This window comes from Anolis sagrei, chromosome 3 (genome assembly GCF_037176765.1).
Source record: "Anolis sagrei isolate rAnoSag1 chromosome 3, rAnoSag1.mat, whole genome shotgun sequence".
Taxonomy (NCBI): domain Eukaryota; kingdom Metazoa; phylum Chordata; class Lepidosauria; order Squamata; family Dactyloidae; genus Anolis; species Anolis sagrei.
In genome coordinates, this window is record NC_090023.1 from 104,694,715 (window position 1) to 104,766,803 (window position 72,089).

The 72,089-nt window shown below is 38.7% G+C and overlaps 1 long non-coding RNA gene across 1 annotated transcript; it reads left to right on the forward strand.

Moving 5' to 3' along the window:
- Positions 1-23,060: 23,060 nt before the first annotated feature.
- LOC137096636 (uncharacterized) lies at positions 23,061-51,691 on the forward strand. The gene is made up of 3 exons (XR_010909566.1): positions 23,061-23,192; positions 32,611-32,707; positions 51,615-51,691. It is a non-coding gene; the product is annotated as an uncharacterized lncRNA (long non-coding RNA).
- The last annotated feature ends 20,398 nt before the right edge of the window (positions 51,692-72,089 follow it).

Sequence of the window (72,089 nt, forward strand, 5' to 3'; positions counted from 1 at the left end):
CAATCATCTTACCATCCTGACCCTGCTCAATTGTACAGGAGGTAACTAGAAGATATTTTGTAAAAAAAAATCTGCTGAAATGGAGCCTCATTTGAATTCAGTCTCCTCCCTCCTGAAGTATTTCTGTAGAAGAAAAGAGTCCACCTATGAGCTGATACCATCTTCATGTAGAAAAGCTACCTATGAAACATTCCCACGGTGCAGGATTAATAAATTGCAATTTGTAAAGAATTAGAGATTACCTGAAATTGTCTAGCTACTAAATTTAAAAACTAAAATGTTTGAGACTGGTTTTTGCTGGGACTTATCTGAAATGACTGGAGCTCATTCAAAGGCTGTATGTGGAGCCTTGGAAAATAAATAAATAAAAGAATCACATTTCTGAAGCAGAATATGGAGAATAAAAATCTACATCTCCTTGAGCAAATACTGCACCTTAAAATTATTTCCCCTGTTCTAACACTGGCACTAATTCAAACTGAGGTACATATAAGACTGGCAGTACTTCATGTGCCTGGCTTGCATCTCAAATGTGTTATCTTATGCAGGTGAGTTTAATTCCAGTTTTATGTATAACACATTTCCAAAGTACATTTTGCTATGACAGCAGCTTGGCTAGTTAATTTTACTGTATCTCAGCTGTGCTGGTCACCTAGAATAAATTAATTGAAATCCACATGCAGTGTGGGCAGCATAAATTTAAGAAAAATTGAAGGAAAATATATTTTATTTCAAATAATACATCAAGGCATACCTGAATCAAGGATTCTCAATCAGCAAAGACTTGAAACAACAGTTGCTTTAATCAAACAAGCGAACACCTACATCTGTTAATATAATCATTAAGAGGCCAGGCTGAATGAGAAATAAAAGCATGAAGTGTAGGTTCTGGTAATGGACTATTTTGAAGAACTATAACAAGGCTTGTGATAATTAATTTTGTTTCCTATACCTAGAAAAAATAGCTTTTGGTTGTGTTTATACATTCATTCATTTGTGGTTGATTCTTTGTGCTTTTAACATATATTTAGACCAGTATTATGTATTTGAATGTAAATCAATTTTTAAAAATGACTTTCGTAGCCAGAGGAATATATCCAATTTAAAGTTTGAAACATCAGTAAAACTAGGCTACACCAACTCTGCTGAATTCTAAGTAGAGAGATTCTTTGGGGATTTAAGTTTTGTTTTAGGAAGTATCATACACACGCAGAGACACATGCAGAGAGCACTGCTAATGTATTGGGGTCTAATGAATCAGAGAAAATGATTGCTATGCCGCTCTAAATCTCGAGAGACCGACAACTCATGGGACACAGCAGGAAGGACTATGCGAGTTTGTGGAACTAACTGTGAATAGAGAAGGACTGACCTGTCTGAGCTGTATGAATGACAAGCTGAAGAGGAAAAGTGTTGGTTCAGAATTATTTTTTTTACAAAAAAATCTCAAGTCTTTTCCATCCTTAATTTGTGATTGGTGAAGTTTTGTAAACTCATAAAAAGCAAACTAAAATAAAATTCTTCCCATCTACATTCGATATATACAGCTGTTCCCAGCACAAAGAGGACCATGCTCTAGCTTCTTGACACACACACACACCTTTGAGAACAAGCAGGGAGTTGAACTACATTCTCAGGCTGGAACTACACTGCCATATAAAATCCAGACTATCTGCTTTGAACTAAATTATATGGCAGTGTAGACTCGTATAATGTAGTTCAAATGAGATAATATGGATTGTCTGCTTTGATGATCTGGGTTAAATAGCGGTGTAGGTTCAACCTTAGTTACAACTAACAATGGTTTAGTGCTGCAAATCAGAGCACTGTAAAATTACGTCTACAATCATTTCTGAGAACAGGCAGCTGGAGAGAATTCTGCTTGTTCAATTCTGTCTATGATACTGTAATAAGAAAACGAAATAAGAAGAGGACTGGCAAAAATGTTGCTGGTTGATTCCTGGATGAAGGTCATAAAACATGTGGGCACTCAATTTCAGCACAGAGAACTCTATGGAAGGAGGAAGTGTTTATGTGATTGAGAGGATTTTTTAAAGGGTGTCTGTTGGGAATCATTGCAGGAAGACTGTTGAAGAAGTTGTGAAACTCAGAGGAGAGTGAATGTGTGCTGAGTAAACTGATTGAAGGAAAAGGTCATAAATAGATTTGAACATTATTAAATGTTTGGAACTAAGCACTGGTACCTTTAAAGCAGCAACAACTATTGTCTATGTCATGAACATAAAGCTGAATTACTAGCCACTTTGCTAAATCTGACTATGACTGGTTTTTTCTATGTTCCATGGAATGTCATCCTTGCCATGACAGGATTCAATGGAAAATGAATTTGTCCATGACAAAGTCAACTGGAGGTCCAAGACTCAAATCCAAGGAGGGCTTTAAATGAGTATTGTAAGACATGGGTAAAGTGGCAGGCATTCAAGGCCAGGAACTGTGGGGCCAGTCTTAATAGGTTTTTTTTATCACACTTCAGGAACTCTTTGGTTGGGTATCTACCAGTCTTATAATGTGGGTTTGGAAGTTAGTCATGTTCAGTTGCTAACATACATAAACTTGAATCCTTAGCTGTTGCAAGTTCATAAAAGGTCATAATTTGATAAGATGTTAGCCAATTTTTCTTTAAGATTGTAGTGACTTCTTTTTTAAAAAACAAACAAACAAACAAACAAAACCGCAATCATTATTCTGAATATTTCTAATATTGAAGACCTTGCTGTATTTACATATCCGTGTTTTCACCAAAACAAAAGATATTGTCTGAAAGAAGTTTGATAAGGTTTAAAGTTGTTTCCATATGCACAGCTTCTAGACACTACATAGCTGCTCAGTCTTTCCTTCCTTGAAAAAAGGAGTAGTGAGAAGTAAGAAGAGGGGGAAAAGATCACAGAAGCTACAGGAAAAGATAAACAGGTTAAAAATGGAAGCAATCTGAGTCCCTGTAAAATTATATGAATGAGTTTGACTAATTATGCAATAATCGCTATCTTCTCTGTCTCCTTTATTAAGCAGAGTGGTGGGGTTGCAAATGATCTATATGTGGACAAAACAGTGTCTTTCAGATGAACAGTGTTTTATCCTTTATCCTTTCAGATAGACCAAGCTCAGCCAGAAAAACTTAACACAGGGAAAATAGTGTTTGGATTAGAAAGTTCAAATTTTAGAAGATAAAGTATTTTAACACTTTGCTAGAGAATTGTGGGCAATATTGTGATTCTTCTGAGTCTTCCCCGATGAGAGCATAACAAATATTATAAGTAGAAGTTTATTTTACCAATTCCCCTTTCTAATGAAAATTCCAGTTACATAGGATTCAGGAAGAAAATTGGGATTGCAGAGTGTCCTGGATAGGGCTGCATTCTCCCTGAAAGGTCAATTTTGTAGCTTGTTGGTGCCTTGAATTCACAAGTGCCAGATGTCTAGGAATGACTTTCTCTAGTTATGGTTGCTTGCTTAGGGAGGCCAGATCTGGTTATAGAGGTTTGTACCTTAATTACTTTCCAATTAGACAACTGTAATATCGCCTATGTGAACTTTCCCTTAAAAAGTTCTTGGGAGCTTCAGCTACTGTAATTAAGCAGTAAATCTGTTTTGTATGTGTAATTTAGAGGTCATATATTAGGTCTTTCAGGATCTGCATTGGAATCTAATTTGCTCTGAATTTTAATTCAATGTGCTGTTTGTGACCTACAAGCCATAAGCAACTAAAGGCTAGGACTGATTCATTTCATTTGAAGATGCATTAAATACTAACCTGTTCTGCAGTATACCTCCATTTTAATAGACCAGGTTCATAGACTTTTTCCATAGTAATATCCAAACTCACTCACAAGGGAAATTTGACTGGCTATTTTACCTTTTGAGTCTCTAGCAAGAAGCAAATTCTATATTCTTTTGCATGGCCATCAGCATTAAACCTAAGCTTAGATTCTCTTCTGTTTTAACTGTCTGCAGCTTTAATATTTCTTCAAAAGTGTTGGTTTAGTTTATTTTTTCAACATTTTTATTGGTATATTTATGTCTTAAATGTTTTTATCTTTGGTGCATAAGGAATTTAGTGAAACAAGAGGTTATTTATTTATTTATCGTGTCAGGAGCAAACCAAAACAGTTGTATTGCATTAAAAACAAACAGACAAACAAACAAAACACAAAGTTTGCAGACTTGGTATTCTATTAAATGTCTTTTGACCAGTAGTTGGCCACTTGGAGTGCCTCTGGTGTTGCTGCAAGAAGGTCCAATGTGCATGTGGCAGGGCTCAGGTTGCATTGCAGTAGGTGGTCTGTGGTTTGATCTTCTTCACACTCGCATGTAGTGGATTCCACTTTGTAGCCCCATTTCTTAAGGTTGGTTCTGCATCTCATGGTGCCAGAGTCCAGTCTGTTCAGCGCCTTCCAAGTTGCCCAGTTTTCTGTGTGCCCAGGAGGGAGTCTCTCATTTGGTATCAGCCATTGATCGAGGTTCTGAGTTTGAGCCTGCTACTCTCACTTGCTGAGGTGTAGGTTAGAGCACTGTCCAGGATGACTCCCAGGTATTGTTAATGAATTAGTGATTTGTAGTTTTCAAAGTTAGTGTTTGTGTGTTTAAAATGTAATGCTGTGAGATGCACTGTGCTGAGAGTGTAATTCCTGTGTGGAAAGAGTTAACTGAGTCATGGAGAAAAATGGCATTCTTAGAGAGTCGTAAATCTTACTGCGGAGAGCTTTGGATGCTATGTCAAGTGCGTCATAAGTCAAACGTCACTGTGGAATGTAAGGAGGTGTGGACTGTAGATAACAACGTGTTAGTGGAGAACCATGTAGCCTCCGCTTGAGAATGGAAGCAAGTACTTTTTCTGCTTAGCTTCTAGTGTAAATATAGTTTGTTTAATAAATTAACTTTAGTTTAAGAAGATGTGTTCCAGTGCCTTGCTGTGTGCTGAAATCATTTTTGACAGGTATTTGTGTATGCTGCAATGCTCCAGTGAGATTCCTTCCCAGGTAATCCTCAGAGCTCGGGATGCATGTCTGTTCTTAAGATGAAAAGCACATGTCTGTGTTTTAGATGGATTAGGGATCAGCTGGTTTTTTCTGTAATAGGCAGTAAGAGCACCTAGAGCTTCGGAGAGCTTCTGTTTAACCATCTCAAAGCTCCCTGCTTGAGTGGTAATGGCACGATCATCAGCATAGATGAAATTCTGCCCCTTCTGGCAATGGCTAGTCATTGGTGTAAATGTTGAACATTGATGGAGCAAGCATGCTCCCCTGGGGCAGGCCGTTCTTCTGTTTCGCCATCTGCTTCTTTAGCCCTGGAACTCAACAAAAAGCTCCTGTTTTGTAGCAGATTTCCTATGAGGCAGGTGAGATGGTAATCCTTTGTGATATTATACATTTTACTTAGAAGGAGGCGGTGGTTTACAGTATCATAAGCTGCTGACAGGTCTATGAAGACAGGTCCTGTGATCTGCTGCCTTTCAAAGCCATCTTCTATGTGCTGAATCAGGTTCAGAACTTGTGATGTGCAGCTTTTTCCTTTCCTGAAGCCAGTTTGCTGTGGAATCAGACATGGGTCTATTTTTTCCATAATTCTATGCAAAATAAGTCTCTCCAGAACTTTGTAAAGATCGTATAACAAGGAGATTGGCTTTTTTGGATCCTTGCGGTCTTTGCCTGGTTTCAAGATGGCGATGACTCTTGCTTTCCTCCAGATTCTGGGGATCCGACAGGATGCAGTGCAGTTGTTCATCAGCTCCAGCAGCCAGCACCTTGCTTTTAGACCAAAGTTCTTAATTTGTTCCATCCGTAGATCATCCAGGCCAGCTGCTTTGCCATTTTTACATTTGTTGAGAGCCATGTCCAATTCGGTAAATGTAAAAGGTTCATGAAGGTTGTTGTTCTCAATATCAGATATACCAGATATTGAGAACTAAGAGGTGATAAATGCATACAATCAGTATATCAATTATTCCATCAATCTTGCTAGGGAATATCAATTACTTGTTTGGATTCAAATCCAAGAACCCCTTTCCAGAATTCTAGCTGGGCTGAGGCTATTGAATTTGTAATATAAATTATAACTTTTCCAAGTTCTATCATAGTTTGCCACACAGGTCAACACCCTGAATATTCTGGTCCCACACAAAGAAATGAAATGAGTTCCATTTTCATCTCCTTTATCTCATTTATGATGTGCACAATATTGACACTTGCAAAGAGAATATAGTTAAGCAAGGGATTACTAGTAGATACTTTGAGGATATGATAAAAACAATATTCTTTTGCTTTTTCAATATAACTGCTTATCACAGATCAACTACTATCCACAATATCTGGTTTGACAGTATTTTCAGAAAGGGTAAAGAAACTATAGCCACCTCTTAACCAACCTGTCTAAAACACTATTGACACTTTTATTTCATTTCCAATGATCTGTAATGTCCAAAGACTAAAATTAAACTACCAGTAGGCCGAACTCAGCAATTTTTCAGGTTCATAATGTTTGGATTAAATTGGCAGACCTGATGATTCTGCAGCAAAGTTGGTTATATGTGAGGAAGCTGCCTGAAAAACTTTGAATTCTCTCTCTTTCTCTCTCTACTCCTCTCTCTCTCCTCTTCTCCAGTTCATGCTTCTAGCATTTATGTTTAACTTTTTAGTACATATTGGGGCTGAGTAATCAAATGTTTCAATACTCATGATGAAATTGAGGGGGGTGAATCGTTTTTGAGGGTGTTACCAAAATTGTAGACCTAAAAATGCTGTAACTGTAAGATAGTAATGCATTTTTGTTACTTTTTTCATTGAGTAATTGAATAAGTGGGGAAACTTCAGGGACTCATTTCTCCCTTGGTTTTAGAGTGATTGTGATGAAACTTGCTATAATTGTTCTACACATTTTCCACCGGAAGCTCTCAAAATGTCAAAATGTTCCACTCATCCAGTAATTTTTAGGGAAATTTCATTTTTTTTGCAAACAATATTTATTTATTTATTTAAAAATCACCTAATTGAATTTTATATACAATGCACAAGATAACCAGGACATCCATCCCTGGAAGTTTCAGAAAGAGTCACACATCTACTGATTTTTGGGGATTTTTCAAAGCTTAGACAAAAACATTTATTCTCCAAAAGCCACAACAGAAATCCCCTTGAATGTCTAACAGTGTGTCTATATGACACACAATTAACCATAGAACTTCAACTTAGCATGGATTTATACTATTACTTATTTACTTTATTATTATTACACTGACTCTAAACAGCTGGCTGCTGCAGCCCTTATTGTGCTTTCTGATGCCAAGAACTGTATTCTGGGAAATGTAGCAAGCACCCTCAATCTAGCAATGGCCTCTTTGGCTTTACCAAAGTTGCTTAATGCTTATACTAGAAATTGAACTCACTTTGGAGGGTTTCCGAATGTTCCAGAATCTTAATGAAAATTATTGGTGAGTGATTCAATGCTTAATTCCCCCCCCCCCCACTTTTTTGCATGTTTCTTAATAGCAATTCATTTGCATGAATCTAAGGATTCATGTCTTAATGATTAATGTTTTAATGAATTTTTAAATTGTCATTATTATTTATCATTTGTCTGTTGGCATTGAATGGATGCCTGTTGTGAAGCTGCCCTGAGCTGCTCCTCACATTCAATGTTCATGTGAGACCACATTTCTTCAAACTATTTGTTCATATATGCACATCTGGAGTACCCTGGATCAGCACATGGCACCTGGTGGGTGTCTGCACTGCATGGCAGTTGGATGGAGCTCACGTGGACCAGTGGTGCCAACCCCAGTTCAGTACCTCTGGACTGCACCTTTACCTTCTCTCTCTCATCCTTAGTTTAGCTGTGACTCACAGGCAAGAAACTGCAAGTGGTTGTCATTAGTTGCATCCACTCTTCAGTGGAGAAATGTAAGAGGGGAAAGAATAAATTGCTCTTTTCCTTCCCATCTCCAATCGCTCTGTCATGTGGTGAGTGACAATCATAAGCATGCCCATTGGTCACTGTTAAGCTGGGGATAAGAGCAGGAAAGTAAGTTCCACAGGTTCACACTGCCAAAAAGCATCTCACACTTTTTTTTACATGTAACAAGATCACTTTAAGTGACCTTGGTGGGCATTAGGGTGAATTGATCCCATGCATCATGTAGATGCCATGGAGTCCATCCAACTCCACTTCAACTCCTTTGGTGTTGATGAGCCTGTCTCATTAGAATAAACCTACAATGGTAAATCAACACTTAGGTAATCCCATTTACTCAACAGTTCTACTCCGGTTTGTAGCAGCATCTGTTTTTAAGTCTTTATATGACTGAGTTTACAGTTTAAATTGTCTTACATAATAAAATACTGTCTAAGTCAGTGAGTAAGACATTTCATTTTATACACTGTTTAGAATCCAATCACTTTTTAAAGTGGATTTGTGTGTTGTGTGGGGGAGGACTACTAAAAAGTGTTCACGTTGTTCTCCGGGATAAGATAATACTGTATCTTCAGGACTTTAACCTTATGGTTTGTTTGTGTTCTAATGTTCTAAATCTCAGGTAAACAGAAATGTCTTTTGTTCAAATTGCCCAAGAGTAGGAACTAACAAACTAGAGATTCACCAGGGAGCTTCTACAAGCTTGAAGAATCCAAAACACACTTTTCTTTTCTAGCTCAATTTTTGTTTAATTATGTTAAGTTTAATCAGAGTTGTATTTATTATGTTAAACTGCACACCAGATGTTTCAAGCTATGAGATCAATGCTATATTTCATATTTTCATTGTAAATGTTAACCTGGCAATATCAGGAATTTTAAATAGAAGTTAGAGTTGTGTTGATTACACTGCATAGCATTTTCATAATATACGAGGCTGCAATTGTTCCTGTTCTTATATTTATCCTCAGAACCTGGAAAAGTTATGATTAAAGACTGAAACTCTCAGAATCATATAGTTATCATAGCCATATCCAAGCAGCACGAGGGATTCTTGGAGGTGTAGTCCCATGAATAACTATCTCAGGCCATACATCTGATAATTATAATGCAGGAGATAAAGCAAAAGCATAACATTCGATTGTGAATGACTTTGTAATCCATAGACTTACTTTTCACAACATTGGCCAAGTTGCAAGAAGCCTTCTTGCAAATCATAAGGCCCTGCCAGTATACTTAAACTGCTCCATTCCATTTCTTCCCCTATCCACAACACGCTAGAAATGTTTGGAGTTCAGATACATTTCTGGAGACTGTGGGGTGTACCTTAGAACTGAACTTATAAGGAACAGTATCTACCCAAAGTGCAAGGCTGCTCTTTCTTACTTCCATGAATAAAGGAAGCCATGGGATGTTATAGGTGAATTCCATGTATAATCAGTGGCTGGGAAGATGTAACTGTGAAAGGAGACACTAGACATTTTTTTGTACATCTTCCACATCAATAAATATGTTGAGCAGAGCAGGGAATCCAGTGGTATATGGATAATCAGCAGGTGGGAAAATGTAATTGCTGTTGGTCATCTGGGATAACTGTAGAAGAAGACACTGGACATTTGCTTCGACATCTTCTGCATCAATACATATGTTGAGCAAAGCAGGGAATCCAGTGGCATATGTCACCAGCAGAATTGTATGCAATTGTGCACTTTTTCAGAAATGATTAGAAATAATTTGTGGAATAAATCATAGAATCCTTTTCCAATATTGGGACACATTATATGTCTTCCTTATAATCACAAAGGCAGTATACATGTTTCACTTATTCAGTTTCATTTATTAACTTTCTTCTGTTGCCACTTGCCAGTACTTTAATCTTTTGTCCTATTTAAAAAAAATAGGGTTCAATGTTAAATGCAGTTTCAGATGAAGTCCAAGAATATATAGCTCTCATATCCCTGTGGATATGGAGCCATACGGTATAGTATTGCAATTTATTGAGCTTGGTGTAACACTGTGAATCACATAAATATTGTGCACATCAGAGTTTAAGATGACATATGGCAATCATCAAGGCATTTAACCTTTTATCAAAGTTGCTTGCAAATGCACATGCAATGTTGATTTATAAGGGTTTATGTAAAACAAAAGGCTACGAGGACATAAAATAATTTTCAAGCACAATGTGATATTGTGACACTAAATATGTCTGAAAATTCTTCCCCCACCACTCAGGTATTTGCTGCTTTCGTTTGACCTTCAGGTGGTTTCTGAACTCTTGATGATCTTTGGGTAGATGATCACATTAAGTCATTTAAAAACAAACAAACCAAAATGCTACCAAGTCAGTGAAGAGTAGATACATTCTAGTCATAAATCCCATTCATTTTCATGGGATTACTCCGACCATGACTAAATATGGATCAGTGTATACGTTACACAGGTTCACAGAATTCAAATAAAAAAGTAGACATATGTTGCTAAAAGTGATATTAGTTTTTAATTTAACAAACATCTGTGTTGCAATTATTTCATGGCATTGAAATTATATCAATGCCTTTATGAAAAGCATACAATTGTTAGATGAGTCAGTGTACATTACACCATGCTCAATCAGCTTTTCATATGCACACATGGGCAATACTTAATATTTGAAAAAGGTTTACAAATTATGTATTTTGGTTGTTTTAATGAAGAAGTGCATGATTTAACAGATATATTAAGATAGCCCCTACCATAACTTTCTAAACTAGTGGTGGATACGAATTTAAGATAATTTCTGAACAGAATTCATAATGTTCTGGATATAATGAACATATGAAAAAATGTCCAAAAACAAAACTCAGGCAATTCATAATTGTGTGATCCATCAGTCAATACTAAGATGTATCACAACATTTGTGATTTCTGATGAAATTACACAATTTGACACACCCTCTTTGCCTGAACATAAGAAAGCACAGAACTTTTATGTGCTTCTTTAAAACCTATACCGAAGAGTCTTGGCTGATATTTTAAACAGAAACCTGGTTCACATTATTCTAGGCACAACAGAAAGACTTCTATCCATTCCATACTCATTAAATTTATCTCAGGAAGCTTCAGTATAGATTCTCTGGCCTGCCTTTTGAGCATTGTGCTATCTGGACATGTGTATCCAAGTTTTCACTTACTGGATTAATACGTAGATTGGAATGTAGCTACTTCAGTTTTTAGTTTTTGAAAACAAGATTTTTAGACAGGTTATTAAGTCAAAATATTGTAAAAATGTATACTTTGCTAAACAGAGTGGAAAAATAGATATTTTATGTCCAAAATGCATGCAATATATAATGTATTGTACATTTTACAATGTACATTTTGTACATTGTAAAATGTACAATCATTTATATTCTGTAAAAATGCATGTTTTGTTTTAAATAATAAAATAGTTTGATGTAGAAATGGGACAGAACATGCTTATGAACACATGTGAAAGTGATGTGGAACAGAAATAGACATCCATCCATCCTGAACACATGAAAACATTGTGAGAGTCACCTCACAAAACCAAGGTCAGGCAGCCTTCGGCAGGCAGGATTTCTGTCTGTCTCTAGTTCTTCCTAAACAAAGAGCTAGGAAATGTGAAATGGTAATGAGCCAGGAAGAACAAAATTGAACAGGTGAAACTGTTGGGAAAAAAAGGTAATAAAAACAACCGATAATGGTCCATTGAAATATAACAACAACAACAACAACAACCATTCTTTATTGATTAGTCAATTTTGACCATATCAAAACATGCAAAACATACAATGCATACACACTTGCCCATACATATAGTAAAACCATATATGAATAAAAGGCATCCCGGCCTACTGGCCTGTCAACCCACTCCTAAATGATTGTGCAACTACAAGATAATTTTTTTCCCCTTAAAATAGGGTTTGAGCGGGGGCAAGGGAAGGTAAAACTAGTGGCATGTCCATATTAAATTTTTAAATTTGAATTTTGTTGATGGTAGCAAGATCACCGTTCTCTGCTTCCATCTTCTCACGGATGGCCAGTGCTTTTTGCGTAAAAAGGGTCAATTTTGAAATAGTTTTTATCTGAACCCTGTAGAAGGATGTGCAATTTCTCCTTATTCTCTAAATAAGCATGGTTCTCCAGCAGAGGCTCCTGTTGTAGTAGGGACATTTTAAGAAAAAATGTTCTGAGTCCTCCACTTCTGCATCTACCTCATGACACCCACAGGTTCTCCTTGTATAGGGAATATTCTGATGTCGTCCCAGCTTGGACTTAATGTCGAGCTGCTCGAATCTAGCCCGGGTAAAAAGTTTTCTAATATATAGTGGAAGTATAAAAAAGAGATAAATTTCCATGCTCATGTTACATTTGAATTTGGCCAGGTATGGAGTGGCTCTAGCTTGCGCTATGATCATTAGACCATTTTGTGCAGCAATGTTGAGAGCTCTTTGCTATACAATTGAGCACACATTTGCCCCAAAGTTTATTAACTCATGGGGGGCAAAACCTATCCTACTGACTGTGTGACCAAATCTGCTTAGCCAAGATGACCACTCTTTGTGGTTTTCGTGTTCTAGTAGACACATGGCTGGGAGTCTGTATGATTGCATTTGTCTTATTTTGTACCACCAATTGATCTACCTATTCAGAATTACAGTGGAAATTGGGGGCACTCCCATCTTTGCTCTCACTGCAGCTGACAGGGATGATCTCTCCACACCTAAGCCAATTTTCAGGTGGCGAAGTTGGAATCTCTCTACCAATGAAGGGTCTTGTTCACCCCATATTTCAGCTCCATACAAAGCGATGGGGAACACCTTTGCCTTAAGAACCTTCAGAAAGGGGTTCAAGGAACCTGGGTCATTGTGATTACATAATTTATTAATTGCCTGCGCAGCATGATCAGCTTTTGCAATACTTAATTTTAGGTGTTGGGTCCATACCCCAGATGCCGCAAAGTGTAAACCTAAGTATTTAAATGTCCTCACTTGCTCCACTTTGTGCCCATCAAGGTGCCAGTTGGAAGCCTTAGCTTTCTTACCAAAAACCATTATTTTGGATTTTTCTTTATTTATAGTGAGGGCAATTTCAGTACAATATTGGCTTTTTTGCAGGGACCTCCTTAACCCAACTGGGGTGGTGGATAACAATACTATGTCATCTGCATATATCAAATGTTTGTCTTCCTGTCCATAATCTTCGGACTGTGACATTCTTTCATATTCAAATATTCCACAATATCATTAATATAAAAATTAAAACAGAACGTTGCCAATAAACATCCCTCTCTCACACCCCTAGTTGTAGATATACCATTGAAGACCGCCCCGCTGTTATCTAATCTCACTTTAACTGAGGAGTTATCATATAGAGCAATCATAAGAGCCAGGAGTCTTTTATCTATGTTGGACTTTGAAAATTTCCTCCAGAGTAGCCCTCGTCTTATAGAGCCAAAAGCAGCGGACAGGTCTATAAAAGCAACATATAAACTTCTGTTCATTGATGAATATTTGTCAATTACATGCTGAAGAACAAAAGCATTGTCTATAGTGGAGTAGCCTTGCCTAAAGCCTGCTTGTTCTTCTTTTATTATCGAATTATTTTCAGCCCATTCCACTACTTTGTCCAGTAGATATCTTGCGTAGATCTTTGCTGCTATGTCAATAAGGCTGATTGGGCGATAATTCCTAGGGTCGGCTTTAACTCCTTTCTTTAGAATTGGCACTATAATGCTTAGTTTCCAGCCTGATGGAACAGAACATGCCTTATTTATATGATTGAATAAGCCCGCTAATAGTTGGACCCAACAATCTATATTTTGCTTGAACAGTTCTGGTGGGAGAAAGTCTTCCCCTGGGGCTTTGTTTGCTTTCAGCCTTGTTATAATTGTTTCCACTTCCGCTGCTTGGAGTGGTAGCCATGAGGGAAGGGGATCTGCTCCTAAGATTGATTCAATGCTTAATTCCTCCGTTCAGGACAGTGATGTATTGAATAGTTCCGTATAAAGGTCTTCCCATTGTGCTGCTGGAATAGGTGATTCAATATCAAATCATACTTCCTTTAATTTTTTGGCTACAGTATCCCAAAAGAAAATGGAGTTATGTGTGGAAATTGTAAGTTCAAGATCAGACCATACTTTCATATTATAGGTCTTCTTTTTATCTGCAATCAGTTTTTTTTATATTGCCTTCTAGTTTTTAACATATGGCATGTGTATCTGAGTTGTGGGTATGTTGGAGTACTCTTATGGCACTTTTCAGTTGCTTCCTTTTTGGTTGACATTCATGATCAAACCACTTATTGGAATTCGAAGTGGTCAGTAGTGGTTTTTTATTGGATGTCTCTGTCAGCACCCCCTTTAGTCCATTAACTAAAGAGTTATAGGCATCAAAAACAGCCTGTATATTATTTGTCTCTGATTGGATTTATTTTTTAAGAAGGCCTGCTTCTGGAGGGTCGATGATGTCCTTTAAGTGGATTAGATTAACAAATTTCCATCTAAGTCTTTTATTATATTGTAATTCCAATGTCAGGCTCTCCTGATTGGTGCTAAGTGTGGGCCTTCTAAGTTCAGTGTGCAGGAGGCATCTCACTGTCACAGGTTGGTGATCGCTATCCAATCTGGGAATTACTTCCAAGGGTGTAAATGCTGGCTGGAGTTCCCTAGATATGCAAATGAAGTCTATAGCACTACTGGCATTTGCTGAATGGAAGGTGAATGAGTATATAAATTCTTCATTTAAGCCTCTAAGGATTGTGAGATCGAATTTGTGCAGTAGGACCACCACTGAAATATGTTTTCCCCTTGTTTTCTTCTAACATTTATGCCCTAACTTTAAATTGAGAATGGCTTCCCATTCAGATAGTAATTTTGTCTGGGTAAAATAGAGAGTGATGTGGATCTTGAGGTCCCTCAAACAGTGTTTGAGGTGGTACTGGAAACAGCCCTTTCATCCTGTGTCACTAGAAATCTGTTGAGTACAAATCTGGCTCTAACCTGTATGTTCATACCTAATGATGAAAAATTTCCTTTTTATTTAGCAGAAGTTAGAGGAGCTATTTCTGGGAATGTAATCTTCTGCACTGGAAAATCTCCAGGATTAGCGATCTGCTAACATAAAGTAGCAGGTTGCAGCTGAAGAGTGGGTATGTTTTCAAATGAGGAAAAAAGTAATAATGGGTAGTTCCGGCAGAAAAGAGTAAAAGAAAACACACAGAGTTGTAGAAATATAGTGCTGTACTATGTAAGTTATATCTTCCAATGTCACCTTTTTATGTGTTCAACAAATAAATTCATATGAAAAACTAAACCATTAAGCAATATAGCAAATGTATGACAGCATTAAATATAGCTTCCAAATATTTGTTTTCTTTCTTTCCAAAATCCATTTTGAACAACATCTGAATTTTAACTGACTACCTGGTATCCCCTCATCCTGAGTTCAGATATGTGAAAATCAGTCACCACTACCTGCCAACACCCTTGTAAAAATATAAAATGTGATCAAGAACTGAAAATCCCTTAGGTGCTCTGACCTGATTCCAGATCTCTCTGACATTCCCCAGCTGGTATCATTTAGTCTGAATCCATCATGTAATAAACTTGGTGAATAACTCTCCCCAAACCTTTTGCCACTGAAAGTTCCACCCAGGGAGCGATAATTCAGATGAGTCCAACATACAAGCAAGCTGAAGAAAGCAGAAACTTGATCAATCACAGCATAGTGCTTAACTCCAGACCACATTACCTCCCATTCAAATCTTGTGAGGCCTCTTCTACACTGCCACATAATCCATATTATGAAAGCAGATAATCCACATTATCTGCTTTGAACTGGATTATCTGAGTCTACACTGCCATATAATCCAGTTCAAAGCAGATGATCTGAATTTTATATAGCAATGTAGGAGGGACCTGAGTTTCACTTGAGAATGAAAACTAGAGAGGGATCCTGTCCTTTTAATGGCTATAGCTGTTAAGAGAGAATTTCAGCAAGTGTCACTGTCCCCTGTTTTGTCTGGTAACCCTAGTATATAAGTACATCAATTCTTCTCAAAAGCAACTTTTAAAACTCTGGAGTTAACCAGAAATTTGTAATGTGTATATATGTTAGGTGAATTAACATAATGGATGCATCTGGTGAAGTGATTTGGAGTCCACATGATTTTATTTGTCTCAGGCTGGATTTACACTGCCATATAATCCAGTATCTGATCCCAGATTATCTGCTTTGAAATTGATTATATGAGTCTACACTGGATTATATGGCAGTGTAAGTGGGGCCTTAAAATTGCCAGAAGACTTGTCATCTGTGATCAGTGATCTTACAAAGATCTCAGATATGTAATCTAGGTTGAATATCCCTAATGTGGAATTCTAAAATCCAAAATTCTCCATTATCCAAAACTGTCTACATGGATGGCTAAGACAATTACATCTGTCCTTTCTGATGATTTAATGTACACAAAATTTTGTTCATCCACAAAGTTATTAAAATATCAGGTATAAAATTACCTTCAGGATATATTTATAGGACATGTATGAAACATTAATGGATTTTGTGTTTAGACCTTGATCCTATTTTCATGATATCTCATGTTATATGTAAACTACAGGTATTACAAAATCCAAGAAAAAAGTCTTCACTGACTGGAAAGGTGATGTTCTGTACAGACACTCCTAATTCTGTTTTTGTTTTATCCTTTTCTCCCAGTTCATCATCATATCTTTTGAAACTTTTTGTTACAGTTTTAGTTGATTCCAGAAGTCAGAGAGGCAATATATGGTTAAAAATCCTGCCTTTGATTTGAACTGGATTATCTGAGTCTACACTGCCATATAATCCAGTTCAAAGCAGATGATCTGAATTTTATATCGTAATATAGCGAAGCCACCTTGCTGAACATGCTGAACATCTCCCCCTTCTCCTTTGGGCTCATCATCCAGCAGGTGTTTGATAACGGCAGCATTTATAATCCTGAAGTTCTGGACATCACCGAGGAGACCCTGCGAGGCTGTTTCCTGGAGGGTGTCCGCAACGTTGCCAGCATCTACTTGCAAATCGGCTACCCAACCGTTGCCTCTGTGCCCCACTCCATCATCAATGGGTACAAACGGGTCCTGGCTGTGGCTGTGGAAACAGACTACTCTTTCCCATTGGCTGAAAAGGTGAAGGCCTTCTTGCCTGACCCCTCAGCTTTTGTGCCGGCTGCTCCAGTCGCAGTGGAGACAGCTGCCCCGCCGCAGCAGCCCCAGCCAAGGTGGAAGCCAAGGAAGAATCGGAAGAGTCAGACGAAGATATGGGATTTGGTCTCTTTGACTGATGGCTGCTGGTTGTTGTTTTTTGTCATCTTCCAGTTGGAATAAGAAAGGAAAGGAACAAAATAAAGTACTACTTTTACCTGTCCAAAACAAATACTGCCTTTGCTGTTCCTTTCATAACAGCAACCTATACTATGGAGCATTTTTAATTTTAGAAACATGCTCATTTGCAAAAAGCGTTTTAGGTTGCTTGTCTATCATTTTCAAATGAAAATTGTATAGTTCCTAGACGTTACTTGCTGACAGAGGTGGATTCTTTGTTGATCAGGAAGGTCAACGCCTTTAATCAGATTTGTGTCATTGCTTTACATTATCAAAGAGAAGGAGATTCCCTCTGCCTTCATTTGAAATCCAAGGTAAAAAAAAATCCAGTCAGCAATTTTATCTATAAAAAAGAAGCAACAACGGTGACAACAAAGCACTCAATAATTTACTTAGTTCAGTACTTGTTATTTCCTTAACCCTCCCTCACACCCTGCTTAAAATGCCTGTGGCTGCCATCTAACTGCAGATAGGAATTATGTTAAAATGAAGAATCTTTGTCTCTCTAATTCAAATATTGATGGATTCCAAGGCCTAAAATACCTTTTCATATTTCAATAACACTCAAAGACCATGCCTGAAACCAAAATGAGCTCAACTAAGAAGCTGTAAGTTTGGCAATAAGATTTAATCTCTATGACAATCCAAAGAAGGGATTCATTTTTATTGTTTGATCTTAATTTAATTACAAGGGAGGGTGGCAATGCCAAAGTAATGATATTATTTTATACTTTCTCCAATCCCAGTTCTTGGCTTTGGGGGAAAAATCAAGTAAGCAAGCCATGTTTAGTAGGGGAAATGTGTTTGTTTTAGCTATCTAATAATTCACAGCTTTGAGACGAAGCTAATATGCTTTATGTAAAAGACTAATATCTATCTATGGGAGTGCTTTTCCTGACCCATCTGGTTTGTCAGAGAAGTCTCCTACCTCTGATATTTATACAATATCATGCAAATGTCAAAATCTGAATGTCATCTTCAAAGACCCTTTTATGTCAGGCAACCCCTTTATAGGGGGAAAAATAAACAATGTTATGTATGCATGCTTGATGCCAGTCCAATTAATAAAAGCCTTTTTAGCTATGCTTGGCTACAAGCAAGTTTCTCTTTTGAAAATGAACAGAGGGAGAATGAGATAAAAGGTCTGCATTGTTTCCTTGCAAATTTTACAGTTTCATTTTTAATTTGTGTTTGGATGTGAGGATCTTGGTACAGATGGTGTGATAGTCCACAGTATGTTCTGAGAACCTGAAATGATAACAAAGATATGCAAATTGAGAGGGTGCTTTGGATGAAAGCCAGGATATCCAATTTCACAATAGCTGAAAACAAATCGATGTGCCCGGCAAACTACTCAGAGTAGCACTAGGAAATGTAACTGTGCCAAAACAAATTATATTAATGACCCGAACAGTTTGTTGAATTCTATTGGCTAGCTTAATGTTGGTTACATTTGTCTGCTTTGGCACTTCATTTAATGCACAAAACAACTTTGCTAAATGGGGAGAAAAACACTTAATGAAAAATCAATCTCAGTAATTGCAAAATAAAGTTATACGAGTATTTATTTTATATTTGAGAACCTTCCAGTGGTTGTTAATTTGAAATGAAACCAGAAAAGGTATGTGCTCAGTAGCCACAAATAAATAGTGGCGTTGTCATATGAAAAAAACAGTGGAATCCTGGGTATTTATTTATTTATTTGTAACATTTATATTCTGCCCTTCTCATCCCGAAGGGGACTCAGGGGGGAGCACAACATATATACAGCAAGCATTCCATGCCAGTACAGGAAATAATTATAAACATACACAAACAATTTCACCTACAGCAGCCAATTGTTTGGTATTTCAGTATTAACAATTATAATGCTTTGCTACTCTCTAGAGCACTGCTTCTGAAACTGTGGGTCCCAAACGCAAATGGGGTCCCCTTAACACAATGTTGGGTTCACATACAGCAACAATAAAAGGTTTCTGAATGACAACAGTTTACAGTGGACTCTGCAGAAAATGCTTCAGGTGTCTTCCACAAAAAGGAGCATCAACCTGTTTCGAAAGCCTTGCAAATGATTATTTATTATAGTAAATGTACAATGTTTATACTTATTTTATAGGTCTATATATACCTGGAGTCATGTAAACGTTTCTTGGGTGGAAAGGGGTCACGAGTGAAAAAATCCCTGCTCTAGACATCTCTAAACAGATATATCTATTCTAATGCTACAGTTCTGCTCACCATTTCCTGGAAGCTGGTGGTGCCAAATGTCCTGGGAGCTTCTTCCAAGTAAGGTTGCTCAGGATTCTGTTGATGATATGATATCACCCCAGTTTTCATGAACAAAGATTTGTTCCTTCGATCTAAGGGTGAAGACAGATGAAACACTATGATTAGTGAAAGTTATGAGTGCTGTGATTTCCTTTAAGAGAGAACTGTCAAAGCACACACCTGAAAACTGGTTTTATCTTCCCATCACTCAGGGGAAACCTGTTTTTTCATATGTTGAATGAGAGTTCTTCCAGACCAGATTAGCCTAAAGAAGTGGGAGTTTTTACAATATAACTTGGGTTTTGCCAGTTGTTATATCCTCTGTCTCTACACATTCTGTGATAATGTGCCCTTTGGGATGGCATTTTGAAACACCTTTCCATATTGGTACTTAGGACTCTTCCCTGGCCCATTCAACCACCTATGTATTTATTCTTCAACAAATGATAAGTGGAGTCACATAGTAAATTATTAATCACAGAAGCAGACACATGGAAGATCATATAATCTAACAAAGAAAAGAAAAAGTGGGTAATGGGACATAAGGATTTTGCAATATACCTGTCTGAATGTATCTCTCCTTATGAACCATCTAGGACCCTAAGATCTTCTGGGGAGGCCCTGCTCTTGGTCCCACCTTCTTCACAGACTCGGTTGGCGGGGACGAGGGACAGGGCCTTCTCAGCAGTGGCCCCTCGGCTATGGAACACCCTCCCTAGGGATATCAGATCGGCCCCACCCTTCTAACATTTTGAAAAAAGTTAAAACCTGGCTTTTTGAGCAAGCTTTCCCAAATGCAATGTAGCAGACAAACTCTGATCTTCAGAACAACTGGACAATGTAATTGTGTAATGATTTTAGTAATGAGATGCTGTGGATTTATGTTTTTATTGGTTTTATTTTATTTTATCAAATGTTATTTATGCTAAATGTTTTAATTGTTCTTTGTTTTGTATGCATCTAATTGTGCCATTTGTAAACCACTCTGAGTTGCCTTCGGGCTGAGAAAGGCGGTATATAAATATGGTAAATAAATAAATAAATAAATCTTAACAGTAGAATTGTCTCTGTGACAACTGGTACAATCCATCTTTTGTTCTGCATATCTATACAGGATTTTTTGAATGGATGTTCAGTTATATAAGCTCTATTTGAAAGGGTCTGGCCAGTGATTTAAAACTGGCCCTCTCATTTCAGAATGTCACAGCTTCAAGGACTAACTGGTGCTAACATCGGACTCATCTGGGAACCGTGTGAAAACATGTTTGTTCAGCCAAACTTCCTGGACAAAATAAGCTCTTTATTATTGGATTTATTTGGACTGTGCAGAATGGTTCTGCTCTTTACAAAAATGTTCTAATCTGTTTGTTTTGACTGCATCCCAGACTGAAATAAAAAAAATCCTTTGTTAATGAATCAATTAATTGGCGTAACCAGTTGTAGTCCAGTCCTTCAGTGCAAACTCTTAACCACTTATAAATTGAGGTCTTTTGCTGAACCATTACTCTATCTGAATCATATCTATGTTGTCTAGCAGAGACTATCTGCAATCTCAGATGGGAAGTACTTCCTTGGTTTTGAAAGACTCATAGAAAAGCCTGGTGTTTGAAGACCCCATAATGTGCAACATATGCTTTGCCAGAGAAATCCCTTTATTTCCCTCCTTGACTAAGTACCTTTCCTTCTCTGTTCTATACCTGACAATGGTTCCATCATTCCATTGAGAAATGCCATTTCATATTTTTAAAATGTTATCCTTTAATTTTATTTTCTGCTAGCTATCTCAAAGATGCAGCACATGTGCAACAGACCCCCACACCTTACCCTGCCTACGGCATGTTGAACAGTCTGCATACAACAGGTTGAGCTCTAATTACTAAAAGCCAGTCTAAATAAATGTTTCAGAAATATGCTCACTGCGCATTTGGCCAGCCTCCAGGATTAGAGAGTTCCCTAGCTGTGGGCCAGCCACCTCGCATGCCTCTCTGCTCATTCTGCTTTGAACCTGGTTCACAGATGGTGCCATTTAAAAAGGAGAGTGCAGTGAGGCATAGGGAAGGTGCTGATCTCTTCAGGAGGTAGAGGGAAGTGAGTCTCTTTACCTTAGGTAAAATAGTTTGAGTGATTCCTTCTTTCCTTAAGGTTTGGCTGAGGAGTTTGGGACTCACGGAGGGGCCAGAATCATAAAATCAGATCTTTTTTTTTAATTAGAATTTTATTAATTTTATATAGATTACAATGAAAGAGTGAGAACAATAAAGTATAAGAAAGTGAGGAAATGAAGGGGAAAAAAGAAAAAAGAAGAAGCAAAAGGATGCTAAAATCCCAAATAGCCCCTACAAAAATTAAAATAAAGTAAAAAATAACTACAAAAATACACAAAACACACAAAAAAAGAGAAAAGAAAAACAAAAAAAATGACTTCCATTCCATCTTCTTGGATCATATCTTCTTATTATTCAAAAATATAAAATAAGTTCTAAACGAAATTGTCTCTCTTGTTTCTTATTTTCCCAATTTGTCCAGATATTCATGGAGATTATCCCAGTTCGTTCTTCTTAGTATCATACCTGTATTTTTCTTCAACAAAAAAGTCAATTCATCCATGTCCTATCTCATCCCGTATTTTCTTCTTTGTGAATTGGACTCGGTATATTTGATCCACCTCTTGCTCAAGCTCATCCTCCTCCACCTCCAAGACCCTGGCCAGGAGATTTAACACTGTTGACCTTATATCTTCCTTTGAATTTTCTTGCATATTTCTTAGCCTTAATTGATAATCCATTTGTTTTTGTAGTAATTTTTCTTGTTCTAATTCCATTCTTTCTTTTTGTTTCTCCAGTGACTTAATTTTCTTCATAATTTTTGCCTGTGTCTCATCTGTTTCAATTTTTCCCGCTTTTAAAACTTCCACCTCGCCTGCCAGATTGTTTAGTTCTTTCTTCAACTCTCCAAACTCTTCCTTCATTTCTTTTTTTCATATCTTTAAGATCCTTATCTAATTTCTTGTAATGTTCTTCTTGTTTTTTGTAGTATTCTTCTTGTTTGTCTGTCATGTCCTTCTTCATGGCATCTTGTTTTTCAGAAAGCTTCTTAATCTCCTTTAGAATATTCTCCATATTCACCCCTCTGTCTAAAGGTCCTCTTCTCAGCTGATTTTAAATGCCTCTAATTAATTTTATTAATTTTATTATTGTCTGCTTCTCGGCCTGGTCTTATTTTGCGTCTGCTTCTCGTCCTCGTCCGCTGCCTGTCTGCTTCTCCTCCTCGTCTGTCGCCCGTCTGCTTCTCTTCCTCGTCTTTATTCTTTAAATTCCTTCTTTATTGCCTTCAGAGAATGATCTGTGTCTTAATTATTAGACCTCTTCCTGCCTCCGTTTGCCTCTTCTGCCCTTTTTTGCTTTGCTATCTTCTTCACTTCTGCCCTTGTGCTCTTATGCTCTTCTCTGCCCTTTAAAACCTTTTTGGACCTTTGGATTACCACTCCCAGCCTGCACTGCTCTCTTCTTCCTGTGTTGTTCCACAGCAGCCTTCCGTTTCGTCAGTTCCTATCTTGCTTTTCTTCAATTGTTTATAAAGAAGGCCAGCGTAGACCAAACAACAATGGAGCCAAGGTCGTTTCTCCTCACACTGTAAGCTAATTCAATTTCTTGTAGTGCCCATTAAAGTCTCTAATTTAGATAGCAGTGCGGGGGTGTAGCCTAATGTTTAGAGGAGAGTACAAGGGCCCCGATATTTATAAAGTTCTGTTTTCTTTGATACTTTTAAAAATACTTATACCAAATCCTTTAGACTTTAAAGTTCATCCAATTTAAAATCAACTTATAAAAACACTCTTCTTATTATAGATTCTCTCCTTTACTATCTTCTTCTTTTCTCCTTATAAAAGTACTTGATTTAATCCCTCTTTGCCTAGATTCCGAGTGATAGGTCCCTCCCCCTCTTATATTACCTTGAAGATGAAATTTCTTCTTTCAGGAACACAGTCCCTTTAGCCCCCTAACGGGGGGGTTCATTCTTCTTTAGAATTCTTATCTTAAAAATGGGGTGGAGGCGGTTGGACAAGCTCAGCCGAGCCTGATCATGTAGAGCAGCCCGCTCCCCTTTTGGTGCTCTCAGATCCTTCGATTCCCCCTTAATAGGGGGGCCTTGGGGTCTTCAAAGCACCCAGGGGATTTACGATCGCCTTCGCCTTCGATCCGGTCAAAGGTGGGGAGCTATAGCTCGACTTTGCCACTCAAAACAGGTCCTCCCTGAGAGAGCTTTCCCTCAGCGAGGCTTCCCCGTCGCCATTCCCACCGGAAGTCATAAAATCAGATCTTTATGACATCACAATGGAATTAAAATTTCAATGAGTTCTAATATATATCCTATTGAGCCATGAATTTATCAGACATCTGGAAAGATTAACCTCTTAACCTTATACTATTTTCTTTTATATTTCCTTGGCCCATAAGTGTATGGCATGCATTCATTTTGTAAAAGAAAGTGCCCAATTTTACACTAAGGAAATCTGGAGCTTATAGGAGATTTTATCTGAAGACCCATCATTGGGATTGGGCTGAAATTGTGTTTAGTGAATTGGCATATTTCAATGGCTCACATCTTTTAGAGATATTTCAAGGGACTATGTTAACCCATAATCATTAAAACAATATGTCAGGCTTTAATTCTACTGTTGTTCAGAAATTGAAGTACCCAGGGAACAGACAGTCAGCTTTATTATTATACAATGCTGTGGTTTAAAGATATTTTTAAAATAGGAATAAAATAAGAATGAGAAGGTAAAATTTAAAAAGCAGCAACTGAAACCTTGCTTTAAAGAAATACCTTGAAGCTGTCCATCAGTTTCACAGACACACACAAATCCAGAGTGATGAGGCAGCGCGCTCTCTGCCTTCATGCATAATACATACAAAATAGGTGAAGTAGTATGTAAAGTGAATTTTAATTGGTTATAATTGTCATTTCATTTAGTAAAGTATTATCTGGAGACCAGGATATCAATTAGCACTTCGTGGACTCTGTTACTTGTGAAAATATGCATATACAGAGAAGATGTACTCTCGTTGTAGATATACTTTAATTAAGAAAACGGTACAGCAAATTAAAGACCTTTAAAGTATTAATTAATTGCTCTATAGATTGGTTTGGAGTATCAACTTAGGGAAGTTACAATCGCTGGGTCTGATGTGAATGAGTTAAGAGAAATACTATACCAGATCCTTGGTTAGAGCTGTATGCCTGTGTGTATGTATATGCAAAGATCTTTTTTTTTCCAAAATGGATTAACGTGAACTTACGAAAGCTTCCTTCATTGGCTTGCACATTATTCACATTATGGTTAAGTTGAAAGAGTTCTAAAAACATTATTGGAATGTTAAAAATCAAGCTATTTTCATTTTGTGTTTTTGCTCCCACCCCGGTGTCCTGCTGGTACTGTTGGTGTATTTCTTTGCATATGTCCTTCATAGTCCTGGTACTTAATAAACATCCCGGTATCAATGAAAGTAAAAGAAAAATGATTGACATCAGCTGCTATATTATTAAACTGTTGGTTACCAAGGCAGTTTCCTCTCTCTCTCTCTTTTTCCATTGGGATGAAGCAAGACCTCTCCCTTTTTAACCACTTGCACTGAATGACTTCTACACCCAATATATAAGGGGGAGAAGAGGATGAATGTCACCTCTCTTCTCTTCCTGCTCCCGCCGACACATACTCCTGCCTTTGATTGACAGCTACTAATAACCTTCCTGCCCTAAGTGCCATGGAGACACTTTATTAGGACAAACAGCCAAGGAAATCTAGGAAGGAAGCCAAGTCTGCAGTGAGTTATTATCGGGCTTGTATTTATCTCAGCTTTGTAATTTTTTCCCAGTGATATGCAAATCCTGAAATAGATCTTCCTCTGTTGAAGGACAGGTCCCTCTGTTAATTGATCCACTGAGATTCAGCCTAACCTCTTTTAGCTATGAGCCAGGGAAACATGCTACATAAAAGACTCTCTGCACTGTATACAGTTCACATAAATTCACCGCCATGCATACAGCAAGGAGAGCCTTTGCACAGAAAATAGCAGTTTGGGAGCTACAGTTTCCATATCCGTGCGATCTGCATAACAAATCAAAATGATTTATTTATTTGCTTATTAGGTGCTTTGACATTTATGCTATTTATTATAAACAAATCTGATTTTTCAGGAAGCTTGCAGGCTCTCTGAAAACCTGAGCCAGGCATGTCTTGAAATGACATTCAAGCTCAACCAACACCTATTTGAATGAGATGTTAAAGAAAATCTACCTATATTTAGAAATCATATCAATGTGAGGAGTTGTAACCCATGTTCATGTTCTAATAACATATGCTCTGGAGTCAGTAAATGTTTCCATTCTTTGCTTTCTCATGTAAATTGGGAATAAAATCTCAAACCAATACTTTAATGGCATTAGCAGTAACAAAGACAGAAATGATTTGTCTTCATTGGCATGCAGATCTATTTATTTAAAAGGTTTGAGAGATGTGTTTAGAAAGAAGAGCAGTACAGCTAACAAAGAAAAAAAATCGAGCAAATAAAATTAGCAGAGAATCGCCCAAAGCTTAGGCAGGGTTGCATAAAGTAATGATAATATTAATGTTTTAGACTTTCTACAGAACCTTAACCTTCTTGTCCTCAAGGAACCAAAATCTCTTCATTAAAAATATTACTTTACCTGATCCATAAATCTCTGTGTGGTTGGAGTACTTGGATTTGAGCCAGATTAGCTCTCTGAAATCCAAGGGACTTAACTGTTATTTTAAATTCAAGTAATCTGACTTATTTGGTTTGAGGACAGATGCAAATTACTATTCCAAAACTGACAGTGCAGTTAAAAGTAGCAAGCATTTACAAGAAGGAACATATTTATATATTTGCTTATGGCTCATCCTTTCAAAGTGGGAATACCCTGAGGGGTAACTACAACTTCTTCACACATGTATTTGAGTGCTGGTGTTATCTATCTATCTATCTATCTATCTATCTATCAATCATCTATCTATCTATCTATCTACCTACCTACCTAACTAACTAACTAACTAACTAACTAACTAACTAACTAACTATCATCAGAAGATGTGAGGAACTCTAATCTCTCATTAGGTCCAACTGAATATGGAGATGATTTTGTTACCTTTTTATGTGGAGTTAGTATGAAATCAGTTAGTACCAGTTTTGTCTCTGGTGAATTCTGATCAACAAAGCTAGCTCCTTTCAGAATTTGAAGCCATGTAGGTATTTTGTTCACAGGATCTCCTAGGAAGCTTTCTGAAGATCATAAAGATCCAGATAGGTCCACCCTCAAAATTTCATCAAAATCATCATCAAAATGTTCATTGGTGACTTAGATTTCTCTGAGTGGCAGGGGAATTGATCTCCCTATGAGATCATATTAGCATTATAGAATTGAGACTTTCATCTCCCAGTAACCCAGTTTGCTTCTTTGGAATTATCAGCTAGAGAGGCTCTCGTCTTCCCTAAACTACATTTCCCAGAGTTTTTCAGGAGCAAACCAGGTGATAGGGAGATGAAAGCCTTTGTTCTATAATGCTAACGTGATCTCTTCCAATTGAGTACAGGGGTTCCTTCCTAGTAAAAGTGGGAATGAGGGCACAGAGAGTTTGGCACTGAAATTCATTATGTAGCTTTGTAATTATGGTAATTAGGCATTCTTGTCTCTCCAATAGGATTCCATCCAATGATTACTTTCAGAAAACAATAGGAAAAAGAGGGAGACCACACTAGGAGTGAATTGATTGGGATCTGAGCTAAGTTGTTAATGAACAGGGATTTGGGGGTACCTCACTTATAGGGTTGTCATACATTTAAATTCTCATCAGATAGACAGGGGGAAAGTGAAGGAAAGCAAGGGTAAGGGGAGGGAACCATCCTATACTGTTCTCTCCCATATCTCCCCATCTTCAAGCCTACTGCACCTCCCCTCATCTTTTCAGTGCTTTACTCCATCTTTTTCTATAAGGATTCGATTGATACCCAACTGATAGAGAACTTCAGGCTCTGTTTCCATGCACTTGGAAAATGGAGCACCATGGAGTCCCCCTGGAAATGCCCTTATGTCATCTTATGGATTCTGGGGGACTCCTGTGAGGCTCCGGTTCCCAAGTGCATAGAAACAGAGCCTGAAGATCATGGAATGAAGTCCTTAGACTGGGGAAGGTGGGGTGAAGAACACTTGGAGCATCAAATGGTGATGTACTTCTACTCCAATAATCCTTCACAACAGACTAATCTGGCTAGGACTTCTGGAAATCTAGAGGTCTCATGTTCCTTGCCCTTGGTGGGAGTGATGGAAACATAGTCCCTTCTATTTCTGCAGTTGCTGTTGTTATAGTTGTCATGGATGTAAAGGGAAAAGAAATAATCCAAACCATGTCTAATTGCAGAAACAAGAATAGTACATGTGAGACCACAAACACCTCTACATGACATTACATGTAACATGTTACTTTGCAAGTAATGAGGGATTAAATATTTTTTATGTGAAGTAACGTAACAAACTTCAAAACAAGAATTCTCATGCATAAATAGCACTTTCTACTTATAATATATTGGCTTTCAGAGGATATTTTGTCTTTTTATTTGTTTTAACATATTTTTAGAGGAAAAGAAGGAAGGAGTAAAGAATAGGAAGGATGAATTATAATTTATTACTCTTAAAGCATAACAAAAGCAATGTGTATTTCTAATCTGTTTTTTCTTAAACAGTGTCCCAAGCTGATTCCCAACTGGCGAATATTTGTGTCTGCATCAGACAGCCTGAGAAAAATGACTTTTCTTTAATACATCATCCCCAGGGTATCACATTTGCATCAGCTAAAACCTTGAAAAATACTACAATCGACAAATCTCTTTTAAAAACCTCACAACTTTTAGAAGTAATAAACACCTGTGATTTCCTCTTTCCTTTGCTTAGTATGTGGCAGTGGAGTTTGGGACTGGTAGCAATGCTATTATAGCAGGCCTATGGGGATAATAGTTTTATTAGTGCTGATGTTAAAATGATGTGGAGGTAGTACTTGTTCCAAATTAAGCCTTTAAAACACATGGTCACATACTACAAAAACCCACAAGCAATCCAAATAGTGATGCAATCCCCCTTTTTTATGTATTGATGCAGTCTGTTATATATTGTACACCGACAATCTAAGAACAAAAACAATGTCAAAAACATCTCTTTTGAAAGCTGTGATAAGGCAACTCAGTTTTCCTTGGTGGACAAGGTAAGGGAGAAATGCTCAGATCCTTTCAAGGCAAAGGAAGTCAGGGTGTCTCAAAGTCAGGGCAATAAAACAGGTGACAGGGAGCACATTGCCCCGGGCCACTTCAATCGGCTACTGGCACTTTTCTTACACAGTTTCTTGAATGAATGGTTTTCTCCTGAGGCAATGCACCACAGAACATGTTAAAAACCACTTTGGTACATCAGATGCCATGTCAGAATGCTTCACATAGACTGGTGCAGCACTGTAGTGTATATCCTGTCTTTTTTCTTCCTCCGCTTCATTTGTCACATCTCAAAATGTACATGTAAGGGCTAATATGGCCCACTTAACTCCCTGGCACTTTTTTCAACCATGTCAATAGACTTTGGGATCAAACCTTAAAATAAATACTGCTTGCTAAATAATTTTGTAGGTCACTAAAACAAGCACAGCTTTTAAAATAGACCCCCTGTTGCTTCCTCTGACATTCTGGGTGTCCTCATGCTAGTCATGCTTCAGTTGTTCTACCCACCTGACAATGGCTTGGAATAGCCTAAGAACTTATATCCAATCCATCAAAGTCACTTTGAAAAGGAAATAGAAAGTGGGTGTGTTTTGGATGGGAAAGGGGCAATCTGGAGATATATAACATCCCAGTAATGATTGCATGTAGGCTACGGTTTCATTATACGTACTACCAGACTTCACTGTATCATTCTTTATACATGCTGTAGATTAAAAGGCTCCTATTTTTGGCAGGATGAATTACATGAACAAGCTGTGCTGGGAAGAAAGCATTCCTAGTAGGGAAGTTTGATCAATTGTACTGACTCATTGTAACCTTTAAAAAACTTTTTCTCTCCCCCTCCCCTAAAATAATGGCAAAATGTGTATGATGTTATCATCTTTGTGGTCACCAAACACTTGAAGATTTTGTAGATTGTATCTAATAGTCATCACCAAATAGTCTTCTGAAGCAGTGAAACTGGGTTTTGTGTGTAAAGAGCTAGAGTGCTCCTTATGAACCAAAAGCAGAGAAAAGGTGTGGTCAGAAAATGTACAATTCGGATTAACGGTGTCTTCCACTGAAGAAAATTAAAACTTTTTTTAACAACCTGTGTACTTTTTGAAAAATATGGGCATTTGGAGTCCCTGGTGGCGCAGTGGGTTAAACCACTGAGGTGCTAAACTTGTGGACCAAAAGGTCGCACATTTAATCCGGGGAGCAGCATGAGCTCCCGCTGTCAGCCCCAGTTTCTGCCAACCTAGCAGTTCGAAAACATGCTAATGTGAGCAGATCAATAGGTACCACTCCAGAGGAAAGGTAACAGTGCTCCATGCAGTCATGCCAGCTGCATTACCTCGGAGGTGTCTATGGACAATGCTGACTCTTCAGCTTAGAAATGGAGATGAGCACCAACCCCAGAGATGGACATGACTGGACTTAATGTCAGGGGGAAACCTTTACTTTTACCTGGGCATTATACACTGGTCAAGATCCCACATAGTTGAGTGTAACAAAACATAAATGGCTTGTGTGTGTGTGTGACAAAATGACAAAAAAATTACATTCCGGCATAAGGTGGACTTTGTATGTCATTAACAAGATACTAGCCACTGTTTATATTTCTAAAACAATGCACATACACACTTTAGTCAACACAATGCAGAACAATGGATCGTTATTCTTCATTTGTACTATTTGCAATACTAATAGAACTCTTTGTCCATAATCATAGAATCATGGAGTTGGAAGAGACCTCATGGTCTATCCAGTCCAACCCCCTGCCAAGAAGTAGGAAAATTACATTCAAATCACCCCTGACAGATAGCCATCCAGCCTTTCTTTTAAAAAACTCCAAAGAATGGCATAAAACACATAACTCTATGGAGAGGCTGCTAGGAATCCTTATTCACCCTACTTTAATGACATGGCAAGAATTTGTCTAAATCAAAATACTAGAGTTAAGCAACATAGCCCATACTCAAATTGGGAGACAAGCCTTACAAGCCCTACCTTCCTCTTTTTCTTGAAATCAAAATACATGTGAGTCTCTGCCATTCTGCTGTCTACAAAATCATAACTGCCAGGCAACCCAGTTTTTTATTTCCTTGTTGGTGGAAGAATTGGAAACAGCAATAAGGAGCAAAATGGACTTTTCCCTATACCTTCTTCTCAGCATTCGTTCTTCACATTGAATGGATATTGGTAAACCAACCTGTACACAACATATTATTTGAGAACATGGAAATGCTGGACCACTCTAACAACCACCATGTTAGACTACACAGAGAAGCCACTGAAATCCACCAGCATGTGGACAATTTCAACAGAAAGGAGGAAACCATGAAAATGAACAATATCTGGCTACCACTGTTTTAAAAACTCTAAAATCAGGACAGTAAATAAAGAACAACACTCTGAAATCAGGGAAATTCCAGACAGGAAACAATCAGGGTCAGCCAACATCTCCCAACAAAGAATTCCCCCAAGCAGGAAGCAGCCAAGCTTTGAAGCTGCCAGGCTATTCAATGCTTATCAAGCTGGCCAATTGCAACATTTACATTTGCCTCTAAGAGAGAAAAGTTCTTTCTCTCACCCTGGACATTCCATATACTGTATATATAAACCTCACTTGCCCAGATTCCAACAGACCTCACAACCTCTGAGGATGCCTGCCATAAATGTGGGTGAAACATCAGGAGAGAATGCTTCTGGAACATGGCCATATAGTCTGGAAAACTCACAGCAACACTTAGTGAACACTGTTTATACATTAGGGATCCACGAGCCCTTGTTTTTATGATGGGTTTTGAAGATAGTTTCTTTTGTGGCATGTGAGGGGCTGTTCTATGAAAATGAGAAAGTTTTAGTTAACTATGCTGCATTTTTTGCAGTTTAAGAGTTTATGTTTGAATGAATACTAATACTAAAAGTAATACCACTTCTTGGGTATTAACCAAGAAATCCTTCACCCATATTTTCATTTTTATTCTAGGCATAAATAGATTATCAAGCCTCAAAATGCCCTGAAAACTTCAGTGAAACCCCCAATAAAATACTCCCCTTTTCTCTATATATTCACACATGTGTGTGTATGGGAGGATGGAAGATTTTCCTGCCTACTGTTGATGGAAAGAAAATGTTCTTGCATGTTGTCCATTGAAAATCTCTTCATTCTAATCGAATTGTAACCCCTCTAATGTGGTCAAGGTCGGTGTCAGTTTGTGTTATATCAAGCACATGTCAGCTGGTAAGGATTGTCTAATGGGGGCACCTTTGCTTTTCAGAAAGGTTTGATTGGAAGTGCTTCATCAAGAGTCTGCACTCCCCTTTTGTTTTTTAAAAAGTGATTCCATGGCTTCTTATTTCTTTATTTTGGCATTTTCTCTTTCCTTTCCCAGCTCCTATTCCTTCTCCACTCTGCAACAGAGCCATTTCTCATTTCCAGCCTGACACCTGTGGTCTTGAATAGCACTTTGTTAAAAATATCCGTCATATGCATGGCATACACTGCATGATTTTTCAGCGTGCCTACCCAATAATTGACCTCGCATTGACTATCAGTTATTCATGGCCCTTGCCTTGAAGGAGATCCTAAACAGCCAATCTCAATTTAAAAGTATATTATCCTGCTTTAAGCACATTTATTCACAGCCCCTTTCACAAGTTATTGGCTATTTTCTTTCCCAGAATTAAGGATTATTGAAGCATATGTAACAAGAACTTTGTTCTTCATAACTCATCTCTCCAGCTACTTGCTTATGCAGTGAAGCATTATTATTTGCAGGTAGTTGTTTCAGAGGACTTGTGACTTCGCCGCCTCTTCAAAGAAGAGGACAAAGACAAGTCAAGAGGAAGAAAAACATTTACAACATAATGAGAAGGTAAATCAACTTACATTTACTGGAAATAGCTTGATGGGAAATATCACTAATGCTACCTTTTAACTCAGAGGATAAGGCACCTTTGTATGTTTCTCTTTTAATAATGATGCAGTATCTACTCTGCTTTCTAATTTATGAAATCAGAAAGTCCTTGCCTAACCCTTAGTTTTGAGTTTTATACTGACATCAAAGGCAAATTCTGGAAGATGGTGGGAAGGTGGTGAATTAATTTGGTGCTAATAAGCCTTCACACGTTTATTTATTTCTTTATATTAAGATTTCCATCCTACTTTGCCCCTCCTTGTGCAGGCACTCAAAGCAGCTAACAAAATCAAACAGATAATGATAGTTAAAATTCCAGTGACATACACCATTGAAACCATACAATAGCAAACACAATAGGTTGGATCCAGGTTTAATTACAGTAGGGTCTAGCTTATCCAATATAAACGGGCCGGCAGAACATTGGATAAGCAAAAATGTTGGATAATAAGGAGGGATTAAGGATCAGCCTATTAAACATCAAATTATATTATGATTTTACAAATTAAGCACCAAAACATCATCTTCTTTTTAAAAAAAAACCAAATAGATAGAAAAAGCAGTTCAATACACAGTAACATTATGTAATAATTACTGTATTTATGACCAAAACATCGCAATATATTGAAACAGCTGTGGATCTGGGTGGGGGGCAGACCGTGTTGGAGAAGGCAGAATGTTGGATGAGCGAAGGTTGGATAAGCAAGAGTCTACTTTACATTCAAAATTTCAATCTCATGGGTTTCTGTAGGTCTTGAACAAATCTGGGAAAACTTTAAAATGAATAGTTAAGCCTGTCCCACAGAGTGATATATGATACAATCCCTTTAAAGTATTGCCTTTGCAGAGATGTTTAGAATTAAAGAAAGTCTTTTATTAGTGCAAACTGGAAACCTTTCCTCCCAGTTTAGTAACAGGATGAAATTACCATATTGTAGGTGTTGCAGCTGGACATATGGAGGTCAGCCACCAGTTCATCAGCTGTAACCATTCCAGCTGCTTCCTTAAATGCCATTCACTTTCTTCTTCTACTACTACTACCCTCACTGGGCATTGTTCATTGGTGACTTTTACTTTGCTTTTTTGGTGCAAAAACTAATTTTCGGGGGGTGGGGGATGGTATTTTGCAGAAACCTTGCATTATGTGCATTTTTTCACAATTTCTGAAAATTGTGAATTTTTCATAGAATTGTTATAGATTATGAAAAACCTCATGATTTTCTGGTTGAGTGTCTCAATGTATCAACGCATCATTCCTCATTGGGAATGAGGAAACTGGTGAGTATTCTATAAATCGCTCAGAAGAACTATATATATGTGCGTGTGTGTGTGTGTGTTTAAGTGCATATATGTTGTGTGTATTGGAAACAGAGAGAAGAAAAATATTTGTGTAGCTGTATAGGTGAATGTATATGCATATGCGTGAAAGTGGAATAAATATGGAAAATGCAGGTGAATATGTTGTTTATTATGGTCTTTGGCCCTACCCCCACTACTGGGTAACTATGAGAGTTGTTTTTTTTTTGTTTTGTTTTTTTTTTGCTTTAGATATCATCCCCTGACCTTGGCCTTATCAATTTATAATACCCTGTCCTTTGCACTTTCTTCAGATAATAGTGCCTTTTTGCTTTGCAAATAGCACAGTCAAATATGGGATACCAAAGCAATGGAAAGATTCTTTGGAATTTCAAACATTTGACCCATGGAAAGTTAAACAAGCTTTATCTTCCATTGAGATCTACAGAATTTGAGTGCAGACTCAATTCATGAGGGTCTTAGATGAGGTTGTGTTTATTCCATTTTGGCTGGGGGAGAATTAACCTTTGTGCCCTGAAAAACTAAATCCAATGATTTCTGCAAATTATGTTAATTGATCACATTTGCATAGCTTTTCTTTTTTAGTAAGCTTTTCCTTCAAACATTGCTGTTTTTGCTTAATTTACTCTGCTTTAAACATCTTCATGATCTTTAAACACTTCATGACCAGTCTTGATTACATTGTTCATTTGATGATAGCAACTGATAACCAATGCTGTGTCCTATAGAACTAAATAAAAACTATTATGACTCATTCGGGGCACATAGAGAACTAGCATGGTGTAGTTTTCTGAATGTTGGATTACAAGTCAAGAAATAAGGATTCACATCCTAATATGTGGAAATGGAAGTCACACTCTCTCAGCCTCAGAAAAAGAAAAGAGCTATCCCCTCTGAACAAATCTTGTCAAGAACACCTTGTGATAGGTTCACCTTAGGTTGCCATATGTTGGAAATGATTTAAAGACACACTACTATAACATTTACATGCATTTTGCTAACTTCTATTTAGCAGTAGCAAAAACAGTTGTGTTTTCATTATTTTGAAGCCATTTAACTGAAGGAAATATAAATTGTTTACTATAAAGAAAGGATCAATACCAATATGTTATTGAGTAATGTTTCCCTCTGGGCAAATTGAGTGGGAGGCATTGTAACTTGTGGTTAGCATACCTAAAGTTTCACAGTCTGTACCGAATTCTCATTCACTCCATACCATCATGCTACCACTTTTCTCACCCTGGTATCTTTAACTGGGCATGATTTCAATCCCTAATTGACCAAGAAAGAAATTACTTAGCTTTAAAAAAAGTGCTGTATACTGGAGAAAACAGCAAATTAGATGGCAAGGAGGAATAAATCAAGGTGAACATAGACACATTAAATAGATTCAGTAATTATTTCTCTTCCAGTCTCATCAGTTGCATTTTAAATCCAGTGTATGTTACTTTAAAATACATTGAACTGGCAATCATCCCAAAACTGAGCATTTTAAAAAGATACATACCTAAGAAGTATGACAATACTTATGGATTTTGCACTTGAATACCATGCTCATAATAGACATGAAGCTGCTCTTTTAGCCAGACCTGTTTAGAGGATTATTGGGTTTTTGTTTTTGTTTTACTCTCATGGAAGCAATTTATGTCATATTACTGAGTAGCAGCTAAATTATTTTGATGCCTGTTGAACCATATATATGAGTATGAGCATAAAAATGCAGGATGCCTAAAAAGCTGCAATGAAAGCAAACCTTAATATTTTTTCATTTTATATAAGGGACACCATATTTCTGTGTCATTGTATATAATGGGACTTGAGCATCAATGGGTTTTGGTATCCACTGTGGGGAGGGCTGCACACAAAACTCATTGGATGACTAGGGTCCACTATAGTCCCACTTATAATCTCACTTATGCACATCAGGGATTAATTTCCCAGTTCTCTGAGGATCAACTGTATGTATTGAGAAACTGTATGCACATGTAAAATGTAAAGAATCCTGGACTGAAAATCTTTGCAATTTTCGATTTATTCTGCACAAAAATTGAGTGGTTTTGCATTTTCCTTTGTTTTTCTGTTTTGTTTTTTAAAATCGGGAAACTATTTTCTGCACACAATATTTTTTTAACTAATAAATTAACTAATTTATGAGGTCATAAAAGAAGACTCCAGCAGAGCATTCCAGCAGGGAAGCATGCAGGGAATGCAGAAGTACTTCATCAGTGTCGCAGATGGACGATGAAAGCGACAGCTCCCCTGGTGGCCAGAAAAAGTTAAATAGCCTCTGTGTATGTCTATATATGTTTGTATGTCAAAAATTGGCATTGAATGTTTGCCATATATGTGTACACTGTAATCCGCCCTGAGTCCCCTGCGGGGTGAGAAGGGCGGAATATAAAAGCTGTAAATAAATAAATAAATAAATTTTATGTGTAGAATATGTTGTCTTCTGTTCCACAAAACACAAGCATGTAGAAATCTTGTGCAGCATAAATCCCAAGCTGGAAATAATTGCAGTATTCAATGATTTTTTCACAGCATTGTTCCTTCCTTCCTTCAAGAATGAAATGAGCACAGAATTGCATTTTACACTGAATCATTACACTATGCTGTCTCTCTCTAAGTATTTTCCATTGTACTAAACAGGCTAGAATGAGGGAAGTACTGGTTTGTCCATGAGGTACTGCAGATATATTATCTTAATCTTGAAAGTATTTTGCATTAGAAGTGCTTACAAGAAACAGGGATGAGTACATGTCTTTTCCTTTGCTATCTTGCAGAATGATCATTTAATTGTATGATATTGTTCATATTTTATCAGCACATAACTGCCCTGTGTATTTGCCCCTACTCCACTTAACCGCTATCAGAATAAGCAATTATAATGGCAATACATTAAGAAAATTAGATTATATCTTATAGAGAAGAAGATGTAGCAGTTATTTCCATATCAGATTCCTTCCTTCCTTGGCTGTGTTCATCTATGTGACCCTTCTGTGCTAGGATCAGAAGGAATAATATATGATTAATTTCTTTTTGGAATCCTTATTTGAAAGGTGCTTTATTTGCATTAGCATTCCTAATTACTTAATGACAAATCAGATATGGTTCATTGCTGGTAAGTGTAGAAACATGTTGTCTGAAGGATGTAGTTTAATTAGTAGACTCCTAAAAACATGTCCCTCATGACCATTGGATATAATCATTATTTTATGTATTTAACTGTGAAATTTATATTTACTCAGTGGTCTGGAGACTTTATTTCCAGGGTGACTTATTGTAGTACATTTGGACTTCAAAGAAATGCACAAAATCTCAACAGCAAGTACTAAATAATAAAGAAATTTGAATAGCTATTATAGAAATGAAGCAGATGTATTCTTTTAACCACCACAACAAGAAAAAAATAACAATGATAATATTGCTCTCATAAAACACAGAGATTGGCTACATGCATAGTGAGACTCATTTTAATTCCTCGGTTAATAATGTAGACGTTGGAGATCTACATCCTCCTAGATCAATGAGGCAATTTGGGCATGCCTTTGTTCTTGATTAGGAAATCTGAACATGACCTCATTCCAAGGGCATGCAGTGATTTCTTGCCTCTCTAGAATGCCATTTCATATTCTCCTTTGAATATATATATGTGTACACTGAGTACTGAATTAAAGATTTTCTTTTTCTCAGAATATTTGTAAGGAGTTAGAAATCTTTGCTATAAGACTCTTCAAGGGCTCAGGCAAAGCAAAAGAGTTGACTTTTCTTATCTGAACTTATTTGTCAGGGCATTATGCCACCATTGGTGCCTGCCTATAGTATTTTAAAGATTTACACAGGTTTCCACAGTTCTCCAAGTAACCTATAACGTACATTTTGACAGAAAGTGAGATAGAAGAAGAGGAGGAGTGGGAAAGAAAGAAGAATGGAAAGGAGTTGAGGGGTAAAGGAATGTTCTGAATATAAATTTAGGCATGATTTTTTCAGGAATAAGAGTTTGATCACAATCCTTATCATGCTGAGTAGAGCTGTTCTTGGGTGGTTTAGTTTACATCAAGGCAAATTAAGCATGAAAAAGTTCATGCTGATTTGCAACTATTTATATGTACCTTCAGATTGTGTGTTGATTAGGGGTGTGCAGAATATTGTTTTGGTGTTTCAGATTTGGCCGACTTAAGAGATTTGGCTATCAAATTGCCAAAAACAAGCCTGGTGTTGAGCAGTCGAAGCTTTAGCCAATGGAGATCACAACAGCCAGATCTTTTTGGCTCCACCTGAGGCTGAAGTGGCATGTGGGCCCGACAGCCTCGCAAATCAGGCAAGCTATGGCTCATCCTTTGCTTTCCTCCAAGGCAGGGTCCTCCATCCCTTCCTGAAGCCCCCCCCCCCCCATGCCCACTTGAGGCAAGTGGGAACTTGCTTTCCCAGCAGCACTTTGTACAGTACAAGTATTCTAGGAGCCTTGTGCTCCCTCCTGGGGCATGATGGGGGTTGAAGTTTTTCTCTGTTTCTCTTATTTGTACAGCAATTGACCTTTAAAAAGATACAGTATACTAACAGGGTTTAATTATTTAAGCCCACATAAAAACAAATGGTAATTTACTAAGATAATGCCCTAGCAGACTCCACCAACAAGATTGGATGTAAAGGCTCATACATCTATTTCCAGTTCACCAATGGGATTTTTTAAAATCTTTTTAGATTAAATCTTATGTTTCCTTTTAAGCTACCTCTAAAAATCCATGGAACTTACAAAGCTGCACCATTTGTGGTTTAATTGTTGCAGTTCAATGTGGAAACTTGGGAAGTCTAAGAGCCCATCTACACTGAGCCTTAAGTTGGTGCCGATCAGGTGTGTTCCATGCCAGATCAGCACCATGAATCATTCACAAAGGAACTCCATCAGCCACTGCAGAGGCATGAGAGAGCCCCTACCATCCATGACACTGAACACTGCTGGGGGACCACTGTTCCTATTACCCCCTCACACCTCACGTTGCAGAGATCTCCTGTGTCTACATGGCATCTACCCTTTTCCAGTAGCTTGCTCTGACATTAGCCAGAGTGCTGGGGTACCAGGGGAGGGAGGAGAAGTGGGGAGCAGAAATTCCCTCTTCCCTCCTCCTCCATCAGAGCACGCAATGGGAAAAAGGTTGGTGCTATGTTGTGTTCAAAGACTGTCATGAAGTGAGGGTGAGAGGGAAAGGGTATGACCATCCCATGTCCCTAGGCCTGAGCAACATGGAACGGCAGTTGAAACAGTTGTGTCCAGCTCCAATTGTGTCCAGCTCCAGTTGTGTCCAGCTCCAATAGCCTAATTGTCTTCACTGTCCCTAAGTCAGTACTAAGCTTGAATTCTGAGTCAGAATCCGGCATTTTCTGACTTGGATAATGTGGGACAAGGCCACATAAAGATGGCCTAGCTCCACATTAACTTGGCTCATCCCCATACAGCCTGTAGCTGCTGTGGGCCTGATCCAAATCTACAATAACCTACACGGTCAGTATAGATGGGACCCTAGTTTGTACAGAAGCACTTTAAAAGGTCTTTTATATTAAATCATACTAAATTGAAAAAGCAGCCACATTTTTAGTAACCCTCTTATATGATTACAAAAGCATAAACAATAGAAATGTAATGTTACACAAGTGCACAAAGCTGTTTTGAAATATAGTAACTGAAGATTAGTAAAAAGTAAATCATCTGACTAATGATGGTTAATGATAGTTTTTAAATAAGAGTTGATAGAAGCTGATAATGTGTCATTTGATAATAGTTATGAATTCAAAACATGTGGAATGTTTAGCAAGAACATAAAATCTCAACATTGCTCTGGGCTAACACAATATATTTTGCTGAACAGTATGTATCATTTTGGACCAAGTGTCATAATCACAAGTATTTGCTGTTTGCTGAAACTAACATGATAAATTAAATATACATGAAATCTAACACTGTGTGTTGAACTGAAGAACCCATCAAATCGCATCTAGGACAAAATCATCATCCACATACAATTAGATTATCTGCAAAATCTAAAGCCAAAAGCTGCTTCAATTTATTTCTATAAATATACTTAATTGCATATCAATTGCAGTGTGATCTTCTAAAGTAAGATATCATGCATCTAAACCTTTAACACAGAGGAAAGAAATAAGCTGTCTTATAAATGTTTGATTTCATTTCAAGGACTGATACAATACTGAATGAATTGAGAAAATATAATTGTTTATTGTGCTGGTTAGTCAAGGACAATGTACATAATACCAACCTGCACTATAAAGAGTGTAAAGTAATTCTATATTAATGGTGAATTTGTTTTCCTGATGGCTGCTTGCTTTTCCTTACCCTACCGAACCTCTCTAATGCTGCCTTTTTTTTTTGCTCTTAGAATTTAATGGGCCCATTAAGAATCAACCCACTTGCTTAGCTGTTTAGCTTTTCCCTGGCCTCCATTTTTTGGCCATGCCAAAATGCAAGTCCATTCAGATTGTAGTCTTGGGGCAAGTTACATGATAAAAATCCTGGGCTTCCCTGAATTGATTTTTAGCAATTTTTAGTTGGCTCATGACATTAGAATATCTCCAGCAAGTATCATGGGTTTTCCTGGGTTAAACTTACTTTGAGCAAAGTTGGAGAATGATCTGGAATTTGTTGAATTGCATGTGATTTTGGGCCATCTGAACATTACATCTGTTTTGGATTGGTCTGCTGTCCAGATGGAACACTAGCATTATTACCTTTTCAGCACATGAAAATGGGGATAGATCATGCCTGAGTCATTGTCCCAGCTCCCAGTTGGTCACAGAACTCCATGCAAACTCCAAGACAGTGTTGGTACCCAGGGAGAAAAAGGAGAAATCACTCTGTTCATGTCAGAACAGGCCTCCCATGATGGCCACGAGTTTACACATAACTATGTATCTGACTGGGAGCAGTGACACAGAGGATAAGATTATGGTTCAGTAGGGCTGATGCAGTCTTGGCCTTGCTGGACCATGTGGACATCAAGAGTGTCTAGTTGCCTCCAGGGCCATTCCAAATCATTTCGGTTCTTGACTGGTCACAGATTTAGAAACCAGTATAGACTCACCTTTAGTTTTGGTTGATTTGTTTCCAATTCAAGGTGCTGCTGCTTAACATATTGTTCTGTAGGAACTAGGAAGAGCAAGGTCTTCTCTCTGGCAGCAGCCATTTTTGAAATGCTCACCTTCTCTTCAAATCTTGGCCAGAATCTTTTTGATAGGTTGTGGCAACATACCTCCTAGATAAATCAGCATACGTTCATTTTTACGATTGCACAAAAAAGTATTAAATAGCTCCCCACACAATACTTATGTGCTGGGTGTGAAATGTGCAATTATTCTAAGTCCATTCATCATCAACAACTAGGCATGACAGTGTGCCGGGTTGTCACCTAGCTGGTGTTTTGTGTGTGTGTGTGTGTGTGTGAGCTGGGAGGAGGGGAGGAACATTTCCCTTGTCTGTGATGGGGTGTTAACTTATTCCATCTTCTCTATCAGTAACATGTAAAATAATATATTCAACAACAACTGTAAGTCCCACTGCTAAAACAGAACAATGTACCTGGGTATTTATCCCTTGCCATCAGATGGCTATATTCAGTAGAAGAACCTAATACGTGAAAAAGAGTTGAAAACCTCAGCTTAGACTGGCATCCGTTCTTGGAAGATGTTCTATAACCAAGGGGGCCAACAGAGAAGATATAATGCAGAAATCACACGATTTTTGTAAATGTATTTTCTGACTTGCTTGGTTAAAGGAACTTGGAAACTTTGAATTCAATGTTGAGTGCTAGTTAGGAAAATTGTAGGAAGTGAAGATGAATAGACAATGAAAAGTGAGAGAACTAACTTCCATTATAGTCATGTTTTAGATTCGGGTTGGAAGTTTTCATTCTGCTTCTTTAATTAAATTGGCTTGCTATTTACAATAATCAGAATTTAGCAGTATGAATTCTTCTTGTGTTTAATACTGGTTGTTTCAGAAAACAGGGAAGTATGGAGTCCGGAATTAGTGCTAACACATAAACCCTCATTTCCATGCCATCTCTCTGTTGTAAAATTGTTTGGTTAAAATTTTTAAATCTCAAGGGTGCAAACTCCTTAGTATTTCAGGAAACATGAACTGAAACAAAATTGTTTATGCCTGGCTGTTGTGTTCAGTGGGTCAAAATATGCAACTATAAAGGTCAGATGCAGTATCACTGAGGTCTCAATTGTAAAACTTACAAGGGATTGCTTGCAAACACACACACAATCCCACACAGTATAGATAATACTTGTTTTTCCAAGTTTTTTTTTAGTGAAAATGGAAAATGCATCTTATAGACATATTCCTCATCCATGGGGACTGATGAACAAGTCCAAACAGATTTCAATTTGTGTTTTCTCTTAGTGTAATCATGAAAGAATGGTGGAGCAGGGTTGGAAAGGGACAGATCATATCAAGAATTAAACATCAATTATGTGAGGAGCTGTAAATGAAAGAGGAAATGCCAATGAACACTGATAAAAATCACTGGAAGGGACCCCAAGGTAATCTAGTTCAATCCCCCTTCTACTACAGAATTCCATAGCAGAAATACCTCTAAGAGAGGAGTATCTAACTTCTGCTAAAAATCTTCCTCCAGATCAATCTATTTCATAGCTGAGCTGTTCTTGCAATCAGAACTACCTTCCCAACATTTTCGTGGGACTTCCTGTCTTGTAATTTGAATATATTGGTTCAGCTTCTTTCGTTCAAAGCAGTAGAAAACAAAATTTTTAAATCTTCATTGTAGCAACACTGGTGATCCACACTCTTGTTACATCCTGAATAGACTACTTTAATTAACTCTACGTAAGGTTTCCTTTGAAGACTGTTTGGAAGCTTCAAGTGGTCCAACGGGTGGTAGCCAGATTCCTCACTTGAGTGGTGTATGGGGGCATACCCCCCCCCCCCGTTACATCAGTTCTACTACCTGCCAGTCTGCTACTGGGCACAATTGAAAGTGCTGGCTTTAGACTATAAAGCCCTAAACCGTTCCAGCTCTGCTTAACTGTACAAACATATCTCCCTCTAAAAACCATCTCGGAGATTAAGATGTTTTTTTGTATATTGCTGGATTGTGAATTATTTTATACTGTGTCTTGAATTTTGTTCTCCCTATGTTGTACACCGCTGTGAGTCGCCCCCGGGCTGAGAACAGCGGTATATAAGCAAAGTAAATAAATAAATAAATAATAAAATAAGTAAATAAATCTTCTGGGAAGGCCCTGCTCTTAGTCCCACCTCCTTCACAGGTGCGGTTGGTGGGGATGAGAAACAGGGCCTTTTCAGTGGTGGCCCCTTAACTGTGGAATTCCCTCCCCAGTGAAATCAGATCAGCTCCCTCCCTCCTGAGTTTCAGAAAGAAATTAAAAACATGGATGTGGGACCAAGCTTTTGGACAATAATTTTTCAGTGCAATTAAGTGAATAAAAATAGGGCAATGGTGACTGGAACAGCAATTGGCTATGATATCCAATTGCGTGTTTTTAATAATTGGTTTTAATCTTGAGTTGTGATGTTTTAAACTCTTTGGTTTTGATGTACATATTTATTTTATGTATGTTGTGTGGCATCGAATTGTTGCCTACTTGTAAAATGTTTTGAGTCCCCTTCAGGGTGAGAAGGGCAAGGCATAAATATAGTAATAGGCAGGAAGCTGCCACTGAGAGCCCAGTAACACCAGATGTTATTGTCTTTTATTGCTAATAGTAGAATAAACTTTGTATGTACATACAGTAAGACAATTGGGCAGAGAGAAAGCCAGATCACAATAGTGAGCCCTCCTCAGTTCTCACCTCTTCTTTCTCTATCTGCATGGTCACTATGTGAATATGAACTACATACTCATGGACATTCTATGTGTGATATGAGATATCAAACTACTGTATAAAGCCAATGCAATACCCTATCACAACAAGAACTTGGTATTGGTAAGGGCTGAAGGATGCTGCTAGAATCGATCTTTCCTGCTTTCATTGCATATGCAGTAATGTAATGTGAAAATTATTTTCATCACAAAATATACATTTATTTGTGGTTAAAGTCCTGAATCTTCAACAGTCCTTTAATTATTTTACCAGATTCTTATAGACCATGATATGACACATATTTAAGAGCTTATACTGTTTCTACTGAAATATCAAAAAACCTGAAGTATGCTTGAAAACATTTTAAGAAACTGCTGGATTTCTCATTGGGCTTGGCATTGCTGTTCATCAACAGTTCTTTTCAACAGATGCTGCCATGAAATATTTTCCAATACCTTCCCAATGGTTGAGGGAGGAGGGCTAATAATGACCTGTGAGGATCATTTGCCTATGACTTCACAATTTAATCTCAGAAATTGGGGGCAGTCTCCACAGACTTTTGTAAAGAGGAAAAACATGCTGCAAATCTCTAAACATGTGAGAAGAATACTTCTAGATGGATAATTCAAATTAATCTAGTATTCATCAAAACTCTTTGTCTTAAAAACAAGAAAGCAAATGCTTGAAGAAGCAAGTGATTGGTATGTAAGAGTTGTAGTCAGCCCAGGCTGGGTTAGCCATGCACTCTCTGGGCAAGATGCAGGGGGAAGCATGATGGTGGTTGAGAATGTGTTAAATCATATCAGCAGGTCTGAGTACCCAGCATATGAGCTAGCATGGGTTAAACAGAGTAATCCAAAATGTAGCTAGTCTGGTGTCAAGAAAAAACAAGAAAACCAGGGAATATTGTCAGGCAACCAGTTGTTAGCACCAACACGGAGAGATAACTGCGAGGATATTTATAGGCAACTCCTTCAAGGCCACCTGTCCATAATTTAGTCAGCATCTAGTACTTAACTGATGCTGAGCTTGGCATTTTAAGTCAACACAACATTCTGTGCTTCTGCTTCAACATAGCTTTGGAGTGGCTATCTTTTGGTCTAAATCAATATGGGAAACAGAGGCCTTGCAGATGTAGCTTCCTCTTTGATAAATTGGTTGTCACATGGAAAGAAATATATGTCAATATCCCACAAGTATATTGATTCCCTTCATTCCATCCACATCTGTCTGTGGTTCCTTTTATCTGCCCTGGCTGATGCATCCCCATACTGTGTACAAGAACTGTTTATGCTTTCCACCTAATGACTAGAGTGGAAGGCATCTGTCAAAGTAAAATTACAATAAAGTTTCCTTCCCTCTATCCTTCTTTGCAGGTGAGTGACTTAGAAATTTAATATTGATTTTAAACAGTTAAATTAGTAAGCGTAAACAATGTATGTCATGCATTCATTTCAACAGCATTAAGCAATACTGTTGTCTAATGGTAATAAAAGACATTCTGTAGTCTCATCTTGCAACCATTTTGTTGTCAAGAGAGAAGGATAGATATCGCTTTATAATTTTATTCCAGCTAGTGTCACAGCAGATGCTCTTCTTACTCATATAATAATTGCCTAATCCTTTTCTGAGATTTGCTAAGCAATTCTCCATTTTAATTCAATAATAACCTGAAGCAGTTAGTTCAACAGGTTAATTATATGATACATTGCAATACAGAGTATTTCATTTTATCACTTTTGCATTTGGTGTTTTGTGTGCATGTGAAGGGTTTTTTTTTTTTTCACTTTCGAGTATATTCTCCCATCATTTTAATGCAGGACATAGCCATTGTCAATTTTTATCTGTTCTTGTATAACAACAAGGCAATCTAATGCCATGTGTTTCAGTTTAATTTCACAAGGGAATTGTATGACTATTCAGCCTTTTAACTCCTGAAAATCGTTTATGTGGTAAGAAGGAAGACAGAAGGGATGGATAAATATGATGGGGTTGTGAATGGAGTGAGATATAAGGTGGACTAAGAATAAAAAGATGATAATGAGGCAGGGTGTTCAGACAATTAAAATATTTGTGTGTGGACTTGTGTTTCATGGATGTTCTTCTAGAAAAAAAAGCTGAAAGATAATGGCACTGTCAAATGGACAACTAAATGTTCGTGTTATATAGCATTTGATGCATGTTGTGTATTTGTATCTATTTTGTTTAATTAATTAATAGTCCACCTCTTTTGTAAAAGTTTAGTTTAAAAAATTCTATCCCTTTCTAAGTGTTTGGGATGGAAGTTTTTTTTTGTTTTTTTTTAGAATTCAAATATAGGAGAAAGATGAAACTGGTAGCTGTTACCCTTTTGAAACAGGGGCACCTCAGTGGAGCCACCAGTGACGCAATGGATTAAACCTTTGTGCTGGCAGGACTGCCAACCAACAGGTCAGTGCTTCAAATCTGGGGAGAGCAGGTTCAGCTCCCTCTGTCAGCTCCAGCTCCCATGTGGGGATATTAGAGAATCCTCCCACAAGGATGGTAAAACATCAATACATTTGAGCATCTCCTGGGCAACACCCTTGCAGGTGGCCAATTCCAGGAGCAACTTGCACTTTCTCAAGTTGCTCTTGACATGAAAAAAAAAAAAAAACCTCAGTGGTATTTTATCCCTAGCCGTATGCTGCGTAATATTCAGTTCTGCTCCAAGATAATTTCTTTTCACTCTACCTGATTTCATAAGCATTTAGGGCCTTTGCTTTTTACATGGATTTGAAGGCAGATGACACATTCTATAGTATTGTTGAAAGTCAAGCAAGCTCTTTCCCAAGAGAGTGTGGTCCCATTACCAAAACAAATAGAAACTTAACCAGACAAGATAGATGTGCTCCAAGTGGGTTGAAAAATCTGTCTGTGTTGGACAGGGTAACGATCCCCATGAAATTTCCATCAGAACTTGGTGATATTCTGGACTCCAGTGCTATCTAGGTTTCCACAATAGCCAGGAGTGCATTTGCACTGCTAAAACTAGTGTTCTGGCTGCACATGTTCCTTGAGACATTAAATCTGGTGACAGTGACACATGCCTTAATGACAATCCTGTATCACACACATGGGGCTGCTTTTGTAAACTGTTTGTAAACTACAGCAAGTTCAGAATGCTGCATTCAGAATGCTGATCAACAACAGGGACCATACAATTATCTTGCTAAAAGAGCTACACTGGTTACCATTTTTCCTGGGCACCATTCAAAGTGTTTGTCATGAGCTATAAAGCCCTATATGGTGTAGGTCCAAACTATCTGAAAGACTGTATCTCCGCATCCCAACCTGCCAGAACATTAAGATCAAGAGGGCTTTTTCTTGATCCCACCACCATCACATGTTCACTTGGTGAAGACTTCCTTCTATGGGAAGCTTGGCTAGACCCTCCCTACTTTCCATCTTATTTCAATTTGTATTAGTCTTGACCCAACCTTTTAAATTGTCCTGACCCATTCCTTTTCCATGCCCTAACAAATAGACATGAAGGGCAGGCAGGATTTTTTTTTTATTTTAATATTGAGGTGTTGTTGGGTAATTCCATGCTTATGTTGCTGTTCATGATGTATCTCTGTATGTTTTTATGTTGTCACTTGTAAACTGCCCTGAGTTCCCCCAGGGTGTTAGAGCAGTATATAAATAAAGTATTATTATTATTATTATTATTATTATTATTATTATTATTATTTCCTTTCACCAGGCAAATATGTCTATTATTTAAGCAAGCTGTCAAAGCAGGTTTTAATTAGACATGATTTCTATTTCATTCAACTTCTGTATGTTCTTAATTATTTTAAAATATATCATATGATTGCTTTACATTGTGTGATATATATTTTTTAAGTTGTTGTTTTGTAAGCTGCCTTGAGTCCCATTCTGGGAGAAAGATGGCATATAAATTAATGAATTAATCAATGAAATAATAATAGTAGTAGCAGTAGTAGTAGTAGCAGTAGTGTAATAAAATAACTATCTTCTATTATTATTATTTGAAAAAAATATGACAACCTTCAATTTCTGAAAAAGTTAAAGATATGTACTGGGAGAAAGAAAGGATGAGATAATATGTTTTCCCACTGTTTCTGTGGTTCCAGTTCTACAGAGAGATAGAAATTGTTGACAAAGCTTGGAAAAGTTACTTTTTTCAACTTAAATTTTCAGAATCTCATAGCCAGCATGGTTGTTGTGGGGTTCTGGTGCTATGACCCAAAATATATACCTTTTCTATTTCTGACCATAGATTTATGAAGAAGGACTGGTGACGAATAAATTAATCGTTGAGAAAAAAACACATCCTCCATTCTTCAATCATTGAGAGAAAACACATCCTCCAAAATGTAACCTTTCTTTAATTTTTCAGAGTCTGTTATTAAAATATATATACAAATGCAGACCCACTTTCTAATATCCCTATACAGATTCTGACTGAAAATCCTGACAGCTGAATTGATAGCATTTGAAGTTAATGACACATTTAAATAAATAGCTAAATTACAGTGGAATTCCATGTTACATCTACATTAATAATACCCAAAGAATTAGCTGTGATTGATGTTATGGGGGATACCAAATGAATTAATAATGACTGTCCACTTATAACTAAATGGGCAACCCTTTATAATAAGTGGCAAATCATTCTTACTTCCTTTGGTATTTCTTGCAATAACTTTAATCATGATGAATTCTTTTGGTATTCAGGTGGATATAATACATGATTCCACAGAAACTCCATTATAATTGAATGTAATATTGCTGAAATGATTTTCACTTAAAGTTCACTAATAGATGTGGTGAATGTATCAGGAAGCTGCACTTAGACCTGAAAGAATAGTGAGGATAAATGAGAGGAGAAAATTGAAGTTTCCATACCAACTACTTTTTTTGCCTCTTTGGTAGTTGCTTGGATTCTAACTAGGCTTCAATGAAGAGAAGGGCTTATTTCATTTACCAATAACACTAAGATTCAATAGAAAATCATGCTAGTGAAATAAAGAAGGAATTATTTAGATTCTATATCTTCCTATAGTTACTCCCAATCTTTCAAAAATTATTCCTGTGCCCGAGCAAGCATGTTTTGTTGGTGTACTTAAGACCAGTGTGTGAGCATGCTTATGCAGCCAACTCAGTATTTCAGCCGGAGCTCTTTTTAAGAAATGGTTTCATGTACAGCATTATTCAATAGTAGCTTGTAGATCAAGAAGGAACAGACAATCCACCCTGAAATGTTATCTAATTCCTTGCTCAGTCCATAGTGTTGCCTGTACCAATGTCAAATCTGATATTCTTAACCCAGATGTTGGAAGTGTAATGGCCTCTTGATTTCAACTAGGATTGGATGGTGCTGATTATTTGGATCCTGGTTTACAGATGTGGAAATTCATCACTTTCTCTTTCTCTTGCATTCTAAATTTTAAAACCTAAAGCACCTCATGTATATGGAATATGAAAAGTGCACATTTTAAAGAAACCTTTTCCCCTTCCATTTGCACCACCCACATTCAATACGTAGAACTGTTCCCAGAATGGATAGTAATATATTGTATTATTTATTCAACATAAGGTTCAAAGATGCAGAGGCTGCCAGAAAATAAGATGCAATTCTCACTAGCATAAACAGAATTCAAACTCAGTTCTTCAATATAAATGTGCTTTAAAATCTCTGGGCTGACAAATTTTCCGTATTTGGAAAACATGTGAAGTTTGATAAATACAGATACAAATTGAGCTGAAATTCTCAGTCTGGTTTCGGTACAGAAATTGCTTTGGTCATGCAATTAGAGAATTTATGCCAGAGAATGTATAGGGGAAGTGCACCGTAATTAGTTCTCCAGAAATTCAGCAGTATTTAGAACCACAAACAAAGATTAGGACTTATGAAGTTCTCCAGATACAAGACTGCAATTTCATTGCCATATATATGACTGGAGTGGGATGGAGGGCTTTTCTACATGAAACCACTGGAGGAAGTCTGATGTGCCATCAATATGTGGATCTCATTCAGTTCCGATATGTGGATGTCACACAATTCCATTAGATGTTTCCATCTAATGTAATCAGAAGGCAGGTGGGCTGTTAAAATTTAGGACAATGGTTTCAAGATAGTTATTTTGTGATTTGGCATTTGGGGTTCAAAATACCTTGCACCCAGTTTCTTAAACACGTGGTGGTGATTTTTGTGAGGATGTTAACAAACATTTCTAAAAATTATATGCAGCCATAAGCGTACCATTGTCAATATCCTTCACCAAAATCTCCTTACGGATTGGGTAAACTGGCCTTTGGCCCAATACTGACTGTGTGCTTGAAATAAATATAGGACAATTCAATGAGCCCTTAGGTCAAGTTTGCCATTTTTGCCCCTGAATAACTACTGTAGATTTCAAAGGGTCTTGCATGGAAATCATACAGAACTCCATACACTGGAGTGAAAGTTGAGCCATGGCAGCAGTGATTAATGAGAAGGCCCCATCTGTGGAGTGCTTATTTTGAAAAGTAATATGACCTCTCTGCGTTCATTACCAATTCCTCTCTGAAGGTTTGTTTCATTTTTGAATGGCACTCTTCAGAAAATAAACCTTTGCCATTTTTCAAATAAGGAAAATGGGTTCTTCTGTTTAACTTGAGGAAAAGAGGGGCTCGTCTTCAATAGGACTAACGTTGAACTGTCAGGGGCAGCAGAATAATTTAGAATGCTGATTTTGGAGATGTATTTCTTTAAAAGATTCTCCCCGGGAACTCTCAAAATGTTAATGAAAAGTTCTCTGTTCAGAGACACCAGTGACATTAGGGGACAAATCCTTGGTTTCTGATCCGGTAAGGTCAGCGAATGCTGTCTCTTCTGTGCATTTTTCCCCTTTTCTAGAAGAGGAGGCTGCCGAATTATAATGCTCTTAGAGATATATCTTTATATGTGTGCCATGCAGTTCTTAAGTGAAAAAAGAATCTTATTCTCTCCTCATAATTTGTCTAGCTTGGAGAAAGGGACTAGTAATATCTGGGGCTGTGTGTAGGTGTGTGTATTCCTTTTGTCATCAGCAAAGCTTTGAAGTCTTCATGATTTCATATTTATTGTCCAAAATGGTTGGGGCTATTCATTAGGAAAAGTATCTCTATTACCCTGACAGAAAGGTGATAACCCTGCCTTCCAGAGGCCCAGTTATTTATTAATGACTCCCAGATACCATTTTCCAGCTCTGTGCACTGCAGTATTTTAATTTAATGATACAAATTAGAGACCATCCTATGTCCTCAATCTGCACACAGAGTTCACATTGATATCAATGTTGCCTGAGTTTTATCTATGGATGGGATGGAAGTCTGTAGTTACTGGAAACACCTAGCATAATATCTACAGTATTTCCAAATAAGAGGGGAAAGAGGATAAGCAAAAAGCAATTCAAGGCTGGAAGGATCGGAATAAATTCTGGGTATATTTTGTAGAATACAGATAGTGTCCATCAATGTATCTGCTCTCTTGACTAATGCACCAATGAAATGAAGACATTTTCTTCTAAAAGTTTCATGCAGAATAGGGAAAATTTATTTTTAACACAGGATGGGTTGGTAAAAATGTATGGAAAATCTTAACCAATAGAGGCTGACCCCCTTATTGTATATAAACTCATTTTGTATCTTGTACTCAGTTTCATCTTGTACTCAGTTTCCAGCAACTGAAGTAAACTAAGAACAAATGGAGAAAGTGAGAAGAGAAGAAACAGGATCTTTCAGGCCTCTAAGAATTGAGATTAATCAGGACTAAACATGCCAAAGTTGCACATCCCTATTATAAAGGTATCTGATCCTTGTATTTTCTTATTGTATTCTTAAGAAATGTGATTGTGTATATGAACAGAGTCACACCTCCTTCTAGATCAGTGGTACTCAACCTTCCTAATGCCGTGACCCCTTAATACAGTTCCTCATGTTGTGGTGACTCCCAACATTAAAATTATTTTTGTTGCTACTTCATAACTACTGTTATGAATTGTAATGTAAATATCTGATATGCAGGATATATTTTTATACACTGGGTGGAATTTGGCACAAAAACTGGATAGGCCCAATTTTGAATACTGGTGGGGTTCAGGGGATCGATTTTGTCATTTGGGAGTTGTAATTGCTGGGATTTATAGTTCACCTACAATCAATGAGCATTCTGAATGCCACCAATGATGGAGTTGAACCAAACTTGGCACACAGAACTCTCATGACCAACAGAAAACGCTGGAAGGGTTTGGTGGGTATTGACCTTGAGTTTTGGAATTGTAGTTCACCTACATCCAGAGAGCACTGTGGACTCAATGATGGATCTGAACCACACTTGGCATGAATACTCAATATGCCCAAATGTGAACACTGTTGGAGTTTGAGGAAAATTGACCTTGACATTTGGGAGTTATTGTTGCTGGGATTTATAGTTCACCTACCATCAAAGAGCATTCTGAACCCCACCAATGATAGAATTGGGCCTAACTTCCCACACAGTGTGTCCATGACCATTACAAAATACTGTGTTTTCTGGTGGTCTTTGGTGACCCCTCTGACACCCCCTTGCAACCCTCCCCCCCAGGGGTCCTGACCCCAAGGTTGAGAAATGCTGTTCTAGATTTTATTTTGTTCTTTTAAAGAAAAGAACTATACCTATAGACATTCCTGGGTATTGTAGTCCAAATAAGTAACTTTTACAAGCTGTGATCATGGGGCAGAATATGAAACATTTGAATGAAGCAAATTTGATGAGCTGTGTCATCTCAGATTGACAGCTCACAGGCTGAGCAAAAAGTGTCGGGGAAAAAACTGGCATCTGTCCACTCATTTATCAAAAATCTTGTCAGCTAGGAAAATGTTAAATATATAATTAAGCATTGCACCAATAAAGCCAATCTCTTGGTGATCACAACATCCTCTGAAGTGAGTTATTACAATCTCAATAACAGAATGGAAGAAAACGTACTCCTTTACACAACCTGGTCTACCAATATCTTTTGTTCTGTGCTGTAAACTCATTACAGATGAATTTTAAAATCTATTCTTAATTTACTCATGATGATATCATTTTAAAAGGTAGTATGATTGAACATTCTTTCAGAAATAAAGTACTGACTAAGTTGGATGAATAGACTGAAGAGCTTCATATTATGATGCAATCCTACCTGGGAACTGTGATCTCAGGTTAATGAAAAACACACATGTAGTGCTGTGTTGATCATAAGAAAAATTCCATTTTCCACGCTGTAATTATCCCTTTTTAGATCCACCAAAGGTTGGGACATTTTCAGGCAAATGAGGTTTCAGAAATTTACAGATGATTTTTTCAGGGTGAGATATAAAGGTTGCCTTTCATTTAATGGATATACTGAAGAGGAATCTAAGGGAGTGCAGAGCTGAGATAAAAAGCATTTTCCAAAGCTCTATACTTTTAAAGTCTTTTAATCCACCTATCCTAGTGCCTTTTCCTACTGAAACCAATGGCACAAAAGCCTAACTGGTATCCTCATGGTTTCATCACTCCATCACAGGTTTGTTTTTTCTTCTTCTGCTAATCATGCTTAGTTCTCTGTGATTTTACTTTTGTTTCTTGTACACATTCATGAGAACATTGTTAAAGAAGAGGCAGTGTGGGTGTTCTACAATAATAAAATGGATTTAGGAAGCCAGGAAAAATATGGTGGGAATGGGAAATCATTTTATTCCGGTGCCTCTGTGATGGGTTGTACTAGCCGAGAAACAAAACTTCCAGATGCAGCCAAGCTTTATTAAGATTTTGGAGGCTAGATGGCATTTAGGGATCTGAAGTTTCCCAAATTACTTTTGTAATTTGGGAGCAAATGATCCCTCTTCCCAGAAATGAAAACTTGGGAACTGGAACATCTGAGAGGTGTTGCTTCTTTATTTAATTTAGGCCCTACCTTTCTTCCATTAAGGGATTCAAGGCAACATCTCAGGAAATCCTGGCAGGCTGCAAGATAACCCTTTGCAGCCTGCCACATTGCAGTTTCACCCTCTACGGGTTAAAAGAAAGGAAGATGACATAAGAAATTGGTTGAATTCAATCAGGCACATTTCACAGTGTCAATTATAGCATCACCACTCCACACGTTAGAGTCCATACTGCCACTGAATTAGCTTTTTCTGCCATTGCTACAATTTAGTAGAAATTTTGCTACTACCACAGAAGATTAGGCTGCAATTTAGACTAATGGCTCTTCCTCAACCTAGAGACAAGTGACCAGTGGGGTGTCACAGGGTTCTGCCCTGGTTCCAGTGCTAATCAACATCTTGGGCAATGGAATAGAAGTCATCCATCTCAAATTTGCAAATGACATCAAATTGGGAGGAAAAACTAATAGACCAGAGGATGGGACAGAATCAAAAATGACTTTAACACATTGGAGAGAGTTAAAAATAAATTTCAACAGGGGGAAACGTACAGTACTACACTTAGGCATTCAAAATGAAATGCACAGAAGTCAGATGGGTGTAACCTGGCTAGAAAAAGTACATGTGAAAGGGATCTGGGAGTCTTAGTAGACCACAAGTTGAACATGAGTCAACAATGTGATGTGGCAGCTTAAAAAGCCAGTGCAGTTCTAAGCTGCATGAATAGAAGTATAGTGTTGAGCTCAAGGGAAGTCATAGGGCCTCATCATGTTGGTGAGGTCCCCCGTGCCAATTTGCCAGCCTCTGTGGTGAATTGGCAGGTTAGTGGAGCAATCCCAGTGCCTGGCACCCCTCCCGGCCAGCAGCAATGCTTTCCTATCACACATGGGGAAGCATCACCATGCGGTTTATCCCCATGGTAGCCCCATGGTTTCTAATGGAACATAAGGCAGCTCCAGTGTTGGTGGCACAGCATCCTAGGACACTGTTGACCATGCTGGAAGTGAGGCTATGTTGTGTGATATAATCGTTACAGCATCTGATTAATATTTTAATTTTCCCTAGGCATTTTAGACTAATAAATGTGTTAGCATCTTTAGCGTTTTTTAAATTGAATATGTGTATATAGAATATCATAATTCACAGTCACATGACTGAAAAGTCAGAAGAAATAAACAGACAATGTTTTCTCATTTATTATTTATTTATTTCCCATACTTCTACCCTGTGATTTTCACCCCGAAGGGGAGTCTCGTTTGTTTTGGTATATCCTATTCTCTTGAGCTTTCTATTCCCATACATATCTACTACCTATATCAAATGGTTTTACCACCCCTCCCTTCCCCTTTCACCCCCACCCTTTGGGAAGAGTTGTGTCTCTATTTCCAATATTATTTTAATCGATCAATCATGAAGATAGTCTGCTGAAGTTTCTTATATTTTCTTTTATCTATCTTTAGAGGTTTAGATTATTATGCTGTGAAAATGTGTATTACTTTAGTTTCAGCTCATGCTTTAAAAATCTGATTTTTCCCCAAATTGTGTCTTGTATTTCATTCTTTTAATGTATTATTGCAGGAGCCAGCCAAGGATGTTTACTGAGTAGTTTTAAAATATAAGATAAAAAAGAGGGAGATACCAGCTTCACTTTCATTTTCTGACTATGATTTCGATACTACATTGAATTAGAAACCAGTGTTTGGCCAGATTCCCAGTTTTAGTGTTGTGGCACTTGCAGGTGAAGACAGACATAATATGGAAAGAAAACTCACAGTGGGTTCCTTAACCTCTATGATTGTAGGGTTGGAAAAGAATTTCCCTGGATTCAACAATCATTATGAAATTAGCCTTTTAGCACCTCCAGGGACTTGTTATGAGAAGAACTATACTTTGCCTCAAGAATTTCCACATTTTTAATACTGACAGAGCCTTCTGGAGAAATGAACTATGCGGAATAGAGGACATATATGTTGACTGTAGAAAGGCTGCATGCTTAGGTATAATATTTCAATAAATGTGCACATGTTTTCAAAATGTACATGGATTTTGATGTGAGAGGAAGACAAGTTTTATAGCCCAATATGGTGGTTAAAAACAGCATGGAAAAGTATTTTTTTTCTTCAGACTACATTTCTCAGGATCTTGGGAAGTATAGTCCAGAAAAGTAATTTTTCAAGCTCTGGTTGAAATAAAACATCAGCCTTAAACCACGGTGATAATAAAAGACTTAAGCAGGCAATTTTAAAACAAAAATGTGAAGGACAAGAGGAACAGCTCCAATGTGGTTGAAAACAATAACTTTTCAGTACTTGAAAAGTAAAACATTGAAAGAAGAGAACAGGAAACCCTTGAAACCTGACAGCATTTTGAGATTGGGTAGAGGAAAGGGAAGAGAAAGTACAAAATGGACTGCAGAAAGGTGAACAACTCTTGTTAAAATGGAAGTAATAGAAGAAAGAGAGTAATTTAAAATGGTTTCTTCACATCAGAGAGAGAAAAACCACTGAGAAGATGTCCCCGGGCATCTTTTTTCCTACATTTTCATGGAACTAAAATTAAACTGGAACAAGGTTAAAATGGCTTTGGGGTTGTTACATATATTTGATGGTCTGTATTTGTTTGGATCGGGGATAATGTCATGCACAACAATTCAATTTAACAAGGACAAAGTATTTTCACAAGTGGGAGATAAAAGTATGAAGAGTTCCTTTACAGAGCAAAGAAAATGCATATACATATATTCATCTTTTGCATTCCTATCTAAAAACATTTCATCTGGAAGTGGGTGCTGTAGTTTCTTTTAAAAGGATCCCTTATAATTTTCCTTTTCTGACAACCATGTTAGAGAGAGGAAGAAAGAAAAGGAGATGGAGGGAGAATTACAAATATATATTCATATTTGAAAATAAGTTGGACTTGGATCAACAGGCACTTTTGAAGGCATTACAATTGGAACACAGTTGTTGGTGTCCTCCAAGCTACATTTATAAAGCCAAGTACAAGATATTCATGTGGAGCTATAAATATTAATCTGAGACTCATGCCAAGGATATCCACTAAAAGAGATTCAGCAACCTAATTCAGATTTATGGCTTGCTTTGTACACAGCTGTACTAATTTAATTACTTACATTGTACGTAGGAAGACATATAATAATTTAAAATAATCCACATGCTTTGTGAATGTTTGCCTCCACAGCTACTAATTACTACTTTGTGGATAAGAGTTGGAAATATATAATGCTTTTTTCTTACCTTTATTCTGGAAACAACATCAGAGGATCCAGCTTAAAATATATTCACACTTTTTCAAGGTTGAAATTGAAAAAGGTGGTGGAGATTCAATTCTGCAAATTTCTGTATATTGTGTTCAGAGAGTTGGTTAGGTGGATGACCTGGGTACAAATCCTGGCATAGCCACAGAAACCCATGGGGTAACTGTGGGTATCCCACTTTCCCACAAAGCCAGGCCTGACCAGTTTTAGAATCATTCATGCCTGGCTGATGGGTCTGGGTTCCAATAGCACTCCATCCATTGCATTCAGTTAGGTTAAACCCAAGTAGTTTCAGCATGCAGGCCAGTCACTCATTGGTAGCTGGGTGCCCACTGGAATCCTACTGGAGCATTGCAACGCACCCAAACACCTGGGAGTCACTCTGGACCATGCTCTTACCTACAAGAAGCACTGCCTGAACATCAAGCAAAAAGTGGGTGCTAGAAACAATATCATATGAAAGCTGACTGGCACAACCTGGGGATCACAACCAGACACAGTGAAGACATCTGCCCTTGAGCTATGCTACTCTGCTGCTGAGTATGCATGCCCAGTATGGAACACATCTCACCACACTTAAACAATAGATGTGGCTCTTGATGAGACATGCTGCATTATCACAGGGTGTCTGCGCCCTACACCACTGGAGAAATTACACTGCTTAGCCGGTATTGCATCACCTGACATCTGTCGGGAAGTAGCAGCCAATAGTGAAAGGACCAAGGCAGAGACATCTCCAGCTCATCCCCTGTTTGGGTATCAGCCAGCACGTCAATGACTTAAATCTAGAAATAGTTTTCTAAGATCTACAGAGACACTCGCTGGAACACCTCAGCAAGCGAGAGTCCACAAGTGGCAGGCTCAAACCCAGAACCTCAACCAATGGCTGATACCAAATGAGAGACTCCCCCCTGGGCACACAGAAGACTGGGTGACTTGGAAGGTACTGAACAGACTGCGCTCTGGCACCACGAGATGCAGAGCCAATCTTAAGAAATGGGGCTACAAAGTGGAATCCACGACATGCGAGTGTGAAGAGCAAACTAGGGCTGGGTAACCACAGAAAAATTTGTTTCTAAACTCAATTCGTTTTTAGGCGGTTTTTGCGTTTCATTTTTTAAAAGAATTCCGAAATTTTTCTTTAAAAAAGTTCGAAATATACGAAATTTCGTAAATTACGAAACAATTACGAAACAAGTACGAATCGATTCGTTAATGGCGGACGCGATTGCGCAATATGCAAAAAAAACCCCCTCCAAATGGGACAGGGGGAACTTCTGAAGCTTCACTCTCCCTCTGTTGTTGACTGTTGGTGTGATAATTTATTTTTTATCACTGATAAAACAAACAACAACCCTAAAACTTGCACCAGACTTACGGAAATAATAACGAAACAATTTCGAAATGATTTCGAAACAATTTCAAACCAATTACGAAACAATTACGAAATAAATTGAAAAATTCGTTTCGATATTTAGTTGCTCCTGCATGGCTCAATATCGGATCATAAGCTAATTTAAATACGAATCAATAACGAATTACGAAATTAACGAACGAAACCGCCCAGCCCTAGAGCAAACCACTGACCACCTGCTGCAATGCACCCTGAGCCCTGCCACATGCACAATGGAGGACCTTCTTGCAGCAACACCAGAGGCACTCCAAGTGGCCAGCTACTGGTCAAAGGACATTTAATCAACTACCAAACTTGCAAATTTTGTATTTTGTCTGTTTGTTTGTTTTGCTTTGTTAGAAATGTAATACAATTGACTGGTTGCCCTGACACGACAAATAAGCTGGGTGCTACTATTTAGGGGCAAAAAGTCTATTGGATGAGTTCCTTTATGTCATCCTTGCCTTACCTTTCCTGGAAAGGCAAGAAGACAAAGAGGCTTCAGACCACCAAAAAGGTGGTTATACAATTGTGTGTACTCCTATTTCAGAAAAAAAAGAAACCCACTCACTGTGGGTGGGTTTTTCCCCATTTCTTCTTTTTTTAAAAAACATTACAGAATTACTCCTTTTCTACTAGTTTGAATGAGTATAAGTATATGGATTATGATTATTATTGGTAAAGTGCTAATCATACAATGGCTTGACAAGGTCATCATAACTTATGGCAGGGAAATTTGCAAGGGAGGTCCAGCATTATGATTTCTACCAAGCACATTTCAAGTGTACCCTAGTTAATAAAGTAGATGTGATACTGGGTTTTGTTTTTTCAACTTAAAAATTCATACCAGGAGCAGAACAGTATAGACATGATCAGGAGATGTACCTATACCACAAAAAGAACACTGTACACAGTACGGTAAATTTCCCTGCCATAAGTTATGATGATCTTGACAAGCTATTGCATGATTAGCACTTAACAGCTCTGTGTGTCACATTCCACAGATATATATGCTCCACTTGCTTGACTACCATCAGATCCTCTGAAGATGTCAGCCACAGATTCAAGTGAAATGTCAGAAGAAAATGCTGTTAGAATACGGCCATATAGCCCAGAAACCACACAACACTCCTGAGGCAAACAATTTCCCCTGAGAGCCATTGTTTTGGGTTTTGACTATACAAGGTCCTACAAGGCGAAAGAGTTCAGTACAGTGCCAAAGCAGGAGTCTTAAATGAAATCAGAATTAGATCTGTGTTAATGCATGGAGCATGCAGAAGGACAATAGTTTGCAGGAATAGGCAAAGGGAGTAAATGAAATACAAGTAAAGACCAGTAAATGTGGAAGTGTCCCATGATGCCCTAATTCAAAGCCATGAGGAGTCAGAAGTACAGGCCATAGTGTGCGGCAAATAATCAGGTCAATCATCTAAGAGCAGGGAATAATAGACTTTTATTCTCAGCATGAGCTCCTAGATAAATGTGCATATATTTATGGTTCTATTCGGTCAACATCTTTGCCAAATGGTCATGACTTATCATGGAGTAATGTTGAGATATCCTTTGTCAAAACTCAATATATAAGTGCAGTTTGACCGAAATGACATCTTTCTTGAGGAATGAGTGGGAAACACACCAGGGAGAAGTTGTAGTTTTGAAGTTGAGGGCAATAATAAGCTATGGTTTAAATTTTAAACAAACCTAAACTGATAATTCAACAGAGACTGTAACTTCTAGTTGTGGTTTACAGCTGGTTGAGAGAATCTATTTGGACACAGCAAGCTATTAGACATGTGCTTGAAATTCATTCTTCTGTTTCTACCACTTCTTTCATGTCTTCTGTTTCTTTGGAAGCATGAAATGGGAAGCCCCTCTTCCCATGAAAATCAGCTCGACATGAAAGCCTGCTTTCATGTGCATCTGAACTTGTCTCCTTGACTTGGAAAGAGAGTTCATGTGCGGCAGGGTATGCAGGCAGACATGCCTGAAGCTTGGCTGCAGGCATGCTCTAGGCCTGCCTGCACACTCCACCACACACACATTCTCGGAGAGTGTGGCAGGGCATGTGTGGCAAGGTGTGCAGGCAGGCCCACAGCACATCTGTAGCTGAGTGCTGCTTACTCTAGAGTAAGAGGTGCTTGCTTGTAGGCACTGGCAGACATGCAGGCTTTCTGGGCCTGCCTGCATGCCCCACCACACACACACACTTTCCAAGGAGATTGCATGTGTGGCAGGGCATGCAGGCAGGCCAGGAAAGTGTATGCACCTGCCAGTGCCTACAGCTGAGCACCTCTTACTCTAAGAGTAGAAACAGCAGGTGCCAGGTAAAAAGAACGAATGCCGGGAAGGGGAGCCAGTGGATGGGAAGCTCCCTTCCCTATAATGGTCCCATTTTTGGGGCCCAAAATGAAAGAAGCAACAACAACCCTACCAATTTTGGGAGGCTTACAAAAATGGATTGGGGCCCCCAATGAAAGCTGAGACTCAAAAGGGGACAGGGTTTCCCCGAATGCACATGTCTACAAGCTACCCATTTGGCCTTTGGGTAAAATGCAAGGAAGTAATTACTAAAATAACTGGAGCTGAATTCTATGACAAACACTCAAATATGATGGCCAGATTGTATAGTACTTTTTGAAATCTTGTATGAACTGTACATTTATTTAAATAGCAAACTATGTGCATATCATACACACATTTAGACATATTCTGTTTTGCTTAAAAGCCCCCGGTGGCGCAGTGGTTTAAAGCACTGAGCTGCTGAGCTTGTTGATCGAAAGGTCGCAGGTTCAATTCCGGGGAGCGGCGTGAATTTCCACTGTCAGCCCTAGCTTCTGCCAAACTAGCAGTTCGAAAACATGCAAATGTGAGTAGATCAATAGGTACCGCTCCGGCGGGAAGGTAACGGCGCTCCATGCAGTCATGCCGGCCACATGACCTTGGAGGTGTCTACGGACAACGCTGGCTCTTCGGCTTAGAAATGGAGATGAGCACCACACCCCAGAGTCAGACATGACTGGACTTAATGTCAGGGGACTGACTACCTTTACCTTTACCTTTAGACAGGAAACAGGAAAAGGTGAGTTCCCTGCTTGTCTTTTTCATGAGCATGTGATGTTCTGCATTCATGTTGGCATTTGAACTCTTTGTGGTGTAAGATTTACCACTTCTGTTTTCAAAAGTTATAGTTATCCCACAATGTGAAAGAGTTTACAGATGCATATTGCCACTGTGCTGGTTGAGACATGTGATGTACACTGTTTCCTCCACAAGTATCTTTGAGCCCCATCTGTAGCTTTCTGTACTTCATTCACTGCAGTGGAACAATTATTCCTCTCTTAGGGATATGCAATAATCCTGGTAAAAATACTGCTCAGGATAACTGACTTCATGGTCCATAGAGAGATTTCCAATTGCACACTACTGCAGAAAGTCAGAAACTGAAATGGGAAATATATGTTTAGACCTAATGTGAGCACCCAATTACTGTCAATGCATAAATAGGACAGGTATTATAATTTTGTGTACAATTTTCCATTCACATTTCCAAATGTCCATTTACATATTTAATTACTTAGCTTAAGTGTTCAGTAGTAGTAAATGCATACTAATAAGGTAGGCAATCACATACATATTTTACTTATTTAGTTACACATGCCAAGGTCTAATTCAGATTTAATATATGTACACATATATCTATATATCTATAAACACATAAACAATATAAACAAAAACAACCTAGCCACGTAGTTGCATACTAATTGCACAAATTATTGTTTTGCTTAAGAATCTATTGGCTAAACAAAAGAAGTGCTGACTGCTATATTTTGTAGACTGTGACATAAATTTCATTTTTTTTCATACAGCAGTTGGTAATTCAGCTTCCTCCAGTTGTTAGATTACTCTTTCCTTTACATTTATTTAGAATAGTTCACATCCAGACTTACAGTATGCCTTCTGATACCAGCAAGGCTTAAGTTGTTCTAGCTAAATTCCTCGGTACTAAAACTGGAACCTCAATGTGCATAATATTCAGCGTATACAGCCATAATGAAGGGATCAAATTCTCCTCACCCAATAGCTAAACATTAAAGGTGTGTCCTTTTAGGAATTAGATTATGTAAAATTTGTGAGCCTTTCAACATCTTGGTGTCATGCATTGGGTTGTTTTACTCAACTTTTCAAAGTGTCATATGTTTTTAAAATGATTTTATATTGTTTTACACAGTGATCTCAATTGAGTTGCTGTGAGTTTTTCCAGCTATATAGCCATGTTCCAGTAGCATTCTCTCCTGATACTTTGTCTAAGGTGGGAGACATAACCCTTATCTGTTTAAAGTGTGAGCATTGCAATTAGCAAGCTGAAATAGCATTGAGTAGCCACTGAATAGTTGTTGTTTATTTGTTCAGTTGCTTCTGACTCTTTGTGACCTCATGGACCAGCCCACACCAGAGCCCTCAGCTCCTTCAAAGTCAAGGCAGTCACTTTAAGGATACCATCCATCCATCTTGCCCTTGGCCTGAATAGTAAGCTTGAATAGCACTGAGGTAGCAGAAATTGTCAACATTTTCTGACGTTGCACCATTAAGTTGTATTTCTGGCAATGCAAAGAGGTTGGCTGATGCCTGTTGTAGAGCACTTTGGCTTTCTAAATGTTCAATGAGATGCCAAGCTTTTCGTATGCTTCTGCAAAGATGTTTCAACTGGCTTATACGTCTTCTTTTGAATGAACACACACTACATTAGCATATTGGAGTTCTAACAGACATTGCTGTGACCTTGGTTTTGGCTTTCATTTTGCTGAGGTTTAGCTTTCCATCTGTCCTATATGTGATTTCCACATAAGTGGGAAGGTTCCCATCAGCAAGGTGCAGTATCATAGCTATGAAGATGGAAAATAAAGTTGGGCGTAATAACACATTCCTGTTTGACTCTTGATTCCATCTTAAATGGATCATTTTGGGAGCCATCACTGTCCAAGACTATTGTCAATATGTAATCATGGAGGAGCCGCATAATGATGATTAATTTATCAGGGCATCCAATTTTTAGGAGGCTTGCCCAGAGAGCACTGCGATTCACTTTGTCAAAGACCTTTGCAAGGTCAATGAATGCCACACACAGAGGTTGATTTTCTTCCCTGCATTTTTCTTGGAGCTGCTGTGCAATGAAGATCATATCCACTGTTCCTCTGGAGGGGCAGAAGCCATTCAGGGATTCTGGGAAGATGTCTTCTGAGATAGATAGAAGGTCGTTTGCAAGGATTCTCTCAGCAGAAGTTAAAAGGGAGATACCTCGATAGTTTCCACAGTCTGTTCTTTCCCCTTTTTTGAAATAGGTGATGATGGTGGTGTCCTTGAAGTGTGCTGGGATTTTCTCAGTTGCCCACGCTTTTTCAATGAGCTGGTGGAGTTTTTATGTCAGCTCAGGTTCACTCTCTTTAAAGATTTCAATGGGGATTCTATCAGGTCCGCTGGCTTTGTTATTTTTTTAATTACCTGATGACTTTTTTTTTACTTTCTCCAAACTAGGCAGTGCTGCAAGCCCATGCAAATTTGCAAATTTATGTAAAAACAGTCCTCCATAAACTTCTAACCATGAGTAAGCAGACACATTTCAGTTGAAACTGTATTAAGTTCTATGTATTGTCAAAGGCTTTCACAACTGAAATCACTGGGGTGTTGTGTGGTTTCCAGGCTGTATGGCCATGTTCCAGCAACATTTTCTCCCGACATTTCACCTGCATCTGAGGCAGGCATCTTCAGAGGATGTAGGCAAAGCATAAGGAGAAAATGCTTATAGAACATAGCCATAAAGTCTGGAAACCACAAAACACCCCAGTGTATTAAGTTATATTCCTTCATATAGGATGTCACCTGGTATTTAGCAGAGTTTGGGAAATTACTTTTAATGCGAGTAGTTATAGTTCAGGGAGGTCCCATCATATATCATTGCAATTGAAGTTTAATTTTTACAAATTAACTTTCTTCTTATTTTGAAATCCTTTTTTATTTGGCAGTAACAAAAAAGAAAGAGAAAAGGTAACTATTGCTGGCCATGCTTAAATATATTTTTGAGTTTCAGGTTGCTTGCCTTATACAGTACTAAACAACCCTTTCTTGCTTTTTTTAAAGGCTGCAATACTATCCACACACACAAGTAATCATCATGGCATATAGGGATACCAGTTACTCTTGAATAAAAACACCTAGGGTTTTGATATTACTTTTTCTTACCCCTTTCCGTACACAATATATACTCATCGCGTTTGTTTTCATTAAAAGAAAATCTCTATTATGACAAGGAATGGGACAAAATAAAATCTCTGATAAAGCTTTATTGCAATTTCAACTTGGCTGGTGCTTCGTTTTTAAATTCAAATTATTTGCTTCTTTTTCCAATACATCAACTTTGTTTTTTCCAAGAGCAAAAATATGTACACTCCATTTTGGAATACTTTTAATGGCCCTGTAAAGAGGCTGTAGATCCATCAATCAGTTTTCAGTTATTCAGTTGCTAATCAGGTCTGAAAAAACAGCATTGCAATAAACCAGGCAGCAGCCATTAACTATTCTAGCAGACACTACCATCTGTTGAATGGAATCAAGATGCAATTAATCACGAAGCTGCCTCTGTTATCTGCAAGGATAGAAGATCACCACAGTTCTGGTGATTTGAATGTACTTACTGTAAAGTCATTGGGACATTTGAGAAAATTACTTTCTTTCAAAAATGGCTGCTTTCAAGTAGACTGATTTTTTTTGCTGGGGGTTTCATTTGTTTGTTTTCTTTTAGCTTTATACACTCTCTTCTAAATAAAATATTCACCCCCTCTCTCTAAAATCTCATTTTGACCCATCTCCTCTCACTTTGTAAGAAGACTGTCACCAGGACAAGATTTTGAGGAATAGGTTGCATGCTTCATACAAGTAAGTATGAAGGTCTCCAAATAACAGCCAAGGAGGCTGCTCACATTTTCAAGTAGTTGAAACAATAAGAAAAACAACATTTTCATCCAAAGCAGTGGTTCTCAACCTGTAGGTCCCCAGATGTTTTGGCCTTCAACTTCCAGAAATCCTAACAGCTGGCTGGGATTTCTGGGAGTTGTAGGCCAAAACACATGGGGACCCAGTGGTTGAGGACCACTCATCTAAAGAGTGAGGTCATTACAATGGTTCCTTAATGACAAAGTGGCCTTGTAACATTTTCTAACAAAATTGTCTGAAACCCAATTAATATTCATTCATATATTCATATGCCATCTTTCTCCTGGTGTGGCACCCAAGCTGAGAAAAAGATCAGCCAAATTTGACTGAAAATTAAAACACAATTTAAAATATCACATTAAAACTGTAAAAGCATAGCAGTCAATAAAAAGCACAAAAAGTTAAAAATAGAGAATAGATACCCCTCATAATAATAGTCCTTGGCAGCAATCAGGAACTAAAAGCAATATATCATTGCTCAAGCAAAAAAACCCCACATTTGATAGCCAGTGAAAGGAGAGCATAGAAACCTTATGTGGAAGAGAATTCCACAGGATGGGAAAAGTTACTTAAAAGGTTCTGTCCTATGGTCCTGACATGGAGGTTGGAAATAGAGAAAGCCCTCCCCTGGAGTTATCAGGATCCTTGTTGGTTTTAATAGGTAGAAAAAAGTGATTTAGGTAGTCATGACCAACACTGTGAATTGTACTTGTAAATGAACCAATAGTCACTAAAACTGTAATAAGGGAGTTACTTGTTTTCTGTGACTGTCCCAAGTCAGCATTTTGGCTGCAGTATTTTGAAATTTCCAAGCATTTTCCAAAGAGAGACCTACATACATTATGTTACCTTAATCCAAATGGGATACCTGGACTACTAAATCTTGATTATAATGTATAATGCATACTGTCTAGCTTTCCAGAAGGCCACATGAGACACAGATCAGTTGAAGGCAAAATAAGAGATTTATCCTCAATGGCCAGAGAGGGCATCAACACAAAAGGCACTCCAAAATTGACATACCCAATTTCAAATGCAGAGCATTATTATTTCATTCTGGCAGCTATTCAAGAAACCAATGCAAGCTCCTGATTGGATTAGAAACTTTCCAGCTAGGATCTGTGTCCTGAATGGCTCAGGCTCCATCTGATGTCATCGCTGGTTGGTCCTTTGTAGTGGTGGAATATAGGGCTGGGTGGTTTCGTTCGTTAATTTCGTAATTCGTTAATAATTCGTTATTTTTCTTGATAACGAAGCGATAACAAACCATTCAGGAGCAACTAAAAAATGAAACGAATTTTTAAAGCTATTTCGTAATTGTTTTGTAATTGTTTCGTTATTATTTCCGTATGTCTGGTGCAAATTTTATAGTTGTTTCCCTCCCCTCTCCCTGGTTGCAAGCGGTCGGCATTTACCCCACTTCCGGGTCCCTGGCCTCTGCTTAAGTGGATCAAATTCTCCTCTCCTCCTGTCGTCACCTCACCTCGTTCCTCACTCTGGCCTGCGTGCATTGGGCAAAGAGACACAGCAGTGCAGCACTCAGAGACCTGCCTGTTGCCTGCCTAACCTCCTGCCTTCCTGGGCAGGGGTTAAAACTGTTATGATTATTATTATTATTGAGAAGCATTGTCAAACCAGAATAGAGATTTCCCCCCTCCTCTCTCTCTCTCCCCCCTCTTTCCTTCTCCGAGGTTAAAACTATTATTATTATTATATTTATTATTATTATTATTATTATTATTATTATTATTAAGAATGGATGGCCATCTTTCAGTAGTGCTTTAACTGTGCCTTACAAGCATGAAGGCAGAAAGTGGTTTATTATTATTATTATTATTATTATTGAGAAGCAATGTCAAACCAGAATAGAGATCTCACCCCTCCTCTCTCTCTCTTTCCCCCCTCTTTCCTTCTCCGAGGTTAAAACTATTATATTTATTATTATTATTATTATTATTATTATTATTATTATTAAGAATGGATGGCCATCTTTCAGTAGTGCTTTGACTGTGCCTTACAAGCACAAAGGCAGAAAGTGGTTTGTTATTATTATTATTATTATTATTATTGAGAAGCATTGTCAAACCAGAATAGAGATCTCACCCCTCCTCTCTCTCTCTTTCCCCCCTCATTCCTTCTCCAGGTTAAAACTATTATATTTATTATATTTATTATTATTATTATTATTATTATTATTATTATTATTATTATTAAGAATGGATGGCCATCTTTCAGTAGTGCTTTGACTGTGCCTTACAAGCACGAAGGCAGAAAGTGGTTTGTTATTATTATTATTATTATTATTATTGAGAAGCATTGTCAAACCAGAATAGAGATCTCACCCCTCCTCTCTCTCTCTTTCCCCCCTCTTTCCTTCTCCGAGGTTAAAACTATTATTTAAAACTATTATTTTCACGTTGCGCAACCGCGTCCGCCATTTTAACGAATTGATTCGTTAATATTAACAAAATTTCATAAATATCAAACTTTTTAAAAGGAAAATTTTGGAATTCTTTTAAATATCGAAACGCAAAAAAAACCCAAAAAACGAATCGATTTTAGAAACAAATTTTTCCGTTGTTATTTATTTATTTATTTATTTATTGCACTTATTGACCGCCACTCTCAGCCCTAGGGCGCCTCGTGGCGGTGAACAGCAACATAGAAAAGACAGTTTACTGTAAATCAAGACAGTACACAACAATCTACTACTATATAACATGTACTTATGCTAAAAATCCGCTTCGTCATATCCTGGGGTCATAGTCGATTTCATAGTCGTAGTCATTCCGGTCATCAATTCCAATGATATGGCACTCAGTTGAAGGCCAGCTCGAAGAGCCATGTTTTCAGGCTCCTACGAAAGGCCATAAGGGAGGGCGCCTGTCTAACCTCAGCAGGGAGGGTGTTCCACAGCCAGGGGGCCACCACCGAGAAGGCCCGCTCTCTCGTCCCCGCCAGGCGTGCCTGTGAGGCAGGCGGGACCGAGAGAAGGGCCTCCCCGGATGATTTCAAGGTCCTCGTGGGCTCGTAGGCCGAGATGCGGTCTGCAAGGTATTTTGGGCCAGAACCGTTTAGGGCTTTGTAGGATAGCACCAGCACCTTAAATTGGGCCCAGTAGCAAATCGGCAGCCAGTGGAGCTGGGACAGCAGTGGCGTTGTATGCTCCCTGCGCCCTGCTCCTGTTAACAACATGGCTGCCGCGCGCTGGACTAGCTGAAGCTTCCGGGCCGTCTTCAAGGGCAGCCCCACATAGAGAGCGTTGCAGTAGTCGAGGCGGGATGTGACCAAAGCGTGTACCACCGTGGCCAAGTCAGACTTCCCAAGATACGGGCGCAGCTGGCGCACGAGCCTAAGCTGTGCAAATGCTCCCCTGGTCACCGCTGAAACCTGGGGATCCAGGCTCAGCGACGAGTCCAGGGTCACACCCAAGCTGCGAACCTGCGCCTTCAAGGGGAGTGCGACCCCGTCCAGCACAGGCTGTAACCCTATACCCTGCTCGGCCTTGCGACTGACCAGGAGTACCTCTGTCTTGTCTGGATTTAATTTCAGTTTGTTCGCCCTCATCCAGACCATTACAGCGGCCAGGCACCGGTTCAGGACTTCGACGGCCTCCTTTGTAGCAGGTGGGAAGGAGTGACAGAGTTGGACGTCATCTGCGTACAGGTGACACCGCACCCCGAAACTCCGGATGATCTCACCCAGCGGCTTCATGTAGATGTTAAACAGCATGGGGGACAAGATGGAGCCCTGAGGAACCCCACAGGTCAACGGCTGTGGTGTTGAACAGGAGTCCCCCAATAACACCTTCTGGGTACGACCCTCCAGAAATGACCGGAGCCACAGCAAAGCAGTGCCCCCAAGACCCATCTCTGCAAGGCGCCCCAGAAGAATACTGTGGTCGACGGTATCGAAGGCCGCTGAGAGGTCCAGGAGCACCAACAGGGACACACTCCCCCTGTCTAGCTCCCGGCGTAGATCATCCACTAAGGCGACCAAGACCGTCTCGGTACCATGTCCCGGTCTGAAACCAGACTGTGCCGGATCCAGATAATCTGTGTCTCTCAAGAATACCTGGAGTTGTGAGGCCACCACGCTTTCCATGATTTTGCCCAAAAAGGGAAGATTGGAAACAGGCCGAAAGTTGTCAAATTTGGTGGGGTCCAGTGATGGTTTCTTCAACAGCGGCTTTATAACAGCCTGTTTTAGGCTCGCTGGAATCTTGCCTTCCCGAAGGGAGGCATTAACCACCACCGTTACCCACTCGGCCAATCCCCCTCTGGCCTCCTTTAGAAGCCAGGATGGGCAGGGGTCTAGGATGGACGTGGTGGGTCTCATTCCTCCAAGTATCTTGTCCACATCCTCGGGCTTCACAAACTGAAAAGAATCCAACAAAATAGGACAAGCAGGTGCTTGTGTCACATCCACGGAGACTGCATTTAATGTGGCGTCCAGCCCAGAGCGGATCAGAGTGACTTTGTCTGCAAAGAACCGAGCAAATGCTTCACAGCGCGTGGCCGACTTGTCAGGGCTCCCACCTGAGATAGGGGGAGTTAAAAGACCTCTGACAATCCGAAACAACTCCGCCGGACGGTTTTTTGCAGACGCAATAGTGGCCGCAAAGAAAGTTTTCTTTGCGGCTTTTATTGCCGCGGCTTATGCCCTTAGAAAGGACACAAACCGTGTTCGATTTGGCTCGCTTGGGTCCGAGCGCCACACGCTCTCTAGTACCCTCTTCCTTCGCTTCATCGCTGCCAGCTCCTCAGTGAACCAAGGAGCTGGTTTAGCTCGATTACTTGAGAGGGGACCTTCCGGAGCGATCCTGTCAATTGCCCTGGTCATCTCCCCATTCCAGAGAGCGACCAAGGCCTCGACATGGTCACCTACCGAGGTGGCGGGAAACTCCCCAAGAGCCGTCAGGAATCCATTCGGATCCATAAGCCTCCTGGGGCGGACCATCTTAATGGGTCCTCCACCCTTGCGGAGGTTAGGGGGCGCAGTGAGCCTAAATCTGATCAGGAAGTGGTCGGTCCATGGCAACGGAGAGATAGACAACTCCTCCACACCGCCACCCTGCTCCCATCCCTGGCAGAAGACCAAGTCCAATGTGTGTCCAGCACAGTGGGTGGGGCCAGTTATTCGTTGGGACAGCCCCATGGTTGCCATGGCGGACATGAAGTCCTGAGCCGCTCCTGTGAGGGTTGCCTCGGCATGGATGTTGAAGTCCCCCAGCATAAGAAGCCGTTGGGACTCCACCGCCAGGCTCGAGACCACCCCCGCTAGCTCAGGTAGGGAGACTGTAGTGCAGCGAGGTGGACGGTACACTAACAGAATCCCTATTCTGTCCCGGTCACCCACCCTCAGGTGGACGCATTCAAAATTTGTGGTCTGCAGGATGGGGCTCCTGGTCAGATGGATGGAATCTCTATAGACCACTGCGACCCCGCCTCCCCGTCCTCCGGCTCTTGGTTGGTGTTGCACGGAGAAGCCTGGAGGGCAAAGCTGGGAGAGGTTTACGCCCCCAGCTTCATCCAACCAGGTCTCCGTGATGCACGCCAGATCTGCCCGCTCCTCCAGGATTAAATCCTGGATCCAGGTCATTTTTCCGTTGACAGATCTGGCGTTCAACAACACCACCTTCAAACCGGAGGGTCCGCTCACCTGGTTACACCAATTTACCTTAGGAGACCGGTTGGGGGTTGTTAATATGGGTAAGCGGTCCGAATTAGGCCGAATTCGTGGTCTCCTTTTGCCGCATCTCCTCCTTCCCACCACGACCTCTATGGGGGCCCCTCGGCTAGTGGAACACCTCCCCCCCTCCATGCCGCAATCCAGAGCCAAGAAATTACTTTCTACTTTGTTCGTTGTTAGATTTTTTGGTTCTTGCCAGCATCCTCTCTCCCTCTCCCCCCCCTCCCTACCCCATTTTCATTCACAGGCTCCAACCCACCTCCTCTTCTGCCCCCTTCGCTACACAGTAGTAACAGGGACAGTACATAAAGGGGAGTGGGGGACCACATGGGTAGCAACAATACAGGTGGTAGTCGATGTTCCGGCCACACCAATGGGATAGTTCTTAAAGTGCACAAGTTTTAGGTGCAATCCGCCAGTAATAGTATTCAGTCAGCAGCAACACTACGTGCCATCAGGCATATTCATAAAGTGCTAGATCTAAAGTGCTCTATTCAACGATAATTAAGTGCGGCACAGAGGGACAGGGAAGGGGCGAAAGTGCTGGTGCAGTCTAGCAGCAGACGGCAGGCGCCTTAAGTGCTCCATTTCGTTCTTATCCCATTAGCAACAGATGACAACAGATGACAACCAGGAATGTACTAGTTGGTAATATATAATCACCCTGTTATGGGGATGGAGATGATGGCAGTTAGCTAAATATTGATATGATCCCCGGTGAAGTCTCTAGACGGTTGTTATATAAGCAGATGGGGTTTCCGGAGATGACAACTCGGGGGTGGGGCAGCACGGATGATCAATCACACTCTTATTCAATAAGTATCCACGTAAGAAAGGCCAGCTTAAAGGTCTACACAAGAATCTACATAAAGGCCAGCACAAAGGTCTACACAATAGCAATCAGCACAATA